General features: G+C 36.4%; 2 protein-coding genes across 2 annotated transcripts; both read left to right on the top strand.

The window, feature by feature from the left end:
* Positions 1 to 46,808: 46,808 nt before the first annotated feature.
* Positions 46,809 to 54,589, top strand: LOC145678944 (uncharacterized). The gene is made up of 4 exons (XM_081749551.1): positions 46,809 to 47,132; positions 48,767 to 49,357; positions 50,455 to 50,611; positions 53,560 to 54,589. The coding sequence occupies exons 1-4, from the start codon at positions 46,809 to 46,811 to the stop codon at positions 54,054 to 54,056; spliced, it is 1,569 nt and encodes a 522-aa protein (XP_081605677.1). The 3' UTR covers positions 54,057 to 54,589.
* Positions 54,147 to 55,625, top strand: LOC145678943 (uncharacterized). The gene has a single exon (XM_081749550.1). It carries the CDS (start codon positions 54,147 to 54,149, stop codon positions 55,623 to 55,625), a length of 1,479 nt encoding a protein of 492 aa, XP_081605676.1.
* Positions 55,626 to 72,089: the final 16,464 nt, after the last annotated feature.

The raw sequence follows: 72,089 nt of genomic DNA, 5'->3' as shown, positions 1-72,089 counted from the left end.
GTCTCTAAATCGAGCACCACACGATGATCTTACCCTCTCCCTGCAGTTTCGAAGAATCTGTCCAATTAGGATTTGTATCACGCTAATATCTTCAGTTGTGTAACGCCTCGACGCTAAACAGAAGAATTTATGCTTCAGCCAGAGTTTTTAATGCTGTGGTCACGTGCTTATTCACAGAATGTGTAGGCGACGATCAGAGTCATCCTCACTCAACATTTGGATCTGGCATAACTGTCTTTTCCGCTTGTACAGAATACAATACATGATTAACTTACGACATATTTTTATTGACAAATGTCGAATGGTCTTCGTTGGACTCTTGTATACAGTTGCTAACAAACTGGTTGATGCCCTTTCATCTATGGTAGTTTTCAGTCTACCATTACGTTGTTTGTCATGAGCGCTACCAGACTCAATAAACCGCTGTACAAATTTGGCCACTGCGTGTGCGTGATCGGCACTCTGCCTTGGTGTCTGGGTTAAATTCATCTCCTGTAGACCTGCATTTGTAACTGAGACTGCCAGCCCGAAAAAAATCACTTCCACCTTTTCGCCTCGTGTAAGCGCGTTCTTTCATTCACTCAGCTGTACACAGCAATCTGAAACGAGATAAGAAAAAAAATCTATATAACCTGACTTGTGATTCAGCCTATAGTAGTAGTAAAAAAAAAAAAAAAAAAAAAAAAAAAAAAAACTAAAGTGATAGTAGGTATACAGACTCAATATACACTTATGATAGAGGTCTGCACGGGCTTGGGCCGAGCACGCGGGCCGGATTCGGGCCTACAAAGCATATATCACTTCGGGCAAGGGCCGGGCTTGGGCCGTAAATTTTTAAATATACAACCATATTTCTCGGGCCTTTTCGGGCCTAACTTTGTAAATATACTTTACAACGATATTTATTGCACCGTTCTTTTTGGTGAACTTTTAAAGCACAACTTTAAAATTAAACCTCTAGTTGTTGTAAATAAAAATGCAATTTTGCGTTCATTTTTAAGTTTCTGTAATTCGGGCTTATTTCGGACTCATTTGATTATCGCACGAGCTCGGGCAGGCCAAAATGTTAAAATAGTATATTTCGAACTCGGGTCGGGTCTCACATTATAAAACCAAGGACCCGGGCTAAAAATTCAGGCCCGTGCATACCTCTAACTTATGAGGGGTTTAAAGTAGATTTAGGGGAAGATAAGTATATAAAATCTTATTAACGCAGCGTTTAGATAGGATGCCACGGAAACATGGGAAGAAAAGTATGTAAAAACTTATTATTAATGCAAAGTTTAGATAGGATATCATTGGGACTATGGGTAGAAAAGTATATAAAACATTATTATTGACGCAATGTTTAGATAGGATGCCACCGGGAACATAGGAAGAAAAGTATAAAATCTTATTATTAACGAAACGTTTATATAGGATATCACCGGGAACATGGAAAGAAAAGTATGTAAAACATTATTAACGCAACGTTTAGATAGGATGCCACCTGGAACATGGAAGAAAAGTATGTAAAATCTTATTAACGCAGCGTTTAGATAGGATGCCACCGGGAACATGGCAAGAAAAGTATGTAAAAACTTATTATTAACGCAACGTTTAGATAGGATATCACCGGAAACATGGGAAGAAGAGTATGTAAAACATTATTAACGCAACGTTTAGATAGGATGCCACCGAGAACATGGCAAGAAAAGTATGTAAAAACTTATTATTAACGCAACGTTTAGATAGGATATCACCGGGAACATGGGAAGAAAAGTATGTAAAACATTATTAACGCAACGTTTAGATAGGATGCCACCTGGAACATGGAAGAAAAGTATGTAAAATCTTATTAACGCAGCGTTTAGATAGGATGCCACCGGGAACATGGGAAGAAAAGTATGTAAAACATTATTAACGCAGCGTTTAGATAGGATGCCACCGGGAACATGGGAAGAAGAGTATGTAAAACATTATTAACGCAACGTTTAGATAGGATGCCACCGAGAACATGGAAGAAAAGTTTGTAAAATCTTATCATTAATGCAACATTTAGATAGGATATCACCGGGAACATGGGAAGAAAAGCATGTAAAATATTATTAACTCAACATTTAGATAGGAAATCACCGGGAACATTTGCAAACTTCAATCATTTGTAATTTTGCTTCGTTTTACAATAGATTTCTTGAACGAACATGTAAAGAAATTCCGTAATTCGTACTTTTAAGAAAATTGGACTTGGTAAAACAAAAATGCAAATGACCATAAACTTCTTTTCACCCAATAAAAAAGTGATAAACACGCCTAAACTGATTTTTTTTCTGGAAATACATTTATTTCTATTTCTCATTATTTCATGTAACTGTTGTTATAGACTTAAATAATAATGTCTTCACTTAAACATAATGTTATAAATGAAGTAATGAGTTTATTTCTATAGTTGGTCAAATACCGGGTAATACGTCTGTTGATTTGGAGTTTTAGTGTCCCGTTTAGCACCGAGGCTTAACGTGGGATCCAAACGACATGAATATCTGCCGAGACTCGAATCCACGACTCCCACTTTGAAGACGCGTACGGTAAGCATGCAACCAAAATGGGTCTCACCAAATAATACATTAATATTTATAACTTCAGGAATAGAACACGAGACGAGACATACTCGTCTCAATTTTTGAAAAACTGCTCTCGTCTGATTTTGGAAACTTATGCACAAGATTTTTTTTTTTTTTTTTTTATAGTTGAAAAGCAGTGGCGTACCGATAATTTCTTCAAGTTGAGGGTTCAAGCTTCAAAGATCATGTTGTTTCAGGACTTTTGTATAGGGTCTGCATGTCTTAATATAGTAAATGCTTATTTTTGTCATACTGTCTGCTTTAAGAGGAGGATCAAAACCAAAAATCCCTCATTTGTGTATGCACTGTTTGAAAGAAAATCCTAGTTAAACCTCACGCTGGACGGCTGCCCACAGGATTCGAAGCTGAAACCCCGCTGTTACAAAGCAAGAACTCAAACTGGTAGTCTATCTCAAAATTGATTTTGACAAATTATTAAATAGTTCATGATTTTTAATTTTTTAAATTTTGAGACACCCTATGGAACTGCACTTCACATCAGTGTGATGCGACACCCCTGTTGGGAATCACTGATCTAAGTAACCCGAAGCACTTTTCTACTTAAATCAATACTACACGGACACGAACACAGAAACTTCAAGGACAGCTAATCGGCGGGACCTCATGTGGTTCGGATTCCACGTTAATCAGTAGGTCTCATCTCATATAGCCTCGTTGCTGAAAGGGACGTTAAACTCAAAATCAACTCAACTCAACTCAAGGACAGATAAAAGGGAAACCCACGTTCTTCAGAGGGACTCGAATCCCGATGGGTTTAGCCTCACCATCCTCAGCCTAATGCATTAGACCGAGTAGCTGTTTAAGAAAAATTGAATTGAAACCGGGACCACCAAAGGCGCTCACACTAGCAGTTAAACCAGGAGTAAGCTGTCTCGGGTTTTGATTCCCGGTGGGAACACTCGGTCGAAAAGATGTAAATTTTCCGGGGAGCCATCCTGAGCGGGGTTTTCCTCAGTCACACGAGGGAAATGCTGGGATGGTACCTAACATACAGGTCCCAAGTCGCTTCCTTCCTTTCCCAGTCCTTTCCTCCTTCCCTTTCCTCGGACAGTGTGATTGCCGAAGGACATGACGGGCGAACATGGCGAGGGATGCCGAAAGCTCAGGAATGAGAAATTTATTTCCTAATCCTAAACTAGAAGTATCACTGAGCTCGTATATCAATCACTGATTCACTTCACTCCAAAAGTTCCTTTTTTTTATATCTGGAATAACATTTTCCGCGCCCTATTTAAGAGAGCGAGCATTTGGCGCCACTGAGACACATATTATCGGATTAATCCTGTCTCCTTCTGACTTCCCTGTTCAAAATGTATACACGCATCGTATCCTGGCAACCCTGTAACTGGTCAAGGTCGGATTGAAGGCCGGATTTTGAAGTTCAGTTGCTGGAGGCTTGTTTCCGGGTCTTTGGCCTTATCATCTTCATTTGGTCCTCCACTCACTGCCACTTCAGTCGTCCATGTGTGTGAGTGAGTGGGTGAGTGACTGATTTCCTGGGGTCAGGTCGATGTTCGGACAGATAAAGAGAGAGATTCATCCATTTAGAGAAACAAGCTTCCACGGTTGACATTTTTCTCTAATCTGCCTGTGGGAAACTGAAACAGTCCGTCAACCCCGAGCTAATTCTCTCGTGGGCACACGAGGCTGCTGCTAGAATGGAAATAGAAAACCTAAAATTAAAAGAAAGAAAAGAAAAAAAAAAAACATGTTTCAGCAAGATTGAGGGGGTGTAATTGCAGCATTACGTTCTTTATTAGATTTACAAACGAAAGTAGATTCCAAATGGTAATTAGGTCAGTCGTTTTTCAAGCAGTAACCTGCTTCTTATAATGAAAGTAATGGAAAATTCCTTTATCGTTTGCTCGTAACTATTAGAAGTGTGGTTACCAAACCTTAATGAGATCAGGGCACGGAAATGTTTACCAATTCTCCTAGAACATGCAGAGCAGTGTTTTCTTTCAGAAAAAATGTTCTGTGGGGTTCAGTATTCGGGGGGAAGAGTAAATCACTTTCATTAGTATTATTCTATTTATTATTATTATTATTATTATTATTATTATTATTATTATTATTATTATTATTATTATTATTATTATTATTATTATTATTATTATTATACTTTATCTTCATATATATAAAGTTGAATATACAGGGTGCTCCATAAGTCTGAAAACAGATAAAATAAACGTCTATAAAGCGTTTTCGATATATTGAGCTTTTTTCTGTGCACATTGGTGGAACCAAATTAGCCATTCCTAGAGAACACATTGAATAGTCTCTGATGTGGTTCGTGGACACACTTCAATGATATGTTTCTGTAGATGCACAACGAATTGAATCATCATAGCGTACACCGTGGAGGATGCACATTGGAGTTACAGTCATACTCATAAGCATTACTAGAGGGGGGTCAGAGGCGGACATGAAACCCCCACAATACTATTGTCCTTGTCCCTAGAATACAGTTGGATTGCAGGCTGAAATTGTAATCGTTGAAAAGTTCTTTCAATTCTCAGAAGCAAAGTACCATGTCTCCTCTAGCAAAATATTCTATTTATGCCAGTGGATGTAATCTGTTGAATTCAACAGATTTCACCCATCATAGAACAAAATGATTTGGAATGTTTCTCTTTGCTTAAACTCTTAGTTATCTACGAGAAAAAAAAAAACTTTTCGATATTTTCAGACTTATCAGACACCCTGTACGTATGTTAGTCCGCAATACCACAGCACTGGGCTACATCTTCGAGTTAATTGTAGGGAAGAACCAGTCTCGGACATCGCCAGGCATTTAGCTGGCTATTATTAAAAATAATATACCACGTGGTCTTTGGTTTGAATTACAGTAGAAAGAGACCATACCATGAAAGTACTCTCAATCGTGGGACATAGGCATTTTGTCCAGAAAGCCAATAACACTAGCACTATGAGTTAGTGAACCTACCATGGATCACTCACCGTCAGTTGGAAGTGTGGGATCCAGCTGGTCAATTTTTTTCTAGACTTTAGCATCACAAAATCGCTTTATTAGTTTCCACACTTGACTTCGTGCATATAATCAAAGTACGATTGCAGGTAAGTTAGAAAAAATGCTTTTCTTTTATTTATTTATTTTCACTTTGATTCAAAGTTGTAATGACAAGAGGTCTGACTGTTGGATACAAAACATAAAAGCGCAACCACGAACCACGTATGTTAAATACAGGATGGTCCAAAAGTAGGTGTACAGTCCCGTATTGATCGGTCATGACATTTTATATCATTTACACTTATTGTTATTCATACAGTTATTGACCTAGTTTCGTCCTTATCTGTTCTTAATTTAACACTTAACACTTATACACTTATACCTTAAGCTCGGAACAAACCAAAGCCAATAAAGTCATTATCTTAATACACCTGTAAATTAAAATATCATACTTGATCAATGCTGGTCTGTATACCCACTTTTGGGCCACCCTATATATATATAAATGAAAGTGACTATGTTTGCAACTTAATAACTCTTAAACCACGAAACCAATCTCGATCAAATTTGCCACATAGATGAGATTCAGACATGGGATGATTCTCATTATTTCACTTTTGATGTTGCAGCTTAGGGTTGGGGGAAGGGGAGATATATGAAAATGATCGAAAATGACCGATATTAGCGTCAAATTCATAATTTTTCGTAGTCGCTCAGGCGAACAGTGACACTTTGTTTGCCGTTTAAACCCAAATACAGCCCTCGTTACAGTACTCCTAATAAGGGAGATATGGTGACATTTAAAAATAATTGAAAATGACCGATATTAATGTCAAATTCATAGTTTCTGGAGATCCCTAAGTTGATTGGTGACAGTTTTATGTCCAAAATGAAACGTATTCTTCCCGTGCGAAGAACGGGATATTCTTCTCGTCTGAATTAAACGGTTACTGAGGGAACATTCTTTCAAAGTCTTGTTAACAGATTTTAAAAAATCGGATATAATTTTCACAGAGAAGAAGTCATATGATTCCAATAATCTAAGACAAGAATTCTTTTTTCTTTTCTTTCTTCTTCTTCTTCTTCTTTTTTAAAATAACATGTCAATCACATTTGTTACTGTAAAACTGGAATATTTGCTCGGAAAGTGTACAGCAAACTTTCCTAATCTATGTAAATTTAGTTGAATATATCGTTTCAGGCCTCCATTACGCCCTCCAATAATTTAGAAATTTACACATTTTTTTAAAAAAAAGTAATCAATAAAAATGTTGCATTTTATCATATTGTCATATTACAGTATGTGTGTTTGAGTAGTGATTCTAGGAAAGAAATCTTATTTTATTTTATTATTTTTTACTTTGTTTGATACGATTACAATTTATAAGATACTTCGACTCGTTTCCTCCGCCTCCTATTCTTTTTAATTCAAGAGAACATAATAATAATACCGTAAAATGTATGTTCTTGACGTTTCTATGGTTTCCTAACAAAAACAACATTAAAATTTCTGCTTCTAACTTGTGATGTCTGTTTTACCTTTTTTTAAAAAAAAATTTTTTTACTCTCTTTTTCTTAACGGTTTTCGATGAGTAAATGAAACCCAAAGCTGTCAAACGATTGGTAAACGTGTCTTTATTTCGTTTACGTACATTTCTCGAAGTACCTTAATAGCAAGGTGGGATCCATTTTGTTTTTCAACTTCATGTCTTCATATTTACTCCAATCTACCATATTTTAAGAGAAAAACAGAAATAGAAAAAAAAAGAAGAAGCACTTAAGGACGAGAAGCATTAAAAAATCAACATGCTTAGTCGAAGGATATTACTTTTTGAAGAAATTTTATTGTTTGGGCGTACATAATGTGACGTGTAGCTGTGAAAGTAATCCCTTTAGTTACGAACAAAATAATGTTCATTGTTGTCAATTTAGAAGGACAATATTATCGAGTGAAACAAACAGGAAAAACGAGAAATTTATTTTCAGCCAATCAGAAACTACTTTAATATGAAATATTTTTCGTTTTTTTTTTCTAAATAATAGATCTGATGATCAAATAGACATACATATTGTTAAATTTACAGTAAAATAAGCCTCTTTATGGAGCACGATATGTAATAGTAAATTGTGACAAGTCATATAAGGAAAAAGAAGTCTTTGATTTGTTACCAAAGAATGGAGCTGATGAGAAATGACCTTTGGAATATTTAATCTTAAGGGGAAGTACAGGAAGCACATTAGCTCACTGGTAAAGCGTTTACCTCTGCTTTGTGGGATCCCTGATTCGATCCCGGCCAAGTAAGTTTGTGGGTACAACATCGTGTGCATAGGTTTTCCCAACCCCCACCAAGTGAACTTTGTGGTGGACAAACACCGCGTGCGTGGGTTTCCTCGGGGTTCTGCAGTTTCCTCCCACTTTCTTCATTCTACCATTTCATTCATTATTCATCATCACCGTCTCTATTAGCCTAACCGGCATAACCGTGGGAACCCCATTTCATATTTCCCCCCTATTTCCTCCCACATTGTCATTCTACCAATCATTCCATCATTCACTTACTTTATCATCGCATCCCTTAACCTAACGAGCACAAGCGGGAGACGTTAAACTAAAAATTTTAATTTAATTTCATTAAAGGGAAATACAATGTCCGTTATTTTCCTGCTGGCAGGTAACACTTCTCCACTAAAACATTGTAATTTGTACTATTACTTAAAAGAGTACACTTTCCCTATTGCGGGAGGAAAAAAAAACTCTGTCATTCATTGCTTTTAACAAATTTTTATTGCAAGGACACAGGTATTTACAACATAGCTAAAGCCTGTGACAAACATCTTGGCATTTCAGCTAAACGAATAAAACACAAACTCTGACGCGACGTTGCCAAATGCTTAGGGGAGTGGCTATGGCTAAGCAGATGAACTACAGCGCGATCAGGTGGCAGAGGATAGACGTGTAAAATAAACGTGGCAATTCCGCTGGCCTCTCATTTGCTAGCAGCATTTAAAGGGAACTTGGAGCGCCGCCTTCAAATGCCAAGATGTTTGTCACGCCGTTTAATTACCTATCCTCACTATTTAATTAGTAATAGTTCAAATTAAAGTTAGGTTTGTTTCATTGTAATGCACTACTATTTTATATCTGCACCGCATTATATTACATAATATTTGGAATCAAGACCGGATCCAGGATTTTCTGAGGGGGGTGCACCAATAACTATCAGTACATTTGAATCAAATTTAATTTTTTTCAAAAAATGCCTTTAGGCATCTGTGATGTGTATGAGGAACTGGCTTAAACTATTGTGTTTAGCAAAACCGCTTTCTTTTAAGTCCGAAACGGAAACATGACATGAAATTTTAGAAAAGTATTTATATTTCCACTGCCAGTTTCTCACTTTAGATAGTGTATATTCAGAACGGAGGAGTGGTGCACGTGTTCCGGAGCACATCCCATAAATCCGTCTCTGTTTGGAATGATATTTGATATACCATAAAAATTTGATCTTACACTTCATCTGTACTCTTTCTCTTATAAAAACAATCTAGTTATATAATCCCCCCCCCCTGAAAATATAGATGTAAGTATTTTACAATTACTTATTGTCTTTTCAGGTGCAGAATAACGTTCAATACCACATAGACGTAATGATTTGTAGCATTGTGCACCCCTTCGAAAGCTTGGAACTCCTCGAACAAATATTTCTGGGTGCGCGCTTGTAGCTAGATATTATATAATCTTCATAATATGCATATGACAATAGTGTATTGTATGCAGTGCAAGAGAATGAATAAAGTTATTATTTTTATTTTTAGTATGTGAAAATTCAGCACTTAAGAACTGAAATTGTAACACATAAAAATAAGTAATATGCATAGCATTATGACATAATGAAATGGTATGTAGGAACGTGCGCGTATTATAATAATTCGTGCAAGTTTAAATACTTCCGCAAATTGTGTACGGCATTCACATTGGTACTACTTTTGTTTTAAATTGAATGTCAAGAAAAGAAATAAAAGAACTCATATCAAGGCCGTTTTCACCTTGGCACTTCTTTGGATAATTATGATTCTCCTGCTCCTCCTGCCCCTCAGAGAGAGGAAGTTCGTTTACTGTACACTGCGCACAATTATTATTATTATTATTATTATTATTATTATTATTATTATTATTATTATTATTATTATTATTATTATTATTATTATTATTATTATTATTATTATATCTTACAAAGTGTTAGCATAAACAATGGAAATTGAAGATACGCATAATTGTGTTTTTTAAAAAGAGCATTGTGTTTATATTGATATTTATAGATTTGTTACCTGAAGAGAAAATTAGTAACACGTTAGAGAACTTGAGGAAGCGCTGTAAAGAATATGGGATGAAAATAAAATGTTAGAAAGACAAAAGCCATAGTGATTGGAACGAAGCGGTCTGTGTCAAATATAGAAGTAGGAGGGGAGAAAATAGAACAGGTGACTAGTTTTCCATATCTGGGTAGTATTATTAGTAATGATATGAAGTGTTAGAAAGACAAAAGCCATGGTGATTGGAACTAAGAGATCGTTGTCAAATATAGAAGTAGGAGGGGAGAAAATAGAACAGGTGACTAGTTTTCGATATCTGGGTAGTATTATTAGTAATGATATGAAGTGTTAGAAAGACAAAAGCCATGGTGATTGGAACTAAGAGATCGTTGTCAAATATAGAAGTAGGAGGGGAGAAAATAGAACAGGTGACTAGTTTTCGATATCTGGGTAGTATTATTAGTAATGATATGAAGTGTTAGAAAGACAAAAGCCATGGTGATTGGAACGAAGAGATCGTTGTCAAATATAGAAGTAGGAGGGGAGAAAATAGAACAGGTGACTAGTTTTCGATATCTGGGTAGTATTATTAGTAATGATATGAAGTGTTAGAAAGACAAAAGCCATGGTGATATGAACAAAGAGATCGTTGTCAAATATAGAAGTAGGAGGGGAGAAAATAGAACAGGTGACTAGTTTTCGATATCTGGGTAGTATTATTAGTAATGATATGAAGTGTTAGAAAGACAAAAGCCATGGTGATTGGAACTAAGAGATCGTTGTCAAATATAGAAGTAGGAGGGGAGAAAATAGAACAGGTGACTAGTTTTCGATATCTGGGTAGTATTATTAGTAATGATATGAAGTGTTAGAAAGACAAAAGCCATGGTGATTGGAACGAAGCGGTCGGTGTCAAATATAGAAGTTGGAGGGGAGAGAATAGAACAGGTGACTAGTTTTCGATACCTGGGTAGTATTATTAGTAATGATATGAAGTGTTAGAAAGACAAAAGCCATGGTGATTGGAACGAAGCGGTCTGTGTCAAATATAGAAGTAGGAGGGGTAAAATAGAACGCGTGACTAGTTTTCGATACTTGAATAGTAGTATTATTAGTGATGATGTGAAGTGTGAACGTGATAGAAAAACAAGGAAAGGAATGGCAAAAGAAGCCTTTAGGAGGAAGAAAAAAATATTTTGTGGGACCTTGAGTACAGAGTTGAGAAAAAGACTCGTAAAACACTTCGTGTGGAGTATTGGATTGTATGGAGCAGAAACTTGGATATTACGTAAAAATGATGAAAATCGACTGGAAGCTTTCGAAATGTGGGTGTGGAGAAGAATGGAGAGAATTAGCTGGGTGAAACGGAAAACGAATGAGAGGGTCTTAGAAATGGTGCAGGAAAAAAGAACAATTTTAGATATTATTAAGAAGAGGAAGAGAAACTGGCTGGGACATTGATAAGGAGATACAATTAATGGACGATATCAAAACAGAAAAAATAGTTCATGAAGACGAAGAGTTAACTGAAGACTGTGCAGCATGGAAGACTGTGCGTTGCGGCAAGTGACCTGCTAATAATGGCAGAATACCTATGACGATGATAACCCTACACTTTAGTTAAAAGACTAGCTGGCATTGTTGAATAATGGGCGGTGTGCAAAGGTGCACGTACATCCCCCCCCCCTTCGTTGTAAATATACACTACCTAAAGTGAGAAGCTAGCAGTGAAAATAGCAACACTTACGAAAATTCCTGCTGCCATGTTTCCATTTGACCTTAAAACAAAGGGAAGTTTTGCAAAATCGATAGTTTAAGTCAATTTTCTAAAAGTTGAAAGAAATGGATTCACCGAGAACAGACACCATTTCCAGGGCATTTTCTAATTCTCACTACAGATGCCTAAAGACATTTAAAAAAAATCAATTCAAGTCAAGTGTACTGGTAGTTATTGGAGCACCCCCCTCAGAAAATCCTGGATCCGACCCTGGCGGTGTGTATAGCCAAGCGGTCAGCTGTTTCAGGCTACTGATAGCGCTGTCACATAGGAACTTTTAGTCCTTGATATTTGAGAAATGAAATGAAATGAAATCTTTGAGTTTTACGTCCCACGGTTATGATGGTGATGGTGATTATGAGAAATGAATGAAATGGTGGAATGAAGAAAGTGGGAGGAAACGGGAGAACCCCTAGAAAACCCACGCGCATGGTGTTTGTCCACCACAAAGTTCACTTGGAGGGAGCAGGGTTTGAACCCGGGACCCCATGCATCAGAAGTGAACGGGTGTCTGAGTCACTCTATCACTGAGTCACCGCGGCCCCTCCTTGATATTTGTGTCAGTTGTAGCTTATGGAGATACAGAGGGAAAAATGTATAGTGTAATTGATCTTCCTTCGGAAGCCGTTAGTCTTTCGGGTGGAATATTGTATTCTTTAGGAGAGAAACACGGACATTACACAAAAATGACGAAAAAAGACGATAGGCCTTCGAAGTATGGGGATATGGAGAAGAATTGAGGAAATTTGCTACCTCAAACAGAATATAAATGAAAAAAAAGGTTAGAAATAGTGGGAAAAAATAACAGTTTTGAGGAAAATTATTTTTAAGAAGAAAGAGAAACTGGTATATTTATTGAGTAGAACATGTTTTATGAGTAGTGTTGCCAAGACGAGACGAGACGAGACGAACTCATAATGTTTGGAGAAGTCTCGTCTCGATTTTCTTAGAATTCTTACCTCATTCCGACTCTCGAAAAAAAATGTTTTCTTGTATCATATTGTAAATTTATGAGGAAAATCTATGCCCTGATTTTTTATGTTAATGTCACAAGTTATTGGAATCATTCCGCGAGGTACAAGAAGAGTGTGAGATAACAAAATTTGAACCATATTTATTATTGGAGTATATTGTGTAATGACTCATATATTATTAAACGTTGATATAACCGCTCTATAATGTGTTTGTATAATCGCTTTATTCTTCTTATATATAATTTGTATAATTTATAATTCTTACACTATGAACTGTAACATTAAAACAGTGTTTCAGATCTAAGACTTGTATGAACTAGTGTTGCTTCCGAGCGTGTGTAGTATCTCAAATCGAAAATGATACGAGAACTGTCGTGTGTCTCGTCTCATCTCGTCTCGAAATTAAAAGCGTACGAAAACGAGACGACATGAAAACTTGATCGTCTTGTTGGCAACGCTATTGATGAGGGGCGTGATAGAAAGTACAGCGGAAGGAAAAAGAGAGAGGGGACGAAGAGACCTACAATTGCTATATGGAATTAAATTGTACGTGATGTCAAAGAAGTTAACTGAGGGCTATGGTGCATGGAACTCTCTCAGCTTGCGATCAGTGACTTGCCACCAATATTACTCCTGTGTTGATATCTTTTAGTGCACATACAAAACGTATTTAGCGATTTTTCAAGTGCTAAGTTATTGGGACGTAGATATGAATGTACTACTGTATCAACTAATTAACTAATTAACCCTATGGCCTACGGAACCCGGAGATTCAACACCGCGTTCACAAAAGTTCTCCACTGACTTCTATCCTTAGCCAACTTGATCCAGTTTCTACTTTGTATTCCTATCTCTACGAGATCCATCTTAATAATATTTGTCCTCCCATCTGCGCCTAGGTCTTCCTGATAGTCGTTTTCCGATTGGTCTTCCAATTAAGACTTTGAAAGCGTTCCTACTTTTTTCCATTCTGGCAACATGACTTGCCCACCTAAGTCTCCTAGATTTGATGACCCTAACACTGTTTGGTAAACGATATAAATTATGTATTTTTTCGTTATGAAGTTTCCGCCATTCCCCATTTCCGTTCCTCTTGGGTCTGAATATTCGTCTAAGGATCTTGTTCTCATATACTTTCAGTCTGCGCTCTTTCCTTGGAGAAGCGACCTGTTTCGCAACCATACAGCACAACAGGCATGATCATCGTTTTATATATTTTAAGCTTCAAATTCCTTGACAGAATTCACGACGAATTTTGAATCGAATAATAACACTAATTTCTTGATTTCAGTCGATATTTAATTTCCTCTTTGATATAGTTTTAGTCTGTTAATATTGAACCTAGATATTTGAAGGTATCTTCTTTGTCGAAAGTATTTGATATTTTGACGCATCCGTAATTTACAGTATCCAGCGAATTTCCATGTATTCCATCTCAGCGAACTTCCATGTATTCCGAACAGTTCTATCTCAGCGAACTTCCGTGTATTTAGTTTTCGCTGCATTTACTTCTAAACCCATGTCGCTGCAAGCATTTAATAAGACCTCTGCATTTCTTTCTATTGTTTTCCTATCATCCCACTGGCGGTTTGAAAAAACATATAAACGCTAAAAGATACTATAAAGAGTAAATATATTTTCCACTATTTGAATTAATGTTAGATTATTATTCAACAAATAACATCAACCACTACTGTAAAACTAATTTCCTACCGTCATTAATCAATCAAATGATATGTATCCATAAACAAGGAAGCGGGCCTACCCAAAATTAAAATCCTAAAGCCGCCCCTGTATCATCCTCTATTATATTTACATAATTAGTATGCGCCATAAGCTGGTAAATGCTATTCAGTTCTAGGCCCTGGTTGTTGTCTCTGATTTTGTTCATAGCGTACTCCAGAACAAAGTTGAATAAAAATGGCGACAACGAATCAAATTGTTTCAATCCATTCTTGATGTGAAAGCTCGTGAACAAATATTTTCCTTTTCGGATTTTATTTCGGGATTCATTTTAACACATCTTAATTAATCTAAGTAGCTTTTTCAGTATTCCTTCTTCTGTACAACCAGGTAATCGAGCAAAAATTACTTATTATAGCGTTCTTGCTTTATAATTGACAAAACCTGAGTTCGAATGCAGCGGGTGCGGTTTTTATAGGAGTTTTCTTCAATGCCTGTTAAATGCCGGTATGCTACTCTTCAATATAGTCACTGGTTGATTTTCTTTTACTTTTCCCCCCCAATCTTGACGCCCACGGCTTATCCTGGTCACCTATCTTGCAACCAAAACATAGCTCATAAGCTTTTCTTATAATTTGATTTATTTTGCGTCTTTGAGACGCAAACGTTACCTCACCACAAACATAACAAAAGAGAGATAGATCATTCACACACTTTCGAGTCATAGCTGCAAGAACTGTTCACTGAAAAACACGAATGTATAAGAAAACACAGGTTTGGATGCAAGGAAACAACACACTTCATAAAGCACCACTTTACAGATGTGCTCGCAATACAATTAACATTATTTAAATGTGCAATTTCATTCCTATCCGAAGATGGGCGAGCCGTAGAAGGTAACACCTTCTCTAGGGCCATGAACATTCATTTATTGGTAGTATCATTGGCAGATGGGTATCAAAATTTATTTATTTATTGATATATTTATCTTTTTTTTTTATTTCAATATGATGAGAGCATAGGATGTAAATGATAAGGTACAAAACTCAAAGAAATGTGTTAGTTTAAATCCCAAATATCGGTTGCGTCGAATGGTAGAAGCTGGCTTCAATTATGGGCTATATGGATTGGCCATGAGTGTTATAATCTGCTGCAACATAAAAAAAAGAAGTAAAAAAAAAAAGAGATAAAGCGTTTTCGTTTTGATAACTAACTGTAAGACCACATTGCTACGTTAAATGAATCTTGTAGCTGTCATTTAAAAAAAAAAAATCTCGAAACCCTACTATTTTACCATGTAAACAAAGGCTTGAAAGAGACACACAACATTTTTTCCATCTTGCAAGGAGTTGAACAGTGTACAACTTTCTGGGACGTCTTGCTTGCTACCTGCTATCGCCCTCCCGCTGACATAAAAGGAAAAACCAGTTTCGCCGCTTCCGAAACAACGGATTCTTTTGGACAGGGAGGGGAAGTGTGCCAAAATACACATTTTTAATGAGGAGGTTCACTATTTGTCCACTAGAGTGCAGTGCTGCATGTGTGGAGAAACCTTTCATGCTTTCAAGAAGTTGTAACATCTAAATAGTAAATAGAAAGATCAGGATGCAAAGTTTTTTTTTTTTTTTTTTTAATTACAGTTACAAGATTCATTTAACATGATAATGTGGCTTTTAGAAACAATATTGCTAGATATGTCAACATGTGCCAGAATGTGATCCTGGTTCAGAAAAAAATATTTCCTAAGTAGAAGAGACTTAATCCGCCCTCAGCGTGATACTCTGCATTGTAGAAGCAATGAAATGTGTCCTATTGTTGAAGAAGAGATGTTAGAAAACTTCAGGAAGGGCTGTGAAGAGTATGGGATGAAAATAAACGTTAGAAAGATATAAAACCATGGTGATTGCAACGAAGCTGTCGGTATCAAATATAGAAGTAGGAGGGGAGAAAATTGTACAGGTGACTAGTTTTCGATACCTGAGTAGTATTATTAGTGAAGATATGAAAGTGTGAACGTGAAATAAAAGCCAAGCTCTGGCAAAACAACACCCAGTCCAACTTCTTCTCTTTCATTACCCGGACCTTATCGTCGTGGCGGGAGGATCTAAACCTTGAAGGGTGACCAATTGGGTCTGTATAGCTACAAAGAAAGAGTTTTTCTGATCAAGTAAATGAGCTCAAGTCACCATCACGACTAGCTTTCACCTAATTAGTAGCTCAAAACCTATTGAACTTGTTTGTACTGTGTGACCTATCAAACATCTAGTCTAGATGAGCAGTTGACTAGTATATAATGAGCGTATTGTTCTGACAACGTATATAGGTAAAATCGTGGAAAATATAGAAATTGAAACACACCGAATATGTCACATCTAGACATAACAATGAGTCACATTAGTTGTAATACCAAATGACTTGCTGTTGACGAGATATTATGGATATGATTTTCTCAACTTTATAGGTCCACTAATATAGAATATGTATAGTGAAATAATATTTTTTAAAATTATTTTATTACCGTAATATAATATATAATTGGACAGTGCATATTATATTCTTAATCTACTAATCATACAGATCACTTTGATATATAGGATATATAAATCAAGCTATTCTATATAATTCCACCCCTGAAGGGGCGGGGTCATTTCCGGGCAAGGAATTGAAAGCTATTTTGGAACTTGTTTGACAAACAATTTCAAAAAATATATATAGGTTGTTCCCAGATTCAAGGTTCAACCTTGGAATCTTCCTGGTGAAGGAGAAAAGAAGAATTTTAGACATTTGTATCATGAGGGATGTGCTAGAGGGTATGGTGATAGGAAAAAGAGGGAAGGGGCGAAGGAGACTACAATTAATGGATGATATCAAAAGAGAAAACTTGTACGTGAAGACAAAGAAGTTAGCGGAAGAAGGAAGTTTCTCATTAAGGACGTACCACTAATGGCAGAATACTTATGATAATGATGATGATGACTTGATGACTACCATGAAGCTCGTAATTCAAAGCTAATAATAGGAACTTCAGCTGTTTTTGTTCACTATATTTGTAGTGTAAATTTTATGGTGTCTAGTCACGATATGCTGTGGTGAAAACCATGTGGCTAAAAGTTATCAGCAGATCTAAGCCCAACTAGTAAACTGACTCGTTTGACTTTCAGAGAAAAATGAATACGTCATTAGAACTAAAATTCTCATGTGAATTCCAATGTTTGTACAAAGGTAACACTACATTCCAATTGAGGAAACTGTAGTAATTCCTTATGTTACTGTTGTTCTAGAATTCATTTTCTTCAAAGATTTTATCAATTTTCTGCGTTCTCGTAAATAATGTATTTTGGATTTATAAATAATTACATAATGAAGCTTAAATTAAGCCGTATTTCTCACCGTTCGTGAGAATTTCGTTACACTACTCGTGTTAATTTTCAATTTACGCAATGCATATTTATGGCATATCATATCACTATCATTATCACTATCAAGAAATCTTAGTTTTATATTTGACATCACTTATAACCTTGGTTGCATTTTTGGATGTTCATAATATGTTATGTAATGATTTGTTTCGGATGTTATCGCCCAAATGACCAGATCGCATGTCAAAGTATATATTTTAATTCATACCGCAAAATTATGGGATATTTTTTGAAACCGTGGAGATACAGAATTGAAACCGGAAATGGTACGTCAATAGGATGGCAGGCAGTGACGTTACTAGGGGGCGGCAAACCGGGCTCGTGCCCCGGGCGTCGGATTGGGAGAGCGCATAATTGGGCAAATATTTGGGGGAGCGTTTTGGTTTGGTTCGTCAGGGGGCGCTAGGACCCGGGCGACAACTAGTGTAGTTGCGTCGCTGGTGGCAGGAAATGAAATGAAATCTTTAAGTTTTACGTCCCACGGTTATCCCGACTAGGCTAAAGAAGACGGTGATGATGAGAAATGGATGAAATGGTGGAATGAAGAAAGTGGAAGGAAACGGGAGAACCCCGAGAAAACCCACGCACACGGTGTTTGTCCACCAGAAAGTCCACTTGGCGTGAACTGGGATTAAACCAAGGACACCATGCACCAGAAGTGAACGCTCTACCACTGAGCTACCGCGGCTCGTGATAGGGTGACAATAAAGATAAGAGAAACCTATTTTTGAGATGGTGGATGCATATCAAGAAATCATTTCTAGATATTTTTTTAGTTTTTGTTCTATTGAAATCCAATAATAAAGTGGTTCCCAAAGTGAACCCCAACACAAATTTTTGCAATTACAAACATCCTTACTTGTGGCATCGATAATATTGGTATGTTAGTTTATGTTGGGTTGTGCTTTGTTAGGTTATGTTGGTTTTGTCAGTGCAGATTAAGTTTGTGTAGGTTAGGTTAACAAAACGGAAATTTGTTTATACGCTAATATTTTTGTGGCAGGAAAGGTTGCAATATTGGAATATGAATGCAATATTGCATGCAATATATTGCAATAGGCTCTAACATTACCTATTCTTTATTCTACATTTCGTTGAAAAAAAAAATAATAAAATACTTAAAACAAATATGGTGGCATAGATACCCAAGGGGGTTACAAATGTACCCCAGTGTAGTTTTAGCCATATACGCAAGCAGATAACCGTACAATAAGAATCGTTATTGAGGAAATAAGTTTCCTTACAGTCCGGTCCACAATATAAAGAAAGCTAGTCACCCTATGATATCTGCGACACAAAATATACAGTAAAACATCTGCTTGGGGTACATTTGTACCCCCCTTGGCTATCCGAAGGTTAACTAATGGAATATACAGTATATATATCTCGATCAAATTTTCAACATAGATGAGGTTTGGGTGTGGGATGGTTTTTGGCATTTCACTTTGACGGTGCAATTTAGTGGAGGGGAAGATATGTAAAAATTACCGAAACTATTGTTTTCGGGGTCCCTGAGGTGAACAGTGACAATACCCATGCCGTTTAAATTCAAATTCAGTTCCGCAACTTGGGGGAGAGGAAGGGGGTATATACAGGGTGTCCATTGGACAATATACAATGCAACCCGGAGTTCGGGATAATAGAACTTTTGAACCTGAAGTGATACACAAATAATGGTTATACCAAAATGAAGCCTTGTTCAGGCATATATTTTAAAACTAGGAAGCAACGATTGAAGTACACTAGGAAACACACAGTGTTACCAGATGTAACCGAAGGTGTAAATCAATTTTTTTGCAAAACATGTAAATTGACTCATAACTCATACGTATGGATGTTCTGTCGTTAATTTTCAGTTTGGTTAGTTGAAGTAGTTTGGAAACTATGAAGCAGAAAAAAGAATTTTTCATTTCCACCGATAACTAATCGGATGAGACCTCTGTAAGGGGGAACTAAGGAAATTGTAGTTTTCATAAATTAACACTCTGAATTGGCAACTTTGCTGATGTTTCAGTGCATCAAAAGGTGTGTTAAGGATCTGTCTACATTATGCAATTCCTGAAAACAATGAAAAGCAAACTTTGAAATTATCATGATAAAATGTTTACTTACATGCACCCGGCAACACTGCTATTCATTTCTATGGGGCTATTTAAAAGCAAGAAGTATACAAGAACAATTCTCGAACTATTCAAGACCTGGAAACGAACATTCGCAATGCCATTGAGAACATTAACATCTAATCTTTGTAAAGTTGCTGCCAATCTGATGAAACGCGTGAACCAGTGTTTGAATCAAAACAAGGGACACTCCCAGCATCCGCTGTAGAGCTGGTAACTCATTTCTGATAGTGGGGCCGCGGTGGCTCAGTGGTAGAGCGTTCACCTCTGGTGCTCGGGGTCCCGGGTTCGATCCCAGCCCCCGCCAAGTGAACTTTGTAGTGGACAAACTCCGTGTGCGCGGGTTTTCTCGGGGTTCTCCCGTTTCCTCCCACTTTCATCATTCCACCATTTCATTCATTACTCATCATCACCGTCTCGTTTAGCCTAACCGGCATAACCGTGGGACGTAAAACTCAAAGATTTCATTTCATTTTTTTTCATTTCTGATAGTAGCAGTGTTGCCGGGTGCATGTAAGTAAACGTTGATAACAGTGAGTTTTTGCAGAAAGTATCGATGACTTCGATTTAAATTTGAAAGGAAAAATATTTAAGGAATTATTGAGCAGGTATTTGTGCGAACTTAAGTTGAATAGAAAAAGTAATTAATATTATGTATTACTATATTAACTGCGATAATCATATTTAATTATTTTATGTTGTTTTTTTTTATAATATACAATATCCATAGTGAACATATGAATGTGTGCATATAAAATGTATGAGATATATATACGTTATGTGTTCGTGCATATATATTTTGTACGTATAAATATTGGTGTTTATATATGCATTTATATGTATATATATCTAAGTGTATATATGTATTATGTATGTACGACTATATATAGAATTAGAATATGAGTTTATAGTTCATAAGATGTATGCATTGATCTATGGAATGTCTGCATACAAAGTTATATACTGTATTTGCTTATTGCTAGTTTAATATTTTTACTATTTTCATTTTTGTTATTTTTCACTTATAAATTTCTATTTTACTTATTATAATATAATAATATAATCAATTGTGTACACCTATAATTGGAGAGATTTGTCTGTTTAGGGATACGCACGAGACAAGATTTGTGGGTGTCTTGTCTCGAAAATGTGTCTGTAAAAGTGACGTCTCGACTCGAAAAATGTATGTTTTTTTTTTTATTGGAAGAGCCATGTCTCGACTCGAATTTTGTCAGGTAAATCCTGTCTCGACTCGTCTCGTGCTCATCCCTATCTCTGTTGGAGTAAATAAATAAATAAATAAATTGAAACGAAATTACACAATTATGTATTTCTATGGTGTAGCTGAAGATAAAACGAAACCTGAATGTTGGGAAGACATAGAGCGAAGAGCTAAAGGCATTATCAAAAAGTGTACAAGTACGAGGGTGAGTCAATAAGTAACTGCAATATTTTTCTATTTCCTTTCAGGTTAGCTCTGCGGCATTGTGAGCTCATAAAATGCTATGCCTGTGGTGGGTTGCAGCGTTATCGCATCAGTCTGCTTTGCGCTGTTGCGAAGTAAAGATGACCGCACCACTCTCTGTGTGCACCAGCGTTCTGTCATCCACTTTCTTTGGCCGGAAGGTGTACCCAGAGAAAATTAATAGAAGATTTTCAGTACAATACGGAGACAATGTGTTGCCACAGCGAAGTGCTTACCAGTAGATTGAACAGTTCAAAACTGGGCGAACGAGAGTGAAGGATGAGGAAAGAGCAGGGCGTTCAGCTACAGCAACAACTGATTACATTATTGAACGAGTCTGTGCCTTGATTCTGAATAACAGACGAGTGATTGTTTTATGAAGTGGCAATCCATATGCAGATTAGTCATGGTTCTGCATATGACACCATGCATAACAGGCTCAACAGGATCGGAGTCTGTGCAAGATGGGTTCCGAAAAAACTCGATGAAGAGCACAAGCAGAAACCGTGTGAAAATCTGCGAGTACTTACTGGACCGTTGTGCTAACGAAGATGAAGCGTTTCTGAGGTGAATCACCACTAGAGATGATTCATCACTTGGAACCAGAGAGCAAATACCAGAGCAAGGAATGGAAGCACTCGGGATTTCCAATCCAGAAGAAACTCAAGAGTCAACTTTCTGCAGGGAAAGTAATGCTCACAATAATTTAGAACTCACAAGGGCCAATCCAAACATTACCTGGAAAAGGGGTCAACAATAAACAGTAAAAAGTACAGTGATAGGCTGGTAAGAAAGTTGAAGCTTGCATTCGTAATACATGCAGAGGTCTTTTGTCTGCAGGCGTTCTTGTATTGCATGACAATGCGCATCCACATACCGCCGCCCACACCACTCAAACGCTTCAGACGCTGAGTTTCGAGGTGTTGGAGGACCCTGCACACAGTTCCGATATCGCCACGTCGGATTACTATCTGTTTGGTTCACTTTAAAAATACTCTTAGACGCCGTTGATCAGCAGATGAAGGAAGCGATGCATTCGTGGCTTGCTACGCAACCAAAAACTTTTTTTTTTTTAGAGGATTAGGAATGTGCACGAGTCGACACATGCCTCGAATCTCAACTCGACTCGACTCGAATTAGACTCGAGGTTCGAATCGAGATACACTTTGTAAAATTCGAGACGAGTCGAGATAAACATATTTCTCCACTCGAATTTTCGATTCAAGACACGAGTCGAGTCGAGTCGAGACTGCACGTAAAAATCTCGACTCGAGTCTACTCGAATGTCTCGAAAATCTTTCTATAATTTTTAATATTATTTTGAAGAAAGTATTCACTCAGAAACAGCCTTGAAACCAATTCCAGCATTTATTATTTTAGAAATATACAGAACGCATAAATTTAATAGTTAATCTTTCAATATCAAGATTTAATTTTCAGTTCAATTTAGTTGATTAAAACTAATAAATAATGTCGTGATATTTCATTGTACTTCAAACAATAATAATAATAATAATAATAATAATAATAATAATAATAATAATAATAATAATAATAATAATAAATTATCTAGTTTGTACAAAACTATTGCGATAAAGTGAACTTCATAAATTCTCTGAATGAGCAATTGGCAGTCTATAGTAATTTAGCATAGTTTTAATTATTGTGTGTGTGCACATGCGGTGCCAATTCTTCCCAGCGACCTACCAAAGTTCATTGCCTCTATGCCAATACGCGTCGCCGTTGTTATCCGTACCAAAGGTGGACATACTGGCAATTAGGTAGGTAGTCATAATGTTCTGGCTGATGTGTGCGTATATTTAACTCATATATTTTGTGTCTCTACTCGAATTTCGAGACGTCTCGTCTGAATTCGAGTCCAGTCGAGACAGAACTGTCGAGTCGAGGCCACATTTTCTCGAGACGAGTCGAGATACGCTTAAATCTCGACTCGACTCGACTCGACTCGTGCGCACCCCTAAACAGGATATTAAAAAGCTTGTGCAACGATACACCAGGTACATTGAAAAGCAGGGTGACTATGTTGAAAAATGATATAAATTGTAGGGTCTACCTTGTGGAAATAAATAATAAAAAATTGATTGCAGATATTTACTGACTTATCGTCATGTGTAGTGGCGAAATACGAGTGGAGAAATACGTTTGTCTCGACTCGTCTCGAATTTTACAAAGTCTGTCTTGACTCGAATCTCGACTCGAGTCTCGACTCGTGCGCATTCCTAATCCTCTGAAAAAAAAAGTTTTTGGTTGCGCAGCAAGCCACGAATGCATCGCTTCCTTCATCTGCTGATCGGAGCTGAATCGACATGATCGAAAGCTGTCTCACAATGGGGAATCATTTGGGGGAAACGATCCATCGTCAGTAAATTCCTCTCTTACAAAAAAGAGAAGAAATTCTATGGAACAGGGCTAAATTCCAAAGTGAGGGAATAGCTGTACCAGAACATTTCCCTGATTAAATAAAAAAAAAAAAAAATGAGAGAACATTTTTCTGACTGCATCTTGGGATATTTCTTTTTGGACCAAAAGATCCAATGTATTTCAATCAAACATTTTCTTGTAGGCCTTATATCTGGAGAACTACATATAGTGTAGCTAAATTCAAACTATCACCTAATTTAGTATGATGTAGCTATTCCATAGAAAATAGGAAAAGTCGATTTAAGGACCGATTAAAAATTTTGTGGGCCCTGATTCAAAAACTAACTATTGACCAAGATCGCAATAATTTAATACTTTTTCTTTTTATCATTCCTAAAATCCTTGTTTTCGTTCTACATTCAAAATATTGAAGAATTTACTCTGGTATTTTCCATATACGCATCCCGAAAGCTCCAATCAGTTCTTGTCGCTCTTTCGTAATGTTGCCACTTTGATCTCACATTAAACAATCGTCCCCAGAGAATATTCGGTGAATCTTTCTCGTATTTTTCAGAAAAATAGGCTAAAAATAACTTTAATTATTGGCTCAAACACCGATTTCCCCCCCCCCCCCCCACATAAAATCCAGTTCGTGTTTATAAATTTTACACTTCACGTGAGGTTTAGACATATCCTTCTGTTTATAACACAAAAATTAATTCTCACATCCTTCACTCTGATAATTACCGAATAATACAAATTGGCAGTTTCTTGCGAAAAGTGTGCTGGAAATTACATCTTGGAGGGTGCTTATTATTATGTAACAGGTATTTATTTTGTAAATATTGTATGAAATTCTATTCATTACGTTTCAATAGTATTTTTTTTTTAATACGATAAACAACCTTCATTTGTTTATGATCTGCATAACACATAATATGTAATACATAATCATTTTGGAAGTTTTTAAAGTATGGCGTAAACTTGGGACTTCCATAAGATATAATTTGTTTGTTTATTATTATCATCTTTAGAAAAGATAATATTAAAAAGGATAAGAATACTGACTGAACACTAGAATTCAAAATTCAAAGTGTGTATTATATGTGGAGGAAAAGAGAGATGAAATTTTTAACTTTTACGTTCCACACTTATACCGGTTAGACTAAAGGAGACGGTGATAATGAGAGATGAGTGAAAATGGTGGAATGAAGAAAGTGGGAGGAAACGGGAGAACCCCTGTTGAAAACCCACGAGTACGTCCACCACAAAGTCTACATGGCGCGAACTGGGATCGAACTAGGGACCCCAAGCACGGAAGGTGAACGCTCTACCACTAAGCCACCGCGTCCCCTTCAGAGGAAAAGAGTAGTGATGCAGCATACACTGCAGAAGTAAGCGAAGGATTTTTTTATTTTTTATTTTTTAAGTTGGAAATATTTTTCATCGCTGTACCGTCTAACAATTTAACCCCAACCAACAGGATTGCATCCATTATTTTTGTTTTTCAGCACATTGATTTATTGGGGAAATTATTTTGTAATCTACGAAGGTGATTCAGAAAGAAATGCATCCAAGCCCACTCTTGACCAATAGTACTGCAAATATTCTGAACTGTTTATCATTAATGCATTGATGTTTAAGAGTCTTCATCCCAGCGAAATTAAAATACCGCTAATTTTACAGTAATTATGTGATATTTTCAAATAGATAAAAGATAATTGAAATGTGGAACAAGAGCGCCCTAGACAATATCATTTTACATGAGATACCGTTATCACGACTCACTTATCTGCTTTCGATTTCGAGCCATTTTGAAAATCGGCATTTATTTTCGCGTTTCTAAACGGCTGAAAAGGGAAAGCCACTAGGTGACTTGTGATAACGGTACCTCACGCAAAATAATATCGTCTAGGGCGCTCTTGTTCCACATTTCAATTATCTTTTATCTATTTGAAGATATCACATAATTACTGTAAAATTAGCGGTATTTTAATTTCCCCGGGATGAGGCCTCTTAAGGGCCAACGTTACAGTTGTGACGTGGAGGTGGAAGCTGTAGTTCGGCAATGGTGTCGCCATCATCCACCACACAATTCTTCGACGACGGCATGAAAAATCTTGTTTCGCGTTGGCGCAAGTGTATTCCCCGTAACACGCTTGCGTTGAAATATGAAGCCACCACTTGTAGCTGAAATTGCAAGCATTCCACTGATACCTGTATCGGTGCTATCTGTGAAATACAAATAAAGATATCAGCTTGGAGGCTTTACTTTCTGAATCACCCTCGTACTTAAAAAAAAACTTCTCAATCAGTGACGGGATCCCCTAGGCCTAGACACCCCAGCTTTTTTGAGTACTAAAAATAATTTAAGCTATTATTTATATATTTTTGAAAGTTTATAGTAAACTCATGGTATACCTATTATAGTGTGAGTTCTGGCCGGACCCTTGAGGTTTTACCTTCTAGATCCGCCACTGTTCTCAATTCGACTCGTTTATATTGTATATGTTGTGGGATGTACACGTACATCTTCGTCATAATATATGGACTGTTATTGATAATTCTTCTCTTGTTTGAAAGTATGCTTTCGAGATGCTTCCACGAACATTTCATCAGGATCTAGTCTTCGAATTGGAATACGAAATTTCTGATATACTATTGAAGTCACTATAATTGTGTTTCCTATGTGGTTTGTAGGGTAAATATGTGTACCAGAAAGCACAAGAATTAAGAGGGAAAGCTAACAAAAGTATACGAACGTTCGGCATCGAAGATCAACAAGGTAATGTAACCACTAACCATCAAAGTATCCTTGAAATTTGGGAGGAATACATAAAAGATGTTTACCCAACATTGTTAGGATCGTCAAGTCTAGGAGGCTTAGGTGGGCAGGTCATGTAGCTAGAATGGAAGAAAGTAAAAACGCTTTCAAAGTCTTGACTGGTAGACCCATAGGAAAACGACCATTAGGAAGACCTAGGCGCAGATGGGAGGATAATATTAAGATAGATCTCTGAGATAGGAATACAAAGTAGAAACTGGATCCAATTAGCTAAGGATAGAAGTCAGTGGAGAGCTTTTGTGAACGCGGCACTGAACCTCCGGGTTCCATAGGCCATAGAGTTAGTTTAGTTAGTTAGTTTTTTAGTATGATCAGAAGAACCTCCCCCAAAATATTACAATCGAAGCAGAGGAAGAGGTGGATGATGATGAAAAAGGACTCGGTATATTGAAAAGTGGAGTTGTACAAGCAATCAAAGACATGCGAAGGAGAAAGGTTACTGGAGAAGACGACATGCCAGTAGATTTGCTCAAGGGATTAGGAGACAACGCAATGAAAGTACTGACATTCCTTATTAACAAGATCTATCTGAGTGGAGAATGGCCAAAGGATTTTCTTGATGTTACAATGATTGCATTGCCCAAGAGAAAACAAGCAAAGAAGTGCAGTGATCACAGAACCATTAGCCTGATTGCCCACACTGGAAGGATCATTGCACGCATACTGAACAGCGGCTGGAAAGTAAGATAGATGAGAGGTTACAAGAAGATCAATTTGGATTCCGGAAAGGAAAAGGCACCAGAGATGCTATTGGATTGATGAGAACTATATCAAAAAGAATTCTTGATGTAAAGGAAGAGTTGTGTTTGTGCTTCACCAACTGGCGAAAAGCTTTCGACCGAGTCAATTGGACGAAACTTCTGAAAATACTTTTAAAAAATCGGAGTCAACTGGAGAGATCGACGACTTATTTAAAACCTGTACACGGGACAACGAGTGAATCTGCGTTTGAACGAAGGAGAAACCAATAGTGTGGAGATTAGACGAGGAGTCAGACAAGGATGTAGTTTGTCGCCCCAAATTATTCAACATTTACAGTGAATGTTTAATGAAGGAAGCATTAATGGGAATTGGAGATTGCAAGATTGGAGGGCAGATCATTAACAAGATCAGGTATGCAGATGATACGGTTATAATAGCTAAAACCGAAGGAGGACTACAGGAGATGATTGACAAAATAGTTAACACTGGAAAACTGTATGAAATGGTAATTAACATCGAAAAGTCGAAAATCATAAGAATATCCCTTGGAAACACACCCTTACGGATCAGAATAGAACAAGGAGAACTTGAGGAGGTCGATAATTTCAAGTATCTGGGAAGTATTTTGACGAGAGAGGCTTACTGCACTAAAGAGATCAGGTCAAGAATTGCCATAGCGAAAGAAACATTCAACAAGAAAAATCACTTTTAACTAGCAGGCTCAATATTGGACTTAAGAAGTTGGTCAAGTGATATATATGGAGCATTGGACTGTATGGTTCAGCGACTTGGACATTACGGAAATTAGAGAAGAAATATTTGGAGAGCTTCGAAATGTGGTGTTGGAGGAAGATGGAGAAGATAAAATGGACAGAGAGAGCAACAAATGAAGATGTTTTAAAACGGATACGAGAGAAGAGGACACTTCTGGCCACAATTCTTCGTAGAAAGGCCAATTGGATTCGACACATCTTGCGAAGAAATTGTCTTCTTCACACCGCCATAGAAAGAAAGATGGAAAGGAAGCGAGGGATAGGAAGAAGAAGAACAAAGCTGATGCAAGATTTGAAAGATAGGAGAAAATATTGGGAGTTAAAAGAGGAAGCTGAAGATCGACAAAAGTGGAAGAAACATTTCCAGGCCCAAATCTAAAATTGAAAAAAAAAAAAATCTTCATTAGTCCCAGGATCTGCTCAGAATACTTAATAATAATAATTCAAATGGAGATTTTTAACCCATAATCTCATGTTTTAGGTATTTGCAATTGGAATTAAAACTTGAAATTCGGTATGTTTGTACGTTTTCGTTAGTGTTACCTAAGTAGATCATCAAGAATAAAAATGTCCAATTATGTGAGATTTTCTGAGCAATTGAAAAATCTTCCCCGTGTTATTTATATGAAATATCTTCTACACCCGAAGACGTTTAGGCACTTCTGGCATGATTAGAATAATGAAATGTTGCATGATTGTAGCCTTACGGGACCAATCTACAGGAAAACTACCAAAATAAATATTTTTAGTTTTTAAGGGCTTTAATAGGGGGGTGAATAAATACCCAAGTTATTTAAATAGGTTTTTTTTTGGGGGGGGAATACAAAATCTTATCTTTTAGTAAGTTGCAATAGAAGAAACTTGAAATTCTGTAGAATTGTGGGTTTGAGAAGTGTGATGCCGTATACATAGCAAACGCGGGGGTTTTGGCGGTTAAAAAGCCAACAGCAGGCCAAATTTAGGAAATACTATTAGAAAATGCACGAAATTGACTGTTGATGCAAAGGCTGACACATAAGAGATGCAATGTCGTAGGCCGACCAAACACAGGAGTCTGGGAACGGTTTACCCCCCCCCCAAAAAAAAAGGCCTTTTAAATAACATGGAAATTTCTTCATCCCCCATGAGACCCCTAAAAAAACTACAAATATTTACTTTTGGCAATTTTCCTGTAGATTAGTCCCGGAAGGCTACAATCATGCCAAATTGCATCATTCTAATCTGACAGAAGTGCCTAAACATTTTGGAGTGTAGAAGATGTCCCATACAAATAATATGTGAAGGATTTTTCAGTTCCCATAAAACCATTCTAAAGTTGAAAATTTTTATTTTTAGTGATTTACTTTGGTAACGCTAACGAAAACGTACAAGCATACCGCATTTCAAGTTGTTATTTCAATTCCAAGTATCTAAAATATGAATTTATATGTTAAAAAGACATTTAAATAACACGAGGAAATTTTTTATTCCCCCTTCAGACCCCCTAAAATTTAAAAATATTCACTTTTGTCAATTTTTCTGTGGATTAGTTTCGAAAAACTACAACCATGTTAAACTCCAATTTTCCACGTCAACCGGAAGTAGCCATTTTTAAATGTCAATCAGTTCATGCAGTATTATATATTATTAGCCTTTGGGTAGTTTTATATATATTATAAAATAATATGTTAACCCACTTAAAAAGTATTTAAAAGCAGAGAACAAAAAACTTTAAAAAAATGTTAACCGACTTCAAGAAAAACACTAACAGCAATAAACAAAATTTTAAACAAGCTATAAGAGGCAGAAAATTATTACCTATCCTAATACGATAAGTACTTATCTAATAAAGTTTCTTATTTAAAAAATAATGACTTTATGGACCAACCTACATAAATAATTATTTTTGTATTGTATAAAACATATGCAGTATCAGTTTGATACATTTTGATAATTGAAGTTGCAGTTTGATAATTGCAGTTAAAGTTTAATAATTGAAATCTGTGTCAAGCCAAATAAATTAACTACTCATACAATTACCACTGAAATTCCTATTAAGAATTGTTTAGTCTATGGTCTTTTTAGTAGGGGAAGGCGTTGTGCCTGTGAACACTATTAGAGTCTTCGAAATTTTGGTGCTAGTATTCAGCACTTTTTCCCCAATTTTTGTCGTACATTTGAAGTGTCATCTCTTTGCTATCAGATAGGATGATTTTTAAACGTGTTACATAATTACAATAGCTTTTATAAGATAAAATAAGAACAAATCCGTTTAGTTCACAGGTACGTTATGGTCGTGTACCATTGAACAGACCCTCTTGTACCTTTGAACAAAGTGATAATTACAACGTTTCTGAGGCAATAATATAAAAAGAAGCCGTAAATATTAACAGTTATAAGGTTTAGCTATAAAAAGTTCCCCAGAATTGAAATTTTATCAATTAAATTAAAGATTGAAGAGAAGTTCTAACAAAAACTCGTGAACAATAAAGTTAAGCATATACAACTCTTAATATTATGTTATATAATAAGCGAATATATAGAAACTACTTAAAATTACAATTATTAACTTTATATCCTAACCTAAGCTATATAAAATATATCAATTGTTTTAACTACTTACATTGTGTAGCTTTAAACAGTATTATTTATCGTTCAAAGGTACACGATGCATTAATGTTCATAGGTACAAGAGGGTCACCATTACGAAAAAAAGTTCTCCACTAGCTTAAATATTGAACAGAAGTTAAAACTAAAAATATTACTGTATTCACCAATGATTCTACCCCAAGTTTGGACAAATAAATATCACAAGTTGCGAAAACCGAAGAGCACAAAACTCAAAAAGTAACTACAAAAAATCTTCGTTTTGCGGGTGAAAAATTTAAAAGGAACATTACTCGACACAACACTCAGTAAACAACAACCAAGCGCGTTTGTAGTGCTTTTTTTTCATTTAATCTTTTAAATGAATTCTAATCACTGCACCTAGATAGCTCTGAATTCGAGAAAAGCACAGGTGTTCAAAGGTACATTGTTTCAAAGGTACAGCGCCTTCCCCTAGGTTCTGCCTAACTAAATATGTTTTGTCATAAGGGACTTTGAATAAAGAGATGAGAAAATGACTCATAAAATGCTTCCTGTACTGTATTTTACTGTACTGTATGAGGAAGAAACATGGACATTACGCAAAAATGATGAAAAACGACTGGAAGATTTCGAAATGTGAGTGTGGAGAAGAATGGAGAGAATTAGCTGGATCGGACGCAAAACGAGTGAGAGGGTGTTAAGAAATGGTCGGGGGGAGAACAATTTTAGATATTATTAAGAAGGGGAGCTGGTTGGGACATTGACTAAGAAGGAACTATATCATGAGAGATTTGCTAGAGGTTATAGTGGCAGGAAAGAGAGGGAGGGGGCGAAGGAGACTACAATTAATGGATGATATCAAAAGAGAAAAATCGTACGTGAAGACAAAGAGGTTAGCGAAAGAACGTGGAACATGGAAGTTTCTCATTTGCGGTAAGTGACGAGCAAAAACTGGCAGAATACCTATGATAGTGATTACGGTATTATTTCTAAACCGAATCAACTAGAAGTAGTGAGAAAAATTAGAAAATATCGTACGCCATATTGTATGAAAATCGAATATAAATATTACGGAAAAATTGCGGAGCATGCTTTTCAGCTAAAGTGTAAATTAACCCTTTCATCTTGAAATATTTGAACTGCATCTAATAAGGGATCATTGTACTGCAATCAAACTAGAATAAATAAAATAAAGTTTTGTAAGATTAAAGACTATCGGGAAATATTCTAACAAGTACAGCTATAAATTCTTAAAGTTCATAAATTATGTTCAAATACTCGTATAATTAACTCGTAGAGGAATGTTTTATATACCTGACAATCAACAGTTTTATTATAATTATGTGTGTTTTTTTAAAAATGCCTTGACTTTCACATCTTTTTGGAGGTCGCATCACAGAGGAAGGAAGTGTTCCTGACCTTCATTGAAGGCGAAACCTCTTCTTCTAATACAATACGTATCATATAATACAAATAACTAACGCAAGGTTAGGTCTTAGTTAGAGGGTAGTGGAAGGTGAATCATTGTGGTTCTACTGAAGGAAAGCGAAACTTCGTTAATTAACAGAAGTGGGGGTGGATATTTTTGTGTTTCTCTGAAACTGAGCGGTTAGCGCAGCGCTTGTGGCTTTGATTCAAATGATTCCAGATTCCTCTCCGGTCGGAGAGAATCGGGATATCCTGAACGTTGATAAACTGTTTCAATTAAAATGTAGCGAACTCTGGTTTGAAACACCAGAAAAATTACGTTGGGACTCAATATACTAATGATATTTTAGAGAAGTACTTCTTATAATCACTAAAGGGGACTCATTTTCATTAAACTACTACTACTATTAAAATTACTACTACTACTACTACTACTACTACTACTACTACTACTACTACTACTACTAATAATAATAATAATAATAATAATAATAATAATAATAATAATATATGTTTGTGGTCAGTTTTGTTTATAGTTTGTGGCCAGTTCATTTTTACAATGAGATCTCGGAAACCACAAACTCTAGAAACGTCCTGTTTTCACTAGTCGATTTCGAACTTTGTGTAGACTTGCCAGTTCCCATTCAATTTTTTTTAAGTACCGTTTTTGTTCTAATCATCATTTTATGGGTCGTTTTGAGTTCACAAGATTAAGAGGCTTCATCCCGGCGAAATTAAAATACCGCTAATTTTACAGTAATTATGTGATATCTTCAAATAGATAAAAGATAATCGAAATGTGGAACAAGAGCGCCCTAGACAATATCATTTTACATGAGATACCGTTATGACGACTCATTTATCCGCTTTCGATTTCGAGCCATTTTGAAAATCGGCGTTTATTTTCGCGTTTCTAAACGGCTGAAAACGGAAAGCCGCTAGGTGACTTGTGATAACGGTAAATCACGCAAAATAATGTTATCTAGGGCGCTCTTGTTCCACATTTGAATTATCTTTTATCTATTTGAAGATATCACATAATTACTGTAAAATTTGCGGTATTTTAATTTCGCCGGGACGAAGCCTCTTAACATTATCGCTATTGCAAAGCTAAGGTTTATAACTTTGTGTTACATAACCAGTAGAGGAGCTATGTAGTAGGTTGACGGATATTGCAGACACCTCGCTTAAATCTGAATGGCAAAATCTATGATATGATGGCAACTTCAAAGACCTCAAGAGCCGCAATGAGGCGTCCTCGGACAGATAGAGGATTTATAAGGGGATAATCTCCATTTGACATCATATGTCACTTCTCCAAGTTTGTCACAAACTCAGTCCAACATCTATTCATTAAAAGCTATGTTTATGTTTGTCAGGGTAATTTTTTTTCCTGTTAAAAAATAATGAAATATTCTGTGCGTACCCTTTGAAACTTAAGATCTATTCTCTTGTTAGATGAGATTGAAATCAGTGAAGGAAAGTAGGTTTCTCTACGAGACAAAGAGTTGGCGCTGTCTTGTCTTGAAAATGTGCCATGAAAGTAAAATCACGCCTCGGAAAGGATACCGTACCTATAATTTACATCTATTCAAAGAGCTCTGCCTTGCCATAACGATAATTAAGTCTCGTTGGTTAGTTGAACCAGGGCCGGATCTAGGGGGAGGGGTCGATTCGGGGCATTTGCCCCGGGGCGCAGCTGGTTGAGAGTATTAGGGAGCGCCCTTTCGATGCAAAATTGGGAGGAAGAAGGGCAGATATACGTCTTTGCCCCGGGCGCAATATTTCGTAGATCTGGCCCTGAGTTGAACTGGTGTCCTTTTCAACATGGAGGCTTGGAGCTACAACTTGGAGCTACAACGTAGGATTTGAGTCAAATGAGCTACGCAGAATTGAAACCCGGTCTCCGGTGCAGGTTTCGTTTCGTCTCATGGGGAACCCCGAAATTATTGTATTGTGGAATCTTCAAACTGGACTAAATGAGTTACCATTATTAGACGCATTCCTCATCCTCTAAATTAAAAAAGAAAAGAAAAGAAAAGAAAAGAAAAGAAATTAAATATTTAAGTTTTACGTTCCACGATTATGCCGGCTAGGCTAAAGGAGACGGTGATCATGAGAAATGAATGAAATGGTGGAATGAAGAAAGTGGGAAGAAACAGAATAACACCTAGAAAAACCACGCACAAGGTGTTTTTCCACCACAAAGCTCACTTGGCGCGAGCTGACATCAAACCAAGGATCCCACAGCAGAAGTGAACGCTCTGCCACTGAGCCACCGCAACTACATCCTCCAAATGGATTTCTACCCCCTGTCCTCACGTTCAAATAAGGAAGACGTGAGTGAGGGTGCCCATTTTTGATAAGTTGTATGTAAAATGAAATCAGAATACGTCTTTTGTGGTGAATTAACGGTCAAGAAGATACAACCAGGATATGAGCAGACGATGAAGCTTAAAACTGATAGGGGACGGTTAATCATCAAGGAAAATCCCAAAGACTTCCTCTGTTTCCTGTTTTCAAAAGTGGAAAACAGAAAAAAAAAGTTTGTTGTAGAATGATTATCACCCTCAACTGTCTTAAGGGTCAATTCCCAAAGAATCTTCTCGAAGGATATCTCTCTGTCCTTTGACCCCGGTCATCCTTGTTTCTTTGGCAGAAGAAGGAGGGAGAGAAGAGCAGGGAAAACTACTGGAAACGTGTAGAAGAGCGTGAATGTGTTCTTGTCGCTGCATTCATGAATTTGAGACCACCATTAAAAAAAAAAAAATAAAAATAAACTCTGTTAGAGGGTCAGTCACATGTAAAACATATTATTATCAATCTATCTATCAGGGGCGGATCCAGGACAGACTTCTGGGGGGGGCGCTGGATTGTAATACTGCTACTTAGAGTTACTTTTAAGAGCTCCAAACTCTGGGATGGGTTTTATTTATATATAAAATAAGGAAGTTTCCTCCTGTGGGGGGGGGGGCGATTGCCCCGATCGCCCCCCCTGGGTCCGCCAGTGCTATATATAGGGTGTAGCGTTCCTAACTTCCCTTATTCCAATTGGATTATTCAATTGAACTTAGTCCGTGTAAGGCGTGCACCCACGGAAATTTGGATTTCAAAGGTATCGGAATTGTCATTGTTCATCTCAGCGACCCCGAAAACTGTGGATTCGGCAACTAATATCAGTCATTTTCGATCAATTTTATATATCACCCTTGCCCCTCTTTAAGTAGCGGGGCTGAATTTGGATTTGAACTTTAAATGCACTACTCCTTATCTCACTTCCGAAAACTATGCATTCGACCCTAATATCGATCATTTTCGATCATGTTTATATATTTACCTCCCCTCCTCCTTCCCCAAGTTGCAGGGATGAATTTGGATTTAAACAACATCGGAAGTATCGATGTTCGTTTTAGCACACTGAGAAAAATTTTCATAGAAAATTTAACAGTAAAGACATGTAAAGTTGATTTTTTCGTAATTCCGTACTTATATTACGTAAATTTGGACTTGAAACCATTATAATGTTAATTTACCATGTGGCGAAGTGGAAATACAACATGCTGCATTTTGTCTTTTATGAAAAATCTGTAGTACGCAATAAATGTACGTAACGACAGGAAGGTTTTCAGTTCTGTAATGTTAAGAGTACATTCCAGACTGGAAAGAAAATGTGACGTCATTCAAGAGAGATAAATGTCTTTCAGGAATGAAAATATTACAGGCTATCCTATCTAGTACGTGTTTTTTGACATGAGTAAGGAATATATGGCAGGAAGAAGGACAAATTTCCCTTGTAATGCATTTTTTACATTATAATGTTAAAAGAAACTGAATAATGTAAAAATATTCGTAGTAAAGTGCAAACTTCACGTCAGGAATGAAATTTTGTCATCATAATGAGATCTACCCATTCTACACTGCAAAGAGCAAACAAATCCGTTCTATACAGACATTATGTAAGGAGACAAATTGTTTTATCATTACTATTTGTGTAACGGAAGCACGATTACGTACAATTTCTACGTACAACTGATCTTTCACTCGGAAAGCAGGACAAAAAAGTACGTAAAGGAATGATAGAAAGTCATTATAATGTTATATATCCCAGAAAATTGATAAAAATACATTTAGTAATGAATAATTTACAGTAAGTAATGGAAAAAGTCCTCTAACTCTGTGTAATCATACAGTTGTTTGGTATTAAAGTCTGTACTGTCATGTTACTTTAACATTACAATACAGACAGTAACGCATTATTCTTGTTATAAAAGTTGCAAAGAAAGAGGCTCAAAATTTTTATTACCCACAATTCCATTCTGTATGGCAAAACGCGGGAGCTTCCATTTTTCGTGTGAAAGTCATAGTCAGTATCGCGCTTGAAGAAATAAGAAGAAAGAAAGTGTTGTTATAAGCAAAATATGGATGCGTATGTGGAAGATTTGCTGACTACTTGGAAACTAAACAATTACGTTAACATTTTTAAGGGTAAGTAATTAGCATTAGAAATAAGAAAACCTGAATCAATCAGCATGACAGCAGAAGACAATCTATCCTGCTTGAAAGTAATGATTATTTTCTAACGATCTAGAAATTCCATAAAAGCTGGAGAATTTTTGTGTACGCATGAATATTATTTTGGATATAGTATACGTGAAGCTGCATCAGTTCCCAAAGGAGCAGGACGCTCATACTTTTAGGGATTATTCATTGAGTATGTACGAACTTACAAAGGGGGCAATAAAGCGACTTTTATTTACTTATCGGCTCATACGAAAATTTAACGCATATCGCATGTCTTGTGCACATGGGTACTTCTTACTATTGCACTACGTAGAAAATTTATGGTATTTCGTGTAGAAGTGGTAATAGAACACAGAAGAAACGCAGATCAGGGGGTTCTCGTGTATACTATTACCATTATTTTTTGTAAAAACATGCAAGTATGTTGGTTGCACTCATGTTAGAATGCATGTGATGAACATACTAATTCAGTGCACAGTTCTGTAGGTTCCTGCTTCAGTAACTGCCTTTCCTATGAATGTAACTTCTAAATCTGTTTAGGCAACAAGTATTACTAATGTAAATAATGCTCGCTCTATTCTCTTTCTGTACGTTCAGCAATCATTGTTGTAGTGCGCACTTGCAATCCTCGTTGCAGATTCAGTTAAGAGGTCTTGTGTAAAACACCAACCAACCTGTGTTAGATGGACAATAATAAGCACGAATGCTATCTAAGCGAATCTGGGAAGGAGCTTAAGAATGAGGCCCACGCGGGAGTGCCTCCGTAGGGAGTAGGCACGTCAGCGATGTTGGGTATACGCGTAAACGAGCATTATGGAAAACCAACGCTTTCACGACACGGAGATTTCTTTTTGTAAAAGTCGTTTGCTCCTTAAATTCGTCGCACCTTACATTGTTCTTTATTAATTGCTCTACTACTACTTACCTTATGGGCGAATGCGTGGGGAAGGTTCTAGAACACAGATTCCCCATATAAATTAGTACGTACGTTGATTCCTTTCTGTACCAAAGTTTAATATTTAATTCAAATATTATTGCCAAGCGAGCGTAAGCGAGTGAAGGCGGGTTAAGAGCCCCGCAGGGCATGTTGTGTTTGGTCTTTGTTGCAACTAAATGGGAAGGTTCTAGGACACAGGTCTCCCTTCCCGTTTAGCTGTGGTAAAGATAGAAAACAACGTGCCCTGCGGGGCTCCAACCCCCCTTCACTCGCTGGCGCTCGCTCAGCAATATTATATAAATTAAATATTAAAATTTTGGTACAGAAAGGATCCATCCTAGCTACTAATCTATATAGGTGGACCTGTGTAGAACCATCCCCTACGTCTTATACTTTACGTAATTGTCACTTTCTGTAAGATTTTCTGGCATTAGTCGAACAGTCAGTTCTACAAATTTTGATATATTTCTTACATTTTCAGGTTACGTTAGAGCTTTTTATTTCTTTTAGTAGAGTATGCACTAAAGGACCTCCATTACTACTTGCAAATTCGCTTGAGGACTGCTTAGCAGGGTTGGGAAAGACCATGGATTTTATTGAAAAAAAAATTGTTTAAACCAGGTTTTTTTGGTTTAAATAATTTGCTCTGTATATTTATATCACATATAGGCAGAAATAAGCTTGCTTCGCCTTGGTGTTAGTATGCAACAACCGAGTTATGCTGGAAGGGGTCACATAAGCTTAAAGTAGAATCCAAACCGCTTCTCGGCTTACATCCAAGAGGAATTATCTTCCATTTGAACTCGAAACCGGGACTAATTGGCCAAAAATGCGATACGTCTGCCGAGTCACTAAGGACTCCTGATAAAAATACGTTAACTGATCTTTACATATTTGCTAATATAATTGTCAGGAGTCATTAGGACAGAAGGACAAAAAGATAAACATTTGCACAAGTGGAACCATTATACAGAATTACATATGTACAATTTCAAAGTACTACGGAGTACAGAAAACTAATTTAGTCCAAGTCAGTTCATTTATTAACCAAGTTAAAGAAATATAACGAGTTACTTTATATATCAGTAAGGAAAGTGAATAAAGATACGAATTATTTGAGTCCACTTTGGCTCTGACCCATTTATACATAAATAGTTACCAAATATTCTTGTTATTGCAATCATTGCCTCTCGTGGGGTTTGTATGACCCCCTCCCCAGAAAAGTACAGCATTTCGATGTATTTTATTAATAGTAAACATTATTAAAACGATACAATGTTTTGAATTTCCCTTTGGTTGCATAACAATAATAACAAACTATAAAAAAAATCACAAAAGAAACATCCATAAAGTTGCATAAAAAAAAGTTCCTTTTGTAATATAATCTCTTTGAGTAAAGAATGGGGTGTTTAGGTCTGAATATAGTACGAATAATATATGGGAGTGAAAAGTGATACACACACTTGTGTTCACAAATGTGTGTTCATCAAGATTTTACGAATAGTTACACTTTTACGAACATTTTTCGTTTTTTGGTTTAAACCAGTTTTTTTTTTAAACAGCTGGTTTAAACCAGGCAACCCTGCTGCTCAGTATAAATACAATGTTGATGTATGACAACAAGTACAGGGGATAAAACATGAACCAACTTGTGCTAGGTGGCCACTAAAAAGCACGAAGACTATCTAACCGGGTCAGGGCAGGAGTGCAGCAAGGGTCCGAGCGGGAGCGAGGAATGCACTCGTATGGACCAGGCGCATCAACGATGCGGATATACGCATAAACAAGGATAGTGGAATAGCGCACAGACGCACACACATACAATTCTTTAACAACCGCTCAAAATTCATTTCAATATGCTGTGCATTGACAGTAATTACTTATATTCACACTCTCAGATCTTCACCGAAAAAGAAGAATTTTACCATCGTATTTTACCTATGTTTTCTGTTTGGTAGATCTGTCTGCTCGAGTAAACCCGGTGTTTGTGCCCCATTCAAATTACACACACATATGATTCTTTCAGCAAAATTCACATTTTCCTTTGTTTCAGTGGATTAGTTACGGTAATTTTACGGAATTACTCTTTTCAAATGATGGAGGGCGTGTTGGGTCAGTGGAGAGCATTCACCTCCGGTGCTTGAGGTCCCTGGTTCAATCCCAGCTCGCGCCGTGTGGACTTTGTGGTGGACAAACACCATGTTCGTGGGTTTCCTTGGGGTTCTCCAGTTTCCTCCCACTTTCTTCATTCCACCATTTTATTCATTTCTTGCCATCAACGTCTCCTTTAGCCTAACCTGCACAATCCTGGGACGTAAAACTTAGAGATTTTCAATAGTTTTTTTTTTTTTTTTTTAAATGATAGTAAGTACCTCAGTATTAGTCCTTGTATTATTTTCTTCCCTTCTTTTTATTCAAAAAGGCTGTTATATGGGGTGCTTTTTACATACACGGAATAGGTACCAATGTATGCTCTGACCAATCTGTATATGGAATCCGTAATGTTCACTTTCACGTGTTTAAAATACATAACAGTAGCTTTGCTTAATATATTTAGTAAGTATTATATAAAATGTGGAAAACCAGAGACTGACGTGTTTAAGTTGTGACTCACATCATTTATTTGGTCTATTTGGATTGAAGCTTGTATAATATTGCGCAGTTTATTTTATTGCCAGGTGTGCAGGGTGCGAATTACCAGGGGTTGAGGGGGAATTTCCCCCTCTATCACGTTTCGCTCCGAAAGAAATCAACTGAAGTATCCCTACCGAGGATGCTCGCTTCCACCCCCCCAAACAACGCTTAGTATAAGGCCAAATTTCACTATTTTTGGTCATTTTTTGTAAGTTTAATCTGCTAGCCGTATTTCGAAATGGGCGATGTAAACCATTCAGTTTTGATCATTTCTGATTTCCGGACTGTTTCCACCGTTGCTTAGTTGAAGTATATTATTATGGCTAAAGTTATTACTTGGAAACGTATCCCCAAACCCTTCAGTTTCGTCGTTCGTGAATTTGAATGTATTAATTACGTATAACAAAGTCGCATAGGGTTTTATAAATGCTCTTAGAAGTTGGCCAAGAAGCAGTAAACAAATAGGGCCTTATGCAGAGCCGTTTTGAAGTCTGATTAACGCCATACTACGGGGTTGACCTGTAGTACCTGTCTTTTTGGCGAGAAGAAAATGTAACCACATACAGAAACTCGTCTAAATAATGCTGTATAATCTCGAGGAAGTGTGTCCAGCTCTTAGCAGACATCCCCCCCCCAATCCTGTGAGGTGAGACAACAGACATGGCGTCAGTGTTGGAAACTTGAAAAAGCTGTAACTTTGTGGCCTCAATGCAACACGAAGAATGCGATTGGAGGTAAATTTGCGATAGATTTCGAAACGTAAGATTTTCCTTGACATAAGTAAGTCATAATATCATATCTTTATGTCGCAGAAAGATTAGATATCGTCTATCGTCTAGTGTAGTCCGCCCATTCCTCGGTTGGCCCCAACTTCTCTTTTTTATGAATACCTACTTTGGACATCACAAATATTTTTTTTTTTTTTACATTTTACTACACTTTTATTTTAAATTAACTTTAAATAACTAAAGGGGAATTAACATTTACACGATATACACACTGATTTCACAAACAGCATAAGTGATCAGCACTTTTAGAAGGTACAACAACGCTTACTGAGCCCAGTGCCGACAGCTAGTGCTCTCAAACGGGTTGGGTCAGTCTTCATCGGGTCAGGGCTTGAGTCGAATCTCCTTGGGTCACAGGTCGGGTCAGGGCTGCTCTAGCCATGGGTCGGCTCGGGTCAACTTCTTATGCGTCGTTTCGGCTAAAACCTATTCAGGTTGAGTCGGGTCGGGTCGATGTTCAGGGGCCAGTCCGCCCCTGAATAAGCCCAAAAATCAAACACTCGCCCTTGTACTTAAAGATCCAAATTTAAATGATTTTACATACATTATTCTAACAGGGTTCTTAATATGTATACCGAAGAGGTTCTCATGTTCTGTTCACCTTGTTCATTACTCCAGGTGCCTTTCTTCGATCCAGTTCCGCAGACTAGGCAACAAATTAAAAAAAAAAAAAAAAAAAACTTTAACGTTTGTAGTTTTTGAATCTGCTTCCATTAATGCATAAAAGAAATCCATAATCGAATAAAATGACACTTTTAAAAGGCATTCATGTATCTTTTCTCGTCTGGTGGGCAACACTACTAATCCGCATAATGAAGGATACAATCTGGTTAATGTGTAAAATACAGATAACTATTAACAGGTGGTAAAGTCCTTACATAGAGTATCAGAGGACGAAATCTCTTTTCTTTGTAGGGGCCGCGGTGGCTCAGTGGTAGAGCGTTCACCTCTGGTGCTTCGGGTCCCGGGATCGATCCCAGCCCCCGCCAAGAGAAAAGGTGGACAAACACCGTGTGCGTGGGATTTCTCGGGGTTCTCCCGTTTCCTCCCACTTTCTTCATTCCACCATTTCATTCATTACTCATCATCACCGTCTCCTTTAGCCTAACCGGCATAACCGTGGGACGTAAAACTGAAAGATTTCATTTCATTTCATTTTCTTTTCTTTGTACAAACGTCGGTATCTTCCTGCACTTGTAGGAGATAATGAAAGGATTTCGTTTTTCTGTACATTCAATGGGATAGTTTATTCGAATTCAACCTTGTAATTTAATATGCGCTATTCTCCTCAATGTATGTATTGATTCTAGTGACTACATTTAGAAAGCTATCTGCCATAGAGTACAAAATGCAGTAGTAGAACAGTAGCGTTTTATAAAGTATTTCAATGTTGCCGCTTCCATAACTTATTTCAGTAGTTTGTAGGATAACCATTGATTTAATTATAGCATCAACTCTACGAGGCATTGAATACATCAAAATTGAACCAGAAACTTTTAATCCGAACTAGCTAAAAGAAATACGTCCGTTATCGAACGGGAGAAATCGATTTGAGGCAGCGAGAGACAAAGGGGTGTAAGTGACATTTGCGATAAAGTTTATTTATGTATAGAAAATGGACTCCCCACTACATAATATATGAGCTGGATATTGAAGGACGCTATAGCCTACTTGCGTCTCTATTCATGAATACACTACGGCATGCTTCACAATCCAGTTCATACATTATGCTCCACGGAGTTCATTTTCTAAACTGGGGACCAGCGTTCACCAGGAATGGTTTCTGCCTAAACTTAAAGTGCTGCGCAGTTTCTAGTTGGCACGAAACTAATTGTCACTGACTGAGAGAAAACACGAAATATGTAGTCTTCACGACGCACATGGAAAGTGAAGTCTTCACAACGTTGTAATTCACCCTTCCTTTCCCATCTTGGGGGACAGCTCATTGCCTAGAATAGATTAACCAATGACGTCACAATGTAAATAGAAAACGAAAAATGAAATGAAATCTTTTGAGTTTTACGTCCCACGCTTATGCCGGTTAGGCTAAAGGAGACTGTGATGATGAGAGATTAATGAAATGATGGAATGAAGAAAGTGGGACGAAACGGGAGAACCCCGAGAAAACCCACGCACACGGTGTTTGTCCACCTTTTCTCTTGGCGGGGGCTGGGATCGATCCCGGGACCCGAAGCACCAGAGGTGAACGCTCTACCACTGAGCCACCGCGGCTCCCTAATGTCAATAAATAAAATAAGTAAATACATAAAATATATTTTTAAAAATAGATATTTGCACGAGATACTGTTATCACTGGCCACCTAACTGCTTTTCTTTTCAGTACAGTAAATAAGTAAATGTAGATGTAGGATTATATGTGAATATATTCTGAATCTAACTGTCTGATTTTGAAATCTTATGCTCTGGTGTAATCTGTTTCTTTGTCAAACCAAAGGCCGCGAGCGAGATGGGGGAGGCTCATAACTTGTATGTAAGTGACACTGGCAATCATTTTTGGATTGGTGAGTGCGTCTGACTTTGAAATTTTGAACTATTGTTCCAAGCATTCAGCATGACATGCAACCTAGTGTCTTAAGAGTTTGAGCATTGCGTGCAAGGGGGGAGATCTGAGTGTAAGTGTGCTTATCCAACCAAACCCTCAGCTTAGGTATTGGAGGTTATTACGTAAACATTAAGAATTGTTTTGATAAAGATGATTGTTGTTGTTATGGCGAACTGGCACAGAAATTTTTACTTATATATAAGGCAGTTCGCATACGTGTAACTTTTTTGAGGGAATGGGGGCAAGATAATGGGGTCATAAGCCGTAGCTCGTTTTGCTTTTATACGTAAATCTGGCACTGATTAAGCAACATATTTTTAGTAAATCATTACAGAAGTTCAATTTATTTATTTGCTAAGAAAATTGAGATCCTCAGCACTAACGCTGCAGCGTTATTAACGCTCATATAGTCCATCCAGTGTTATAGCCATTGATCCAATAAGCCAGCGTTATCGCGCCCAGAGGCGTTGACAATGCTTGGTTAACGCGTGGTTGCCGCCGCTCTCTGTCAGCATTAATTGCGGGTTGATTCCGCTCATATACTCCAAACCTTAAGTGTCTTCACCACCGAAAATTTTAGAAATTTTCTGTAATATCTTCAAAACAAATAAAAATATTCAAAAAGCAAAGAAGTACTGTACTAGACAATATTAATTTTCATGTGATATTGTTATTACGACTCATATATCAGCTTTCGGTTTGCAACTGTCGGTAAATTTAGCATTTTTTTGAAGGTTCTGTAAATAGCAGCACACCACAAGCAAATACATGAATTATGGTAGGGTGTCACATGCAAAATCAGATTGTCTAGTGATTTGAATCTTTGCTTTTTGATTTTTTTTATTCGAAGATATGGCAGAAAAAACTCTAAAGTTTGCGGTAGTGTAATTTTGCTATGGTGAGCACTCTCAATAAACAGGAAAAATGTAGCAAAAGTGAGTAGGTTACGCTAAGTTTAATACCCCTCTCATTAAAAAGAAGGTATTTCAAGTTGATAAACACAAAGCTCCGCATACAGTGGATGGAAACGTTAATCAACAAAAGGAAGCAGAAGTTGTCTGTTGTCATGCTGTAAAGATCCTCAGCATATGCATTAGGGCAGTGTCGTCTTCCTCAACGTATGTTCGTTGATTTGTACCTTTCTTAAGCATAGTTTCGCAGATTGGGCCAACACGTAAAAAGGGCTCCATAAGATTATATTTTGATTCGACTTTCGTTAGTGGAAAAATACAGAATATAACAAATCATATTGCTGAGATAAAAATACACAAGGGAAAAGATGACATTGTTAAATTACTAGGCACAATCATGTGTATATATGCCAAAGTTTTTCACCGCATGAAAGCACCCTACCTACTCACAACAATCTTAGAAGTTTTGAAACGTATAAATAAAAACTCTAAGCAAGTTTATCATCATTGTATGAATTCTTTTGTTCACGAGAATATAGGTTATCATTTTTAGTAATGAACTGCAGAGTTTATTTTGATGTAATGTGGAATGAAGTTACATTTTTATTTCCATTCCATAAATTTCATTATGGTGTTGCATTTCTTCAGTTAATGTCATATTTTGAATTACCCTTTCACCACCTCTATTGCAGTGTATAAATGGTTAATATTATGATTACATTTGCTCATTCTGCATTTGTGTAGGAAAAATAGTACGTAATGTAAGATGCTTCTACAAGTAGGTGCATGGTTAGCAGAGAATGAGGGTCAGAAACAACCTGAAAAGTGCTTTAAGAGGCTAAGTATCTTTCTTTTCCAGAGAATGGTGTAGATTTTTTTGCACTTCAACACTTAGAGGATAGAGACATCGAACAGCTAATACCTCAGGCAGGGCCAAGAGTAAAATTCAAGGTTAACTGGAAATCTTGGAAAAAGGATCTTCAGAAAGCAGATGAAAACAGGATGGTAGGTTATTCTTGTGTGTCAGCTACACATCATAAGTGGAATCCTCATGTTATATTTGTCAGTAGTTCACGTACTGTAAAGTAGAAATAGACTCGTTAACATGGAAGTCGGGAAGTAGATGTGACCTGTTTCAACTACACAGTAGGTATGACAGACTTCTTTCAAGATGAAGGCATTTTGCTCAATTCAACGCGCAATCTGTGAGCACCACTATTTGTGATCATGCATGTTAACCACAGAAGTTATAAGTATAAATAAAATGTGCTTTTTTTTTCAGGCAGACATACAAACCAGAACAATTTTTTAGTTCCTCTTTCGCATTCATGTTATGAAAATCATAGACTGTGTGCTCTTTTGCGTCAACGTCCACAAATGTTTCTAATATCTGTTAGATGTGAAGTGTACAAAACTATACATCCCTAGAATTGGTGATAGATCAATAGCAATAATGTGCCTGTATGGCGGTATTGAAACCCAGCTAATACCATTTAACCTTAATTTTGCCAATACCAACACCATTGAATGTTACTATTAGCCAATCCAATTCCTGTACTCCTACGCTGATAAATTTCACATAATAGTTGCTTTAAGTTGTTACACAAAAACTGGCAAGTTGATGATGCAATTCTTCTTCTTGCGATTCATAAGAGCATTGCTTCCGTAGGAAATGAAAGACTTTAAACTTGTAAAAAAGAGAGAGATATTATAATTAGCTCATTTCAGACAATCATTTCTCTCTATTACTTTTCAGAGATGTAATGATCTTCCTCTTTCCCTTTTTAAAACACTATTAAATGTTAATAGTGTCATACTGTTGCCAAGAGTGTCGTTAACATTGGTCTTGCATTATATTGCAAAGGATTACTAGTTTCAATAAATGTTAGAGTGTAAAAGTGTATTAATCTCTTTAAAAAAATCAATATTTTGGACTAGTATTGTTAAATTGTGTTTTTAACTGATACCACATACCTTTGAAGTTAGGTATCAACCATTCTGATACTTCTTGAAATCTTAGCTATCGACACCGATATTATTGATTTGACGATCCATGTCTACCATTAGATATGGATATATACCATTGATGGATTTGCCAAACAGACTTTATCACTGCCCACACTTCAGTTTTCCACAAACATCCATCAGTATTGCAAGCATCCATATCTGCACTGGCCATTGCTAATGCTGATCAGATGCGTTCATATCAGCAAAATGGTCCTTCCGTGGTACCTGGTATGAGCCGCATTATGAAAATTGACAAGTAGTTAGAATTATAGTACCTCCTTTAACACAAGTATATGTTTGCTCACATTTTTGTTTCCTTCTTGTGTGACGTGGTACTTAAGAAATTAGTCATGTCCTTTGTAGTGTTTTAGCAAATGGCATTCACATGTTTATTAAATACTCATGCTTCTTGTGAGTCATTTTAAGGTTTGTACTCAGTTGCAGGAAGAAGCAGATAGGTTGCTTCTTGACTTAACAACGCCAACATCGTTTGAAAACAGTTCTTGGTGTGAAGGAAGGAAATCAACATTCAATGCAATAGAGAGAGATAGATTAGAAGAAACTCCTGGAACATCCGCAGATTTACGAGAGGAACACCAGCAGGAAGAAAACAGACAAAATACTTCTGACATTCAGTCTCTTGCTTCCAATTCCAGTTCAACTTCTTGCACTCACTCAGTGGAAGGCGAAAAGCAAATCAGGCACAGCGAATCAGAGGGAAATCATGTAAGTTTTGGTGTAATGGAATAAATGTCTACAGGTTTTAATCATGAATGTTTATGGGACTGAATAAAGCAATCATCGCTCAAGGGAAATACATCAATATGGCTTTGTGAATGTAACATTTTTAAAATTGTTTGCATGCCTCTTCTGTGTGAACGTGGATTTATGTCCAAATGACAATTTTCCGTACATGTTAGGTTGTATATTGTATTTATCACTCCATGTTCCTTCTTGATACAAAGAAATCATAAATGGGATCTTATAAGTTTATAAGTAAAGTACAACACATTTTGGTAGCATGTTTATAATGTGAATTTTAAAGATTTAGGAGAAGGATTTCACATTCATTTTTACCATGGAGATCATAAAGGAAAGGGTATTACAGTTTCTTAAGCAAATTTTTAAAATTGCACTCATTTCGATAACCAGACATTTTATCCTTACCCCATTCTGTATACAGCTGGAATTTGCAAGTAGTTACACTGTTACTTCATGCCACTAGCCAGGTTTCAAAGCCAAGCGTGCTTCGTCGTCAGCTGAATCCATGAAATACTACAACAGGTGGATTTCATAAGGTTTACACGAACTACAGTATAGTTTTTTCTCACGTTTACAAATACGTTGAGCACCTAGATAAAATACGAAACATATTGTTATAGCTACTTGGTTGAGATTGAGAACATGAGAGAAAAGTAGAAAACGTAGTTGCTGTAACACTGAAATGAAAATCTGTGTAGTGAAATCCACCAGCGTCGATCCACCTGTCGATGAAGCATGCTTGGCTGAAAATCTGGGTTGTTGAGTGAACAAGCGAACTACTTAGAAATTCCAGATGTATATATGAGGGTTGAGAGTTCTATATGTAATAGCTATACGAAATGGTCTTTTTACTTCAACAATTTGGGACCAGTTTACTACAGAATTTTGTTTTCGTTTATGATAATTTAATCTAAACATAAAAAAATCTACAGTAATTTTCTGTGAAACCTCGTTTACTATAAATGAAATAAACATTTGGTAAAGAATCGGGGTAAAAGTACATATCTTTTTTTTATTTTCAGATACACTCCCTTGCTGCTATTTAAGAAATGTTTTGTCGAATCCCTTCTTGTATTGTACTATTAATGTGGGATAATGGAACATACAGGGACTTTTTCCTGTTGACAAACTCTCCCCAAAAGACCCTGATTGTGATTTTGCGTTTGTGATTAGTCACTCTGATATTATAATCAGATATTCATGCTCATGTTTTCCCTATGTACATTCTCTTCAGTTCAGGTAATTTTAGGTAACACTTCCAGTTGGAGGACTCGTGTAAGAAACCTTAAGGGAAATTATACCTTGTTTTTACTGATAATTCATTTTCATTCTCTACATTTGCACTACATTTATATTTCATTAAAAGTTTTGAAGGTTCACTTTACAATGTAAGAGGGAAATGCAAACTACAGTGAAATAAAAAGATAAAAATAATACGCTTATGAATCAGAAAATGTGAGGTCAATGTATACTTTCTCAAATCTTGCTGTGATTAGGTTTTCAAATGGAGATGCAAGCCATGAAATATATTTGTTTTCGTTGTCTTTCATTAGGGACTACATGGATATCCTTGTTCATAATGCTTTCGTTGCTTGCAGGTGCTTACTATATTGCAATGCACACTGGATGGAAAAGCCATTCTTGCTAAAGGAGAAAAGAACAATGGTTTACTAGATAATGCTTCAAGGTGTAATTTAGCACGACTTATAGTAAAGCATGAGTTAGAAGAAAATCCGACACGGCTAATAACACGAGGTGAATTTACACGCTGGGCACATGAAATAGCAACCATTTTTGGGAAAGAATCACCATCTGTGTATTACGCAGCTTACATTGGAGCCACGAACTACCAAACAAAACGCAATGCTTCTGGGAAGTTGTATGAGGCCTACATTTCAAGAAGAAGAGTTCTAAGAAAGAGAGGAGATATTCCAAGTAGAAGGTCCTCTTCTGCATCACCTACATCTTCACTAGGTGACGACACAGACATTGTTGAAGAACCCATTCCAGACCCAGTAATAGATGAGAAGTTACAGTGGCTCAGAACGTCACTAGATCCCTGGCATGTTGTGTGCGATAATTGGAGAGCAACAGCAGAAGCTAGATTGAAAGCCCTGGAACAGCCTGGGACGGTTGGTGCTTACCTTGACTTGTACCCTGTTTTGAAAACACCACAAGGTTATACATTGGTAAGTGCACTGTTACTGTACTATTGCAAAGTATTTAACAACTGAGTGAGGTGTCTCATTTTTCACAAAACACGTGTTCACTTCAATTCAACGCTGTCCTCATTAAAACATATAGGTCGAATAATGAGGTGGGGAAAAACAAGTAAGATTTACATGTGTACAGACCACTATCACAAGGAAACAGCTCCACCCATAATTGCGCTCAGGCACAGTTTTAAGCTGTGAGAGCTAGATTTAGTTAAAGTTTTGGCATCAAAATTTTGACTGTTAATAGCTATATACATTATGTTAATTGTATTTTATATTCTATTTCTCTCCCTTCCATACTACAGTTTTATATCATGTATTCTACTAGAGAAAGGTACGATGTGGTCTTGATTTGATACGTAGATTTTACTTTCCTTGACCATTACTTTCATCTTATTATATTTGGTTGTTTGTGAATATGTAAAATTGCTGAATTGTAACATTGTGTAAAAAATGCGAGTTTTGTAATTGATTTTCTTCATTCTCTTTCCAATTTGGTAACTTGAACCACTTGAAAGTGAGAAATTAAAAAAAAAGACACATAGAAATAATTAACTATGTCTGTAGATTAAAATTGAAGTCTCCTTGCACTTGCTTGCTGGTGCTGTGAAATTTTGTCTTTTATTTTGTATTTTATTTATTTATTTTTCTTAAGAACCATGGCAAAAGGTTCATATGTTTTTAGTGGATGTGAACTTGATTGGTTTTAGTCATTGTGAACTTAGAATGGCCTACATGAGCTTTGCACAACTTGAATGTTGATCGTAGCAATCTTCCAGAAAAGGGTTCCAGTATATTACCAAAATATTGAAGAAAAATAGAAACTTAAGCAGGTAATTTTAATGTACAGAAACGGTTAATTTTTTTAAGAAAAAAAAGTTTGACCGTTTCCTGTTATGTTTGACACATCGGTTGCTTATCTTTTAATGCGTTAATTACTATTATGAAAAATGAATAAGAAAACTTGATGTTTCATTCCTGTAGGAACATTACTGAGAAATTTTACACTTGTTTCATATTTAAGATTTCATCGTGATACCTCACTACTAATAATGTTGCTCTTTTTGCAGCTGTTGGAGGACTACTCCTTCCTTTACCCTGGTACTGAAGACAATTTGTTTAACAGAATTGTTCTACTTCAAGACAAAATTCTGCATTTGTTGGAGTTGAAAAGAAATTTGAAAGAAATACATTCTCTTTCAGCACCGTACATCTGTGCTATTCATGGTAAGTACAATGCTTCAAGCACTATTTATTTTTGTAATACAGTCAAACCTAGGGTGATCAGGCGTACTGATTTTTGCAGTACAGTATTATTTTTCAAATAGCTTTCCTGTGTGTTCCAAAGACATCTAGAAAATTGAGATTTGTCCTTTTTTAAAAGTCCTGATTAAATTTATTTGCAATACTTTAATGTTTCATTCTTTATTCACAACATATCGAATCACAGGCACTTTTTTTCTGAATGATAAACTTTTTTTTTTCAACACTGCTCAAAAAATTATTGTTAGGAAAATAAAACAATCGACAAACCATTGTTTTGTAATGCAGTTGGTTTTACTGAGAAAGTCTTGTTGAGATGTCGGTAAGGCAGGATTGGTCACTTATTTCAAGTCACAGCAGTGACGCCAATCAATTTAACTGGAGTTTCCTCGTGCCAGTCTTTTTCTGTCATTTTTTAAAATAATCCCAGGCTCTGAAAATCAATTTTAAAAAGTAAGTTTTTAGCCCTAAACGAAGTTTCACTATACGTTCATAAAAATAAACTACAAGCGCATGTATTAATTATGTGTCTAATTAATTATAATGCAAATGATATTATTTGATTATAGTACAAATAAATTTGATTCATCTATTTGCGACTTGCAGTGTGAAGTATTTGCGCTTCTTTCAGTAGTATTACTTGTCTAAATACATTGTTGTGAATAGGCAGAGAGAAAATTCTTTATAGTTCAATCGTGACCTTTTTTTATTGTTTTTGTTGATACTCCATTAAATTGTTTGAAATTCTTTCAACAATCTTGTATTTCGACATGAAAGTATTTGGAGATGTGTTGATTTCTTAAAAATGAATGATTGCCTTGAGGTTAACGTGAAATGAAACAAAGAGATACGTATTGCCGATGCACAGGCTATCATTTATTATTATGCTTCTGTCCTACTTTTCACTTGTCAGAATCTGGTCACCCTAGTCAAACCCATTTAAAACATCATTGGAGGGGACCAGAGGGAAAGGAGCAGTTTCAAAAGTGGCCAATTTTCCCGTTTTCGGTGCACCCATACACTTTGGTGTGGGAAGAGGTCGTGGTCTAAGACCTTCACATATAAACACTGGTGGGCATAGCTCAGTGAAACATGACCAAAAATGGGTCAACAATACAATGAAAATGCCCATAAGACGTGCATATTTTTGACATATATTTTGTATATTGCCCAAAAGAAGGGGCGTGCTCCGTTGAAGGTTGATGGAAGTGAGACTACACGTTGAACTCTACAAGCACTATGAGTTTCATCACACTCGAGCCTGCGGAACAGAGAAACAAATCGAGTCAAAGTCATATGCTCAGAGTGGCTTTATATGAATCAAACACCTTACGTTGTTCGTGCGCATATCCACTCAAGGCGCAGTAATCGGTTAAAGTACTGCATTTTCGTTTTATGCGATCTTGGTCGGGTGGGGACGATTGCATTATAGGATAGTTTTGTCAATGTGCAAATGAAACATGGAGAGTTGGATGTTGTGCCCATGTCATGCTCATTATTTGGTACTTAGGAATGGGCAAAGAAATGTAGCACGTCCGAAGACATCCACAAGAAGACTATTTTATTCACAAGAAGACGAATCTAGGCTCTTGAGCGATATCGATGAACCATTCGTCAGAGGATGAGGAAATCGGCAATTAAACCCTTTTGCATACTTATGTACAAGTACTTTTGTATAATACATTACGTCGTACATAATAATCACCTCAACTGCCTGAGCGGTACTGGGAGTAAGGAAAACCTTGTACTACAGCTCCGGTAATGAATAAATCATTTTGTACCTTTCAATAGCACGTGTTACTCTAGTGCAATGATCATTTTGTTTCTTCGAACAATGTTTTTTTTTAAAGATATGGTGTAGAATGTGCGAAATCCTAACTAGCATTCGCTTCCACTTATTTCATCTATAAGAAGACCATTCAGCGGAAATACGACACATGGCTACGGCATTTTCTTGCGAGAGGTTTGCCTCATATCAAGAAAGTCTGAGCATTGGAAATGGTACGTCCCTTGAATTTGACCCGATTTGTTTCTCTGTTCCGCACACTCGAGTGCGATGAAATTCATGGTGCTTGTCGAGTTCAATGTGTAATCTCATTTGCATAAAACCTAACGGAGCGCGCCCCCTCTTTTGAGCGATATACAAAAAAATATGTCAATCAAATGCGCGCCTTTCACTCTTAGTTATGGCCACCATTATTTATATGTGAAGGTCTTAGGCCACGATTTCTTCTCACATCAAATTGTATGTGCGCAACGCAAACGGGAAAATTAGGCAATTTTGGAACAGTTCCTCTGATACTCTATTAAGCGGATGTTATTTATGAACAGCAAAATCAAACATTTTCTTTTGCTTGATTTTAATTGTACACATCATGAAACGTGTTTCTACGAAGTTTCAGCTAAATTGAAAATTATGAATTTGCCGAAAATCGCATTTTAAGTTCAAAGTTTACAGTATTGCAAGACATAGAGTATAAACTATTATATAGACGTTTGAGAGAAAACAAAAGTATTGAGCTTAATCGGTAGATAGTAAGCGTCCCTCACACCGGGAAGTGCCACATAATGATATTGACATGTTTTTGGTTTTAAAAGTAGTGCGTAATTGGCCCTTATTTTTGTTTACGCACTGCAACTTCTTGTAGGAAGTCTTGAATGGAAGAGAACTTAGTCCACAAATCTGATTACATAGACATATCATTGGCACTGTTGAAAAAACTTTTAAAACATCTACAGCTTGTAAAGTGTGTAAAACTGAAGTTACTACCGAGTCAGCATCCTCTCCATCTTATTTAATTGCTTTCGTATAACAGTGAATTAAGTTTTCATTTATGTGCCACAGATAGTACATAAAAATGACCTCACTTATATGGAGACCTGTCATGTAATTCACCATTTACTGATTTCAGATAAGGACATTTCACCTGACGTGAAGACAAATGTTGCTCTGATTTGTCTGCCACTGTTGCTACCTGTGGTACCCATCAAGAGGAACTGTAAGAGGACAACATGGCGCCCATCAAAATTGGAAATACGTGATGGATTCATCAAACACATTACATCTGACAGTCACCTGCAGAACACAATTCAACAGAGGAAAGAAAAACTACAAAAACTGGGGGCTACATTTCAGACTTTGGTTGTTCTTGTGGGTGAGGACATAACGTCAGTTACATGCTCCTATGTCGTCGTCGAGAACACTTTGTACAAATTCAATTCATTACAAAGCGCTGTTGACACATGTTTCAAAATCTTTCATGCTACTAGTGCTAGGTATCCTGAGGAGTCAGAAAGTGTCTGGTTGTTAATGCAAAGGGGATTTTATGGTATTAAAACAGTTCATGATAGAATGACTCAAGGTGTTCGGTGTCTCATGTCTGATTTAGGCATAAGTGAACCACAATAAAGATACATAATGTTTACCTGTTTTGCATGTAAAAAGAATTTCAATCGTCCATCTGATATTCAATATCATACAAGAAATGTGTGCAAAAATATGGCAAGAGGTACCATGTTTCCTTGTATATATGAGGGTTGTTACAGGTATTTTTCATATAATAGATCACTGCAAAGACACATATCCAATGTACATAAAAATAAAAAGCAATGTAGTAATAGGAGTAGTAGTGTATTGTTAGCAGACAGTGATGTAACTGTATTGCAGACACGTGGTAATTTGTCACAGCCTGTTGTAGAGAAAAGTAGTCAAGTTGTCACAAACGATACAGTACAAAATGTAGTGGAGGATCATATGAGTAAATTCATTTCTAAACTGTATGCACATCCAACTTTTAGCCGTTCACATGTACAAGTTGTGGTTGATGGAATGAAATCCTTATTTAGTCACAATGTGAAGAGATCTTTACAAGCAATGGTTTTAGAGCACGCAGGTGTAGAAGAGTTGCCTGGTAAGTTTCAATTAGCTCTTGAAGAAGTTGTCTCAATAGAACCTCTAAACGGGTTTGAAACAGATTACAAGCGTTTACAATATTTTGAGGTATTAGGCACATACATTAGTCCACAGGAAATTTTAATTGGGGAACGCATGGAAAGAAGACACACGGCTTGTGGTAGCAACATAGAATCTGTTCCTTGTACTATGCAAATGATTCCATTGCGAGTATTATTACAAAAACTTTTCAATAAGGACTCATTTATACGTGAAACATTGAACTACTTTCAATATTTGAATAACTGTGAAGACAATGGCAGTCCTCTTTTGAACATAATTCATGGTTCTGTATGGAAGAACATGCAGCCTTCAGAAGAATACTCAAGACATACATTAGTAGTACCTGTTATTATTTTCTTTGATGATGTTGAAATTGGGAACGCACTGGGGTCACATGCTGGAATTCATAAATTAGGTGCTATATATCTTTCACTTCCACTTCTGCCCCCTTACTATGTGTCACAGTTGAAGAATATTTTCCTTGTATCTTTATTTCATTCAGCTGACAGAACAAAATTTGGAAATGCAGTTACGCTTCAAAAGGTAATAGATGAACTGAATTTCCTAAGAAAAACTGGCGTACAAGTATCAACAAGCTGTTTTAAAGGTGTTGTAAAATTCATTGTTCCTGCTATAACTGGTGACAATTTAGGGTTGAACAGTATTCTGGGTTTTGTTTCAAATTTTGTTGGTAATCACTGTTGCAGGATATGCAATGCAAATAAGAACGAATTACAAAAATTAACCACAGAGGTTCCCACTTTGCTCAGGAGTGTTCTGACATATGAAGATCAGTTGCAGGTAAATGATGTATCTAAGACTGGCATAAAGGAGAAATGTGTGTGGTTAAACCTTGAAGGGTTTGACCTGTTTAACAATGTTGCTGTCGACATAATGCATGATTGGTTTGAAGGTTGCTGTCGTTATGTAATGTCATTCATTGTCAATTATTTGGTACTAGAAAGTAAAGCAATTACCATTGAGACTTTGCAAATGAACCTTGCTAACTTTGAGTTGAGTTGATTTTAGTTTAGCGTCCCTTTCAGCAGCGAGGCTATATGAGACGTGGACCTACTGATTAACGTGGAATCCGAACCACATGAGCTCCCGCCGGGAATTGAACCCGGGTCTCCCACGCCAAAGGCGCCTACGCTAACCGCTTAGCCACGAGGGAGCTCCCTTGCTAACTTTAATTATGGTCCAGATTCCAATTCAAAACCTACAAACTGTATTCAGATTGATGGGGGGAACATAAACATAAAGACGTCAGCTCACGAAATGCTTATTTTGGTGAGGTACTTTGGCCTATTGGTGGGATATTACGTACCCACTAACAATTATGTTTGGCTGTTGTATATTCAATTACGCAAAATTACAGAAAGACTTCTAAATAACAGGGTTTATGATGATACTGTGATTCAACTACAAACTTTGATAGCAGAGTTCAATGAAATGTACTGTTCATTGACAAAATGTCATTTGAAACCAAAGTTTCATTTCCTCACCCACTACCCTGCAATGATGAAAAAATTTGGACCACTGAACCAAATATGGACCATGAGATTTGAAGCAAGACATAGAATTTCAAAGTTCATGGCTAATGTCTCACACAGCAGGGTAAATGTCTGCAAATCAATTGCAATACGAAATCAATTACTCCTTAATGACTTACTTCTTAATAACAATTTGACACATCACATTTCTCATGGAAAAAAGAGGAGGTTTAACAGTGATACAGCAATAGAGGTTAAGCAGAGGTATGCATTACACTCTGAAGCAGACCTTATGTCTGGTTCAAAGGTTAAAGTGAAGGGCCATACCTTTTCTTTGTCTTCTACAATTGCACTTGACATTGATGAATCCAATGGACTTCCTGTTTTTGGTCAAGTAAAAGACATTATAATTCATGATGATGATATAAATTTTTCCTGTGTAGCTTTGGACACGATTGCCTTCAATGAACATGTTTTTGCTTACGAGGTCTGTGTAACAAATAACCATCTGTTTGTAAAGTATGATGAGCTGTTAACACCACTGCCACACACTTACACAGTGATGACTGATGGTGTAAAATACATTACACTTCGATGGCCAATTGATTAGAAAACAGTTTGAAATTGGTGAATCTTGTAAACTGGTTGTTGTGTAAACATAAAAGAAACTCAAAATTATCAGTGTTATCATTCTGTATACAGTATATACTTATGAATAATTATGTAATGGTGTTACTAAGTAATCATATTTCATACCTGTAATTCATATTATTAAGCATCACTATTTTAATGAAGTCATATCGTCCTTTCCATGGGTTGTCAACTCACACAGAAGATCTTGTCGATGTTAATTAATTTTAAGTGTATTCTATCATCCTTCTTACAAGGTTTCTTACTGTATATCTTTATATACTTACTACTATTTCGAAACTACTAAAAAGTGGCTTTTTTATTATTTACTTGTGTATAGTTTGCTGATATATCGCCCTTCATCTGAGAGCATTTTCGGAGCAGGTAATGTTCCATCGATCTTCACATGTTAACCAATTTATAGACTGCAATCCGGTTATCTTCTTTCTTCCCTAAAATATTCACTATATAATTATATGAGCGCAAGAGGGGATGATTCTTAATTAACAAAAGATTGGCTACTTACCATGAATCCTCCCTTGGAATGCCTAAATATTTTTCATACGTTTCGGAACTCGTAGCTGGTTCCTTCCGAACAAGCTGCGAGTTCCGAAACATATGAAAAATATTTAGGTTTTCCAAGGGAGGATTCATGGTAAGTAGCCATTTTTAATTAATATTCACTATGTGGTTTAAATTAATTACAAACATCGTTAAAACTCATTACAATGCTTTTACTTAAACTATACTCTGAATATTATAGCCAAGAAAAAAAAGAGGATCACAGGACTTTAGTATTGGAAATAGGTCAAAATGTAAAGATCGATGGACAATTGCCCTCTTTGAAAATGCTTTCAGGTGAGGGGGGATATATGCACTGCATACACAGGTAAATAATAAAAATGTGACGTTTTAGTAAAATTTATATTAAACCTGTGACTTCTTGGAAGTTCATTGATACAGTGATTTATTTACAAAAAAAAAAAAGAAAGAAAAAAACTGCAGTAATGGTTAAAAACTAATAGAAAAATACTGCATGGCTGCTGCTGTAGTGAAACACAATTTATTGTGGCTGAAATTAGTATCAAGTAGGTAGATATGCAGCAACAGTGTCAAGAAGTGGATGACTTGAACTGTTTAAAGTTAACCAACATCGACAAGGTCATCTAAGTGCTTGGATAGCCCATAATAAGGGCAATAGGAGGAACTCAATGATGAAAATGCTTTGTTTCACAACGTCTTGCACTGTCGTCAAGAGAATATATAACCTCAATACAAAGCAACTGTATTCAAAATTAAATATATCTAGTGACTATTATCATTTCAGTGTAAATGTGAGAAAATTGTAGTAGTTTCAGAATGGTGTTTAAGATAAACGTACAGTAGTATTAAAGCAGAATTTAAGACCATACAAGTGTACTGTTGTTCTATGAGAAGATGCCCCAAGGGAAGAGGAGTAAACACCAAATATATATGTATAAGGACTCTTGGTAAAGTATTTTTCTTTGTAAAAGCAGATGTGACATGATAAAATACATGTGAAATAAATAAGCACAAAAAATTTTATTTAAAAAACACCAGTAAATTATATGCTGCACACGTGTTCTTCCATTTACATCGTACAGACATATGGAAACCACTAGCTTATTCAATGTTTATTTGTATTTATGTACAGATTAAATAGACATCCATTTGACATGGTTAGCAACAGAAGTATTGTGTAGTTTTGGATATTTTATAAATTTAGATTGTTACATATGTTTGATGGTTAATGGAAGCTATACTTGTCTACTGCACATATAAATATGTGTGTGTGTGTTTTGCAAATAAAGCATTGAAGTGACATATAAATTGCTCTCTTAAATTCATATGTATATATCTCCTATTTACATATGGTGAAAAGGCAGTTAACTATAAAGGTAACCAAGAAAGTTCTGTCGCTTTTTTGTGGAGGTCTGTGTTCATTGGCTCTCACACCGTGAGCTGAATGCCAATGGAGATAAAGCGAAGATCAGTTATTGGTGTGGTATATCCAACATACTAGCGGTGTGGTAGTTCAGTTACACCGTGAACTTACATAAGGACAGAGTGAACATGGGTCTTCTACAGAGCGTAATAAGGGCGTGTATGCTGTAACGCTGCTGCAGCGGGACAGAAAATATGCCAGGCCTTTGGTGAGGATGTCATAACTACGCGGAGAGTGCAGCAGTGATTTAACAAGTTAAGGACGGTGACGAAACACTCGAAGATGCACCACGTGCCGGAAGTCCAACACATGTACAAAATGAAGATCTTCAGGCAGCAATTGAGAACAATGGCCAGACATGTGAGGAACTGGGACTACAATTCAGTATGAGTGGAGAAATCATTCGGCAGCTTGGCGGAGAAACCATCTCCATCAGCTTGGGAAGTACTACAAGTTGGGTCGACGGGTTCACATGATTTTACTCCGGACCAGAAGGCAACGCGAGCAAACACCTGTGTTTCTGTGCTGTCTCGTCTGAGGAATGAGCCATTTTTTGGACAGGGTGTTTACATGTGATGAGAAGTGCGTCCTGTACGAGCTCCACGGTCCTATCATCATTGGTTAGCATCCTGTGAACTGGTTCCAAACAGCTGATTCCAGCACTGCACCAGAAGATTCTTCTGTGTGATTGGTGAACTGCTCGCGGCATCGTGCATCTGGAACTGTTACCAGCTGATCAGAGCATCAATGTAACTGTGTACTGTTAGCAATTGAGGCGTGTTCAAGAAAACCTGAAAACTGTGGAGCCAGCACTTCTAAATCGCAAAGTTTTTCTCCTGTTACAGAACAACGCTAAGCCCCATGTGGCTAGGATGACCCGGAACACGATTTTCCGCCTTGGATGGGAAACACGTGCATCCGACATACTCCCCGAACACGGCACCGTCCCATTATCACCTGTTGTACACGACTGTACATTTTTTAGTACAGAAAAGCAGGTGCTGATAAGATATATTTACATTATGTACTGTAACCACTTCAAGATTTTGTGACTATGTTTCATGTAAATATGTGCACTTTTGCCATGGTGAACAATTTCCTTCATGGAAATAACTCTATATTGTAATGCATCCACATATTTCCTTCTATTCTTCATATGTACATTGCAATATTACATTCCATACTTAACCTAATGTGTACAGGATGGTTCAAAACTTAAATCATCAAACTGTTTAGTAAGCCTCAATGATGTCGAATTATTGTGTATGTTATATTGACGCTGGAAATTGACTTTTTTCTTTTAAAAAAAATATATATTTACTTTAGCAGTGTCAAGAATTAGCAGTGTGAAGCACAACGCCGAACAACGACATTCGTCACATTTTAGATTTCGAGAAGTACGAGAAAAACTTGCAGAATATTTCAGGAGAACAATGGAAAAAAAAATCAGCAGATAGCGACATTTATCGGAGTAATAGAAGCAAAATAGCGCCAATTAAACGTGCCTGCATGAAAGAACGGGAAGGTTTTCCTGAAAGCACTAAAATGTAACATATACCGTTGTTCGGCTCGGTGCTTCAATTGGTAAAGAGTTTTGAGAAACATTCATGAAAATCGAGTTTTTTTCTACTGGGTAATTAGAAAGAATATTTGTAAGTAGACCAAATCCTGGCCTTTTGATTAGCTACCAGTACTTTAAATAACATTATTAAACATTGTGTGTACCTGACGAAGTTGATTCTACTTGAAGTCATAATTTGCATTGAAATGGTATGTATAATTTGAACTAGGTACATACAATGCTTAATTATGTAATACAAAGCACCGGTTGCTAGTCAAAAGGCCAGAATTTTGTGTACTTACAAATATTCTTTCTATCTGCAGTAAGGAATGTATCGATTTTTACAATGTTTTTCAAAATTACTTTTTTTAAATTAAACATATTTACTTTGAAGAAAAGGTTACTCTCCGAACTAAATAGTGTCATTAACCTGCACAATATTCAAGACACTATTGATGGTTTCCAAGCAGTTCAATGATTTAAAGGTTTTGAAGCATCCTGCACACATTAACTTCAGTATGGAAAGCAATGTTGTAACATACGTATAAAGAATAGTAGGAAGTACATGACTACATTACAATACAGAGACATTTCCATGAAATCATTTATTTTTCCACGGTCAGAAGGCACATATTTACATGAAGGTATGTCACAAAGTCCGGAAGTAATTACTTATTGCATGTTATGTAATTTTATTTCATCAGGAGAACCTGGATTTTTTGTCCTGAAAACATGCATTTTGTACGTACTGTAAGTATACATTTCCTAGATGCAATGTTTCCAGCACCAATTTTTATGGCATAAAGTCCGTAGTATACGTATGATTTGCAGGAATTCCTGTTACATGAACTATAGTGGATGTACTAATTATCCAAATGATCAGTAACTAATATAATTTCTTCAAAATGCGTACGTACAATTATTCATTCCGAAGGAGTATATTTCAGTCCTATGTAGTGGAGTTTACATTCTATCAGTACTTTTGTGCAGTAATTACTGCAAGCTTTACTACGCTGCTTGGAGAAATTGTCTTTATACAAATGGGAAAAGACATTGCGGGATTGGGTTTTAGTCTTAATTTCATTACTTTCGTCCCTGACTGATTGCAAGCTTTTCATTATACTATGGTAATAAAGTCCATGCATAAGGACAACAATACAGTCAAAGCATGTATTCGTATCCTTTCGTCATGGCATTTTCACAGTAGCGAATGCAGATTTAACTGGACTATACAGTGCTTAAGACTCCACATACAGATTTAAATGCAGTCACGGACGGAGTTTCCACCATTCCTTCATGTGATTTTTCCACGTTTGCCTCGATAAATGTCTAGCAACACCTGGAAATATAACATTCCTGTTTTGTAATTTTTCCATTCCACTTGAGTTTTAACATGACCGGTAATGGTGTCGCTCCATTATTACTGTTATTAACTATGACGTCATATCTTTAATAAGTTCTGACGTCATCATTTTTATCTGGAAAAGTAAGGAGAAAATATACGTAGAACGGACAAGAACAATTAACATTCTCGGTAATGTTGGAAAGTCATTTTTACGAAAGGTCCTAAAAATCACTTGAATTTACGTACTTTTTATCCGTAATTTTTTCTCAGTGCACGATCCCGAAAATTGTGGATTTGTCACTAATGTGATAAAAAACCATCCCAGGTCCGAATCTCATCTATGTTGAAAATTTGATTAAGATCGGTCGGGTGGTTTAAGATTTGTTAAGTGTCATTTATTTTTATATATTCCCCCTCCCCTAAGGCTTTTCATATATATATATATATATATATATATATATATATATATATATATATATATATATATATATATATTCCTCTCCCCTCTCCTAAGGTCTACCGTGAAAGCGAATAGATGAAAACCATCCTAGGCTCGAACCTCTTCTACGTTGAAAATTTGATCGAGATCGGTTGGGTGGTTCAAGAGATTAAGTCACCCAACTATGTTTATATCTATATATCTATATCTACAGTCTCTCTCTCTCTCTCTCTCTCGCTCTCTCTCTCTCTATATATATATATATATATATAAACATAGTGACATTCTGTTTTTTAAAATGTAGATTATACAGTGAACAAATTTAATCTGCTGTAAGTTTCTTGTTTCAATTAGGGAAATTAAAATGAATCTTAAAAGAATATCATCCTTCGTTAAGATGTTAAATTTAAATTCAAATCAAAGTCTAATAATAATAATAATAATAATAATAATAATAATAATAATAATAATAATAATAATAATAATAATAATAATAATAATAATAATAATAATGGCATCAAGGCTTTCAATCTAGATTGTTTTAAGTTAATAAATCACAAATTACAGTAACACCGTCTAGTCTGGCAGTTGAGAGATAATAGTCCAACTAAATACCTCTTATTAAATACTACCGTGCGAATTTCGACCAATTTAAAACATGCGAATAGTATTAACTACTGTTAGCAAAGTCTACATTCATACATACCAAGATAAGAGTGAATTATATTTCACAACAGTCGCCATTAACGTTTTTATTGGGAGTTTTTTTTTAAAAAAAATGGGAGAAGCTTTGCATGAAACTGAATATTTTATTCAAGGTAATGCAAATAAATAAATGTTAGTTTTTCCTAATTTCTTGGAAACTAGTGAGTTATTTGCGAAAATTAACCAAAACAACAGTATTTTAAGAAAATAATATTAAATAACGTGAATTTTTCTTGTGAAAATGTTATAATTACTAACCATGTAACTTAGGGCGAGAAGGAAACCATAAATTCTGAATTTGAAAATCAGACCTCATTAGAAGATGTTACAAAAAATTTGCGTGCTAATGGCGAAGTATATGAGTAATATAGCTTTTTTTCTTTGTTTTTTTTTAAGTCTCATGATTATGGTCCAAGGTTATGGGAGACGGTGATGATCAGAGGCGTACGCAGAGAGTGGGTCCTGAATGTCCCGACCTCCCTGAAATCCCTACTTTTCTGTAAATTTAGTTCAATTTTATTGTCGATTTTATAAATTTTAATATAATTTATCTCCATATTGAATTTGGACCCCTTTCTGAAATAGAACCTCAAGGACACCAATGCACGCATACTTTGTCCATTAGAAAGCATATTTGGTGCAAGCTGGGATCGAACCAGGGACCCCACACTCCAGAAGTGAACGCTCTGCCACTGAAGCACCGCGGCCCCAATAAAGCTGGTGTTACATATATATAGTTCTAGTTTAGCAGTGAGATTTTGCTTAGACAGGCTGACCAAGTTAATTTTTTTCTTCAGAAAATCATTTACACATAAGCAAGGCCAGAATTCTTTTAAGTGATTGACAAACTGTCTAAGTACTCGGCTAAATACGCTATGGACCTTTAAAGTTCATTTTTTTCATGTTTTCGGCAGCCTATAACTCCGAAAGGAAGCATTTGTGCACCCAGATTGGTCTATACTTTTTGTTTTATCTTGGTGTCAGAAATCATCTCCCAAATGTTGTCGGTGTTGTTTTGAAACATCCTGTATAAGACGTGGAACTGTAGCTTAACGTAGAATCCAAAATCACATTCGCTCCCGCAGGGAATCAAAGCCGGATCTTCTGCGCCATAGATGCATACGACTGTATAGCCACAATGGATTCTAATTGGTATTTGGAAATTGAAGACAATAGGTAATGACTGGCGGAAAGTGTGAATGGTCTGGAGACTGCTACTGAGACCTTTATGGACACTCATATTCACATATTCACCTACAAAGTACAGAAATTGTATGCGGTTACAGAACTTGCTATTTGGGTTTACTACTTGCGTATTTTAAATAATAATAATAATGCTAAATAATAATAATATTTATTTTTGTGTCACGACAGCCTAATGGCAAAAATACAGCACCCTATCAAGCAAAAATAAACACATATTGCATACAATGTAACCTACCTACTGAAACAATAAAACATAATGATAAAATAAAATAGTGTCGAATTAATAATTCCTTGTTAAATTAATACCAAATATTTTTAGTTTCAAAATAGATACATCGTCAAAAATACTACAAATAATATTTGTCAAACTTTTAAAATTTTTGCTTCTGTGCTGGTAAAAATAGATGTTTCAAATTAGATTAAGAGAGTTCGACATTCTTCTTGAAATTACAGATTTTGGATTCAAGGGAAATAATGTTGATCTATTTCTCATACATTGGCACTCTTATGTCTATATTATGTAAGCAGTATTCACTGTCAAGTATTTTCTGAATAAAACCTCTTTCAATAATTTTTTTTCTGTCACTTAATGCCTGTAATCCCCAAAATTGATTCCAGCATTCATAACTACGTAAGTAGTAATCTCTATTCATTTAAGGCATATTAGCCTAATAAAACAGTTTTGAACTGACAATTTTGTTTGCCAATGTTAGACATATTCTATTCCAAATAACTATACTGTAATTGATATTACTTGTCCCTTCTGACAGCACACTGCGCGTACGTGGTACTCAATGCTGTGTTGCCAGCTTTTGCGTCTGGTGTTGAAACACGAAATTATTCACTGCAAATAAATCACAGTTTTATAAAATTAAATGATGCAAAATATAACTAAAAAGAATTCTGTCAATAACCAGCAGGTACCCTAGTCAAGTTGACATTCGACTGAAACAATGTGCATTTGTTTATATTCAAATTGGCTATGGCTACGTGCAGAAAGGGAAGAATATTTACCATTGCAGAGTGAGAGAAATGAACCACTACTATTGGCTGAACGTGCTGCTGCCACAGTTCTTCTAGCCTGATTGTTGTGACCACGTGCAGGAAAGAAAAAACAAAGGAAAGCAACTGTCAGAAGGGACAAATTGTAATCAAATGGATTGTTCTACATCAAATTCTAATCTTGATTCTCCAAGTATCTTATATATATATATATATATATATATATATATATATATATATATATATATATATATATATATATATATATATATATATATATATATATATATATATATATATATATATATGAGCTGGGATTTTAAAACTCAGGCCATGCTACGACGACGGTATGACAGTGACCGTGGCCCGAACGACTGTGGTATGCTATATGCCTAAATTATCTGTAACTGCACAAATATTTTCCGGGGGATCCGCCTTCATAGAGTTCATAAAGAGCTCATCAGAACACATGTTGGGGGCGCGGTGGCCCAGTGGTAGAGCGTTCACCTCCTGTGCTTGGGGTCCCTGATACGATCCCAGCTCGCGCTGTGTGGACTTTGTGGTCGAAAAACGCCGTCCTCGTGGGTTTTCTCGGAGTTCTCCCAATTTCTTCATTCAATTCTCATAATCACCGTCTCCTTTAGCCTAACCGCCATAACGTGGGACGTAAAACTTAAAAATTTTATTTTCATTTTCATTTCAGAACATACGTTGATCGGTGACCGAGGGACTAATTTTTCAACGTTGTGATACCGACGCGAAATTTCAGAAACCAACGGTGCATTGTCCGTTCATTCAACAATTCTGATCTAAATGCTTTTTCGATGATTTTTGGGGGTTAGAGATGCAGAAGAGGGATGTTACTTGGGAAGGACAGAGGGGTAATTGTCCCCTGAGTCTCATTAATACATATATATTTATGCTAATATGCAAAGTATGCTAATATATATTAATAAAGAAACGCGAAACTCTCATGCTGGTGAAGAACCTTGCTCATCTCGTCTCCCACTCCTTCCCCGCAATGAAAACCTGAAATAACGCTGGTGGTGCAGAATGTCCCACTTTGAACTCGTAACGAAAAAGTACTCACAATTCTCGATGTGCAGTTTCACACGAACTTCTTTAAAACAAGCTTCATCCTGACTGACTGTATACCCCACTTTGTTTTCTAGACATGTACAGAGTTCGTGACGTTGTACGCTGACCTCTGTCCATCCATTGATTGCGTTACAGAGAATGGTTTCCTACCAGCAGACGTAAAAACGGACATTTCAATCACACCAAACCAGTATTTTCTACGACTTGACACTGCTACTTTAAAGTTATATTCAACTTTTGTGTGTGTGAAATTTTGTGATACTGCATAATGAAATGTAGCAAAATGAAAAAGAGATGCAAAAATTAATTGCATCTTGCATGAAGTGCTACTTCTTGCATAAGATTAAGAAAATAGAAAAAAAGGAAGAAAAACTTGGAAGCCAGTCTTCTTCAAACGTTATGTAACAATAGCAAAGCAAACTGTCTAACATAAGGGACCTTGGTCAAAAGATGTTCTTATATTCTTTGCCTAGGACAAGATTAAAAACATTAGAAAATCACAGTATATGGGACACAGCTCACTGTGTCAAGAGTGCCAGTATTAGCCACAGTCAGTAATTGATTAAAAAAGCGTAAAATCCTGTTAGGCTTATTGGCTTATGACTGGAAATTAGAAAAGGAAAAAAAAATGTAGGCGCATTTGGTTGTCTTCTTAGTTTAATTAATTCTAGTCATTGAATGAATGGTTTCAGGTAACAGTATGCTCGTATAAATGCTATAAAGAAACGGAATACAAGGTTTATTGCGATCGTAGGAAGATACGATGCTCAGCGACACAACTAAGCTAAACGGTGTGACAAACATCTTGACATTTGAAGGCGGCGCTCCGAGTTCCCTTTAAATGCTGCTAGCAAATGAGAGGCAAGCGGTATTGCCACCTTTATTTTGTACTCAAACACGTCTATCCCCTGTCACCTGATCGCGCTGTACTTCGTCTGCTTACTCATAGCCACACCCCTTTACCACTTGGCAACGTCGCGTCAGAGCTTGCGTTTTATTCGTTTAGCTGAAATGCCAAGATGTTTGTCACAGACTTTAGTTGTCGCCCGGGGCAAGAACTCGCCTAAGCATACCCTTTGTGAGCTGTCAAATCAAAACGCACCTGATAATGGCATCACACAGTAAGTGCACGGCTGCTCCATGCGTTCGCGACGCGTTTTTATGGCTCATGACTACGCTTCAAATACGCTGACCATGTATTTGAATGTGGATGGTTAAGCACAGTACGCTGAAAACGCCAAATCAATAAAAACACACAGAATACGTTGGCTTGAGCGTATTTGGTGTTTCTTTTTCTTTTTTCTTTTCTTTCTTTCTTTCTTTCTTTTTTTTTTTTTTTTTTGGAATAGACCGCCTGCTGTTTCGGAATCAGTAAAAGATGTCTAAAAGAAGGGGAACGGCAATACGCGTTGCCAGGTAAGGGGATTTTAGCCAGAAACAACTGCTTGGAAGATGCTTTGTGCAGAGTATTGGAACTCTTCTATTATAAAGTATGTGCGTGTATGACATAAAGAAAATTCACAAAATTATAAGGAAATTCCGAAAAATTAGCTAATCACAGAAAAAAATTGTGTAACACAATAAGGTTATTTCTCGTGATTCGCATGAATCAGAATAAGGGTGTGGCAGTAAGGCCTGGAAACTCTGACTGGCTTACAGTATGATTTACAACTCTGGTGAAAGTAAAATTATCGAGTAGCCACCTAGGTCGCATTCGCTGTAGGGGGTAACGCATCGGAAACGCATCCTCGTTTAGCCATAACCTAATTCTTCTATTCTATTTTTTCTTCAAGTAGTAGAGCTTGATTTCAAAATTGCAGTACGTAATTTAATTTTTGGTACAAAATAAAATATGAAATTAATTAGTATTTAATTGCCAAAGCATGCTTGACATATTCTTATAGTCTTATCATAATAATTGCAAATCATAATATTTTTGGGATTATATCGGGATGTGCATATGTGTAGAATGAATCAACAGTCTGTTGCTTTAAAATAGAATATTTAATTTTGACAAACAGTCAAGCTGTTGTCTCGAGCATTATTCTGAGACCTTTTGAAATCTCTTAAATCGATGTAAGTAAAATGAAAACACAAAAAAGGAATATAATTTTGCGGGCTCTTTTGGGTGCAGAGATTTTTACAATGTCCTCAAAAGACAACTTTGAAGCTAACTTATGCTCTAAGGATATGATCCTAAGGTTGGTGAGTCCTTGTTATCCAGTTAAGTTTTTGAGGTAATTTTTTTTAATGATCTTTAGTTTGCTAAAACTCGTTCCCTTGCCTTCTAGTGAAAATAAATATTTGCCCAGTTTTGCATTCCCAAATTCGGCGCCCAGGACACAAGCCCCATTTGCTCAGCCCTAGTTACGTCACTGAATGCTAGTGAAAATATCTTCTACTTTAGGTTTGGAAAGGGGTGAGGAAGGGAAAACAGTAAGAGACATGGTCTCAAGCAATAAGTTTTCGATTTTCCCTTTTTGTTGTACCTGTATGAACAAGCTTTTATACCAGTGGGGTTTAAACGGGGCTTAATTCTTATCAAAAGAATTGATAGGTCATAATTGGTGGGAAGATGATCTTACTTATTAAGTTACTGAATTAGATACTGTAGAATAAATTTATACCAAGATACTTGCTCAAAGTTTTACTTAACTCTTTCGATCAAACAATGGGCCGTTTCCCACTACCAGAAATGGTGTGGGTCAATAAAAACTTGAATCATAACCAATTGACCCACCTCCCACGTGACTCACTCTGACCCACCACCCACCAAAACCTATCGCCATCAACTCTGACCCATGAGCCACGCCTCCTCTCCAGTGACTTAAGACTTTACTTGTAATAAAACAAGGGTGTGAAATTATCAGTCATCGGAGTTTGAATTTCTACGATCAATCGCTCAAGCACCACTCTGTTACAAAAACCGATGGATCTGACCTTTAGGATATAAAGTGGTAAAGTATTTGTCATGGGTCATATTACGATGAATTTCAATTTAATTATCATATATAATTATTTCCTTCTTGAATTACAGAGATTTTATAGTGGAAAATAGGATGAAATTTCACTGTCTCCACTATGAAAGTCTCAAATCAAGGTAAAGTAGGCGAACGTAAAGGAATAAAAATAATAATAAAAAAATAATAATAAAAACTATGAAATTCGACTGTATCTTGGAAGCCAAATAGTAAGTTCTATTGCAAGACCTATTATTATAATTAAAAATATGAATATCCAAAAGTGCCTGAAGTTCTTTTTTCACTTAGATATACTCATCTCAGGTAAGTAAATGGAAACAAATGAAAAAAGAAAGAAAAAAAAAACAACAAATTATAGCCCTTGAAAGTAAAACGTAGACAAATTCACCAGTGTTCAGAAGATGCTGTCTACAATGCAAAGAACAGGGTGGGTTGGATGGTCGTGGGTCAGAGTGGGTCATAGTGGGTTGGTGGGTCGCAGTGGGTCATGTCCTGTTGACCCATGACCCACTCACAAATCTTGACTCTCTTGATCCACTGACTCACTCTCTCTGCCCACCACACTTCGATCTTCAGGATCTTGCCTTCAAGAAAGCACCCGCCACAGGTCCCGACTCTGGTATAATTAATGCATAGCAAATGAATATTTCACGAAAACCGTTATGCATCTGCTGACAGTAGAATTTATGTCTACCAGTAGGCTTTGAGTATTGGTACTAGGTTTATATTGTTTATTGTACTTAAAGATGTAAATAAAATTAAACAATAAAATTAACTATATCATTGTACTCAAAAATATGCGTTAGTCTTAGATTGCTCGCTATTTTGAGATCCTTTTGTAATAAGAATTCAATAGAATGCTTCGAATTCATGTATAACTGTATAATATACCTATATTTGATAGATTAGTCACTGGTTCTTTTGCATGATTACCTTTTATACGACAAAGACTATTGTGTTAGTATTTGTAAGCGTACAAATGAATGATTCATGAAATATTATGTTGCATCTAATGACTATTGTTATATGCTGCTATAATCTTTGAGTAAATATAAGAACGGTATTCCTTTTGTTGTTATTATTATTGTTACTAACATCACAAAAGTATTATATTTCGACGTCAACAGATGAAAATCACAATATATTATTCTATTCTTGCCGTTGTACGAGGGAGGATCAGGAACTCAGTTTACAAGGACGATATACATATCTGGAGTTCCGTCTGTTGTAGAGAAATCAGGATTGAAATGAAATTAAATAAAATCTTAAAGTTTCGCGTCCCACTATTATCTAGGCTAAAGGAGACGGTAATGATGAGAAATGAATGAAATGGTGGAGTGAAGAAAGTGGGAGGAAATTGGAAACACAATTTAATGAACGTCTACCACATCGCGACCAGTAGCGGATCTAGACGGTAAAAACTAGGGATGGTCATTTCCGGAAAAAGAGTTTTCCGGTTTCCGGAAATCACATTTTCCGTTTTTCCGTTTTTCCGGAAAATTTTCTGTTTCCGTTTTACCGGAAAATTTTCCGTCTTCCACTTTTCCGGAACATTTTCCGTCTTCCGTTTTCAATTTTCCGGTTTCCGGAAAAAAATATTTGTCGTTTTCCGTTTTTCCGGAAAATGTGGCCATCCCTAGTAAAAACTAGAGAGAAAGGCAACCAAAACCCAAACTATGATGAGTATATCTTGATTATTATAAACTTTCAAAAATATATAAATGATAGCTTCAATTACTGTGGCACGTAAACACCTTGGGGGGGGGGCTACATCCGCCACTGATCGCGACACACTTGTTTGAATCTTTTAAATTAATAACAATATAAATTATAATATTATTATAATAGTCCAAGTTTCTATACAGTAGTGACTCAATGTAGTACTTACGGATGCGTAAGAGACGAGACGAGACCCAATTTTTCTGACAAAATTCGCGTCGAGACACAGCTCTTCCAATAGAGAAATATACATTTTTCGAGTCGAGACATCACTTTTATAGCCCATTTTCGAGACGAGACAGCCTCAAATCTTGTCTCGTGCGCCTCCTTAGTAGTACTGAGCAATGCTTCTGCCTCGCGTTTCAAAATCGATTTTGAATAATTGTTATTACATGCGTCATTGATTTTTAAATCTAAAATTTCGCGACTCGTCCCTTATGGGACTGCGCGACATACCAGTTGGGAATCGCTGGATTAAAATATCACGCAATTTCTTACGGAACTGATGGGAAATCTTGGGAAAACACTCCGTCTTTTTGTTCAGATGCGGGATTCGAATCCAGCACCTTCCTTTTTGCTAGAAGAGTACAATAACCGATCTTCTTCACGCATGCGTAAATTAGGTTCAAAATTCGAGCTCTCCTGTTATAATAGACTTAAATTTTCATCGAAAAACCTGCATTAAGAGCTATAAGAAAAGCCACATAATATAACAGAGTCACGAAGGATGACATGATATTGGCATTTTATTGTTTTGTTTTGTTTTTTCTTGGTAATTTTTTTCAGGCTCTGGTGGTCAGCTTACCTGTAATTTAAGCCGGATGAGTGTGTCTGTTTATAAAGGGTTTCCAAGTATCAAATTATACAACGGAAGCTTCCAGTAGATACATTGAAAGGTGTAGTTATCATATTACACGAGTGCCCCTGACAGCAATCATCCAGCGACCTCGTGGAATTTCTCAGAAGACAATCACCTACTGAGAAAAAAAGAAAAAGAAAAGAGTATATAGTATATATTCTGAATTTTCCCATTATTCCTCTGATAACCATTTTTTTTTTACAGTCTCGCAAATTTTATAACCGCAAATATACTATAAAATATAGTGAAAAAAGCTTGTTTTTTATACTTTTTTTTTTGGTTAAAAACACTACTTTTTAGTACAAATAAAGGAATGATTCACAGAAAAATCACCTATAAATACAGGATACAAACTTACATTTCTGTAAACAGTTACAAAGATCTGTAACATCAATTGTCAAAACCAATTACGAGTATGCCGAACACATAATGCTTTTGCAAATATGAATTTGTATCCTTTTTTTAAAAAACCGAAATATATAT

This window comes from Thermobia domestica, chromosome 2, assembly GCF_964235325.1.
Source record: "Thermobia domestica chromosome 2, izTheDome1.hap1.1, whole genome shotgun sequence".
Taxonomy (NCBI): Eukaryota; Metazoa; Arthropoda; class Insecta; order Zygentoma; family Lepismatidae; genus Thermobia; species Thermobia domestica.
This window is presented reverse-complemented; position numbering and strand designations above follow the sequence as displayed.

Coding starts and splice junctions, on each gene's coding strand:
- LOC145678944 (XM_081749551.1), top strand. CDS start 46,809: ATGCTTCTTGTGAGTCATTTTAAGGTTTGTACTCAGTTGCAGGAAGAA. Junction 47,133..48,766: donor GCGAATCAGAGGGAAATCAT/GTAAGTTTTGGT, acceptor CGTTGCTTGCAG/GTGCTTACTATATTGCAATG. Junction 49,358..50,454: donor CACCACAAGGTTATACATTG/GTAAGTGCACTG, acceptor CTCTTTTTGCAG/CTGTTGGAGGACTACTCCTT.
- LOC145678943 (XM_081749550.1), top strand. CDS start 54,147: ATGGCAAGAGGTACCATGTTTCCTTGTATATATGAGGGTTGTTACAGG.